Source organism: Mesocricetus auratus, unplaced genomic scaffold (assembly GCF_017639785.1).
Source record: "Mesocricetus auratus isolate SY011 unplaced genomic scaffold, BCM_Maur_2.0 Super-Scaffold_100007, whole genome shotgun sequence".
NCBI classification, from domain to species: Eukaryota; Metazoa; Chordata; class Mammalia; order Rodentia; family Cricetidae; genus Mesocricetus; species Mesocricetus auratus.
The window spans coordinates 68,046,263-68,118,351 of NW_024429191.1; the positions used below are offsets into that span (position 1 = coordinate 68,046,263).

Consider the following 72,089-nt stretch of genomic DNA (forward strand, 5'->3'; position numbering starts at 1 on the left):
CAAAGAGCAGCAGAACAGCTAGCCAAAGCATGAGCAAGCTTTTGGCAGTCGCCTGACTAGAGTTGATCACAAGACCTCCATGAAGAACTTTGATGACTGGCTGTGCAAATTACACTTATTCAAGCTGGAATATCACCCAAATGGGTTTTGGAGCCACAGTGACCACATCCCAGCTGGACTTGGGAAGTGAAGCTGTGTAGCCAAGGTTTTTATTGTGTTGATTTAAAAGTGTGAATCATCAGACACACGGCATCCTCTGACCAGGTGCTGCTGATTCGGAGTCAACATCTACCTCTTTGGCAACCGAGCAAAGCAAAGGTACTGATTAGAAATTGTCCTGTGCCAAAGGTCAATGTCGGAGTGATTTAGGTAGAAGGACATTGGGAAGGTCACTAAAAGTCTTTAGGAGCTGGTGATCTCACATGTGAAATAAGGCAATAAAAGACACTGTGTGAGTTGTTGCCAGTATTAAGTGAAGAAATGTATGACAAGTGCTTGGGAGATAATGTGGGGCAAAATATGTGCTGGGTGTGTTTTCTGGAATGATGTATTCCAGAAACTAGTGTGCTAGTTACTTTTCTGTCTTTCTGTCTCTGTGATAAAACACTCTGACAAAAATCAACTTGAGGAAGACAGAATCTATTCCAGATCACAATCCAATAGTGGCAGAGGTCAGGGAGCTCAAGGCAGGAGTCTGGAGGCAAGAACTATGGAGGGGCACAACTGACTGGTTTGCTCAGTGACTCACACTCAGCTGACTTTCTCATATACTGTAGCTCCTCCTCCTTAGGGATGTCTCCGCCCATAGTTGGCAGGACTTGCCGACATCAGTCATCAAACAAGAAAATCTTTCAGGTATGACCACAAACCTGTCTGCTCTAGGAAATTAAGGGAGCCTCTTCCTAGGTGATTCTAAATTTTGTCAAGTTGACAATAGAAAAAAATATTGGCACACTTAGAGTGACCAGCACTTTGAATTTTGCAAGATGACCCAGTCCTCATTTCTGCATTGATTAGTTTATATTCTTTTGGGACAAATATGTATGCATGTAATGACAGAAAAGATGACAAATAGCTATTTCTCATACATTGGAACTAAGTATAATGCCTGTGTCTGGGTGGTCAGATATAATTCTGTGCAAAATAAAAAAACTACAGTGAAGCCTTGCAAGACATTTATGAATTAAAGTAATGGATAAGAGGATAAAAAGGAAATACTATGTGCATTGAAAAGAAACTCTAGATATACTCTGATAAACTCTGGCAGCTTGAGCATAACTACACACACACACACACACACACACACACACACACACACAGTCTTAGTTAGGGTTATTATTGCTTGACAAAACACCATGATAAAAAGCAACTTGTGAAGGAAAGGAAAGCAACTTTCCCTCCAATTTCCATGTGATAGTTCATTACCAAAAACAGTGAGGACAGGAACTCAGGCACAGCAGGAACCTGGAGGCAGGAGCCGATGCAGAGGCCATGGGGAGTGCTGCTTACTGGCTTGCTCCACTGGCTTGCTCAGCCTGCTTTCTTATCTTAAAGCAGGGCAACCAGCCCAAGGATGGCACCACCCACAATGGGCTGGGCTCTTCCCCATCAATCATTAATTAAGAAGATGCCTTGCAGCTGAATCTTTTGGAGGCATTTTCTCAATTGAGGTTCACTCTTAACAGGTAACTTAAGCTTGTGTCAAGATGACATAAAATTATCCAGCACATACACACACACACACACACACACACACACACACACACACACACAGAGAGAGAGAGAGAGAGAGACAGACAGACAGACAGACAGACAGAGAGGGAGAGAGATGAGAGAGAGAGAAAGAGAGAGAGAGAGAGAGAGAGAGAGAGAGAGAGAGAGAGAGAGAGAGAGAGAGAGAGAGAGAGAGAGAGAGAGAGAGAGAGAGAGAGAGAGAGAGAGGGAGGAGATGAGGGAGAGGAAGACAGAAGTTTTTGGAACTTGTTTCAACTACCCACTTACATGCTGCATTCCTTCATCCATCTTTGTTTCCATTCTGTTGATGTCTCAGGCACTCACTCTCAGGTCCTGGACACTCTGTTCCAGCCTTTACTTGTCAATTTAAAGTATGACTGATATATATATAATCTTTTTTGATCCCAGAGTAATTTCCTCTAAGAGTGGTTCTCAACCTTCCTAATGCTGTGACCCTTTAACACAGTTCTTCATGTTATGGTGACCCCAAACATAAAATACTTTTTGTTGCTACTTCATAGCTATAACTTTGCTACTGTTATAAATAATAATGTAGATATTTCTAAAGACAGAGGTTTGCCAGTGGGGTCTCGAACCATAGGTTGAGAACTACTGCTAGATCCTGCAGAATAACCCCAAACAGTTGCTTCTGGTCCTCAGAATCAAAGTTCCAAATTGAGGAGAGGGAGTTTGCTGGTTTCACGAAAGGGTGAGGGTAAGCTATTATCAGTTCTGCAGTGTGAGGGAACAGGGAGCGAGGCAGATTCATTTGTGTAATGGAAGCAGACAAAGGCAATAGAATGATTTAGAGAGGTAGGCACGGTGGTGCACTTGGGAACTGAGGCAAAAGGAACACATGTTTGAGAAAAGTCTGGGCTACATAGAGAGATGGATCTAAAATGGAGGAAAACACTTTGAGAAATAATGGGAGACCTTTACTAGAAACACAGAGCATTTGGTGAACCATTTCTCTTCCACCCTTGTTCTTTTGGACCAATGGGAAAACTGGGGTTCTGTATTTTACATGGATAAAATTGACACCCATGTAATACCATATAACCCATCTTGATACGTTTTCTGATGGTTTTTGACATTTTTTTGGTCATTGATTTGTATGGTCTTCCTGTTGCCAACCAATTGGCTGGTATCAATTTGAAAGCCCTGTCTGGGTAGAGACTGTGGGTAGGCAAGGAGAATGAGTGCTTCTCTTTGGCAGCGTTTCCACCCCTTGCTGCTGCACAGCAGCAGCAGCCGACAGGCAGAGGCAGCGGCAGCAGGTGGTACTTACATAGCTCTCCTACAGCGCCAAGTAACAGGACTCTTAGCTCTGGAAATGTTATGTCTCTTATGTTGTCAGGATGCCTTAGCCTTTAGCAACAACTACACTGTAGCTTCCAGGGGGTAATAAGACACTTCTTAGGCCTCTACAGCAGTCAGTGGTATGACTCTTGGACCTGAGGCTTTGACAGTTATCTGGAACTCTGTTAGTGACATAATTTTTTTCTTCTCTGCCACTTTGCAACCATCTATCTTTCATTATTTGCCCTGTGCCTCTTTCTTTTCCCACCATCCCTCTTGGTCCCTCCCTAGATGTTCTCTTGAACTACTTGTTGCTACGGTTGCAGTTGCTGCTTTTAAGGAGGCAGCTACTAGTGATCTTCAACTGCTGCTGTTGCTTGCATGGTTATCTGAGGCCAGGCTCCGGGCTCTGCCTCTTTTTCATGTGTTTTGCAGTCAGCCTCTCTGCTGCTTCCACAGCTCACCCTGCCAACTGCTTGGCTCTGCCTCTTCTTAGTTCATTAAATGGCTCCTCCATTGCCTCTACGACTAAGGGTGCCATCTGCTTGGCTGATGCCTCTGCCATTCTGCTGTTTCTGTTGTCGCTGCTGACTCTTCCTTTATGTCACCATTCCAGCCCACTATACTAAAAATAGACCAGAAAAGACCACTCTGGAGAAGTCTTTTACTGACCTAATATTACAATGCCAAAGGGAGCAGTACAAGGGGGGCAGTCTCCCAGGCAACCCATTAAGCTGAAGAGTGTGCTCAGATAGCCAGATCAGAGATTTGCACCAACACAGAAAAAGTCCTATGCAAATGAAGGAGTGTATTTGCACCAATCAAGCATTGTCCTTTTTCAACCAGTCACAAGCAAGTGAAATGCTCTGCCTGTGGTGGACATGGCTGCAGAGTCACCGAGAGTTCACTGAGGTTTCTAATAACAAAACGCCTAATACAGATTGCTTGAAGTAGACGTATCTGGGTCTGTGGCTGTGGAAGCTACAGCAAGCAGCTGGCATTATCATGCAGTTTCTTCAAGACATCCATGAAGTGTTCAAATGGCTGGTGCACTTGTACTGAATGAATACTAAAATCTTAATTAATTTATCATTAATACTAATAGTGACTGGGCGGTGGTAGCTCACACCTTTAATCCCAGCACTCGGGAGGCAGAGGCAGGCGGATCTCTGTAAGTTTGAGGCTGGGCTGGACCGACAGCCTCCAAAACAATACAGAGAAACCCTGTCTCATAAAACCCCCAAAAAATACTAATAATGATTGTAACAGTGCTTTTTTTTTACTTGGAAAAGGAGTTTTTATTTATGTTTCTACAGAAAATGAAAAGCTAAGGATTCCTTCCAGGCTTTTGTGGTTTGACGAACCAAGACCCCCGGAAGCAGTGGACCAGGTGTTACAACAATCGAAACAGCGAAGATGATGCAGTCTTACAGACCTGTAACAGTGCTTTTTAACAATACCTAATACTTGCCCAACACTCCAGGAAGAGGTTGAGCCTTGCTGTCTAGTCCCTCCCTACCCCCACCCCCACCCCTACACTTAATTACAAGGTCTTGATCTTTATTTGAGTAATGTCTACATCTATTTACTGATCTAGGAGATAAATTTAAAAACAGCAGCAGTTTTACATTATTTTTAGCATTATTTTTCTTTTAATATGTCTACAAAATACAGCTGCTTATTTGAGAGTGTATCAGGAAGATATAACAAGACAACATAACAAAACTAAAATCAGGGAGCTAGGGAGAGGCTTGGTGAGTAAAGACATATTGCACAAGGAAGAGGTTGTAAGGTTCTGAGGTCAGATCTGAAGAACCTATGTAAAGTTTGGAGCAGTAGCACATGTCTATAGAGTCGGTGCTCCCACAGCGAGATGTGGGGCAGAGACAGGAGAATCCACAGGAGCTTATGAGCCAGACAGCCTGGTTTGTGTGGCACTGAAGAAGAGACCATGCCTTCAACAAGGTAGAAGACCAGCACCTGAGGTTCTCCTTCAACTTCTGAATGCATACTCTGGCACAGAGACATCTGTCATTACACTAATGTACATGTGCACACACACACACACACACACACACACACACGTATGCATGGTCACACAGACACACGAGTGCACTAATACATACGCATGAACACATACAAAATGCACACGCGCACACACACACACACACAGACTCACAACACACATGCACAGACAGAAACACACATATATGCCCTCACATACACACAGGCATGTGCACACACACACATACAAACACACACATAATAATTTAAGAAAATTTGAAAAACAAGACAAAGTTTGGGTTCTGTACCTGGCTTTGCAATACACCAGAGGAAACCTGTGGGTATTATGTTACAAGATTTTCTTACTTCTCTCTCTATTTGCAGAGTAGAGCTTGTGATACTGATTCTGTGGGGCATCACTACTGTGTAAGAGACACAAAATCTGAAATCACACAGAGCATCTTTTCAGAGGGCCGTAGTACAAGGAAATGAAAAATAGGGTCAACTCAGCCAATTTCCAATTAATTTTTTGTTTGTTTGGAGGAAAGAAAATGACAACTACTATTTAAAAAGATTTCAGGGAAAATCTGTACTCTTTTTATATCAGTATACCTTTTCCTTATTTGGATCCAAAGAGGAAGAAGGAAACAATAGTCTCAAAACTCCTTTGCTAAAATCATCTTTGTTACCTAAGAGTTGAAAAATATGAGTGAGGTAGAAGTTGAGGTTAGCTTCACATTTCAATTATGTTTTTAGCAATATCAGTGTATCACCCAGTACTGGGACAAATGTATTGAAGTAGCTGCCCAAAATTGGATCAGCTCAAATCCCTTATTCTTCGCTAATCTCTTGGAAGCTCTTTGTAATTATCCCAGGGAAGACAAATTAAATCCCTCAGTTGTTCTTGAGGAAGTGCAAGATTCAGTTAACCTAGGACCGACATTTCAGGATTTTCACTTCGCCTTTGCCTTAGACATCTTCTGTAGGATATTTTATCCCCCCATGTATGTGTGCCTCTGTGTGTGTGTGTGTGTGTGTGTGTATGTGTGTGTGCAGGTGTGTGTGTGCAGGTGTGTGTGTATGTGTGTGTGCATGGCAATACATGTGGAGATTACAAGACAACTTTGCATCTGGGCCCTCAGGATGTCTTCCACCTTTTGCTAGTGACAGGGCACTCATTGACTTGGCATTTTGCCAAGCAGTTAGACTACCCAGCTGCTGAGCTTCCAGGGATCTACCTGTCTCCTCCCCGAATCTCACCATTTCTGAGATTACAGGACTATGTCACCACACCCAGTTTTTAATGTGGGCTCTATGATCTGAACCATCGTCTTCTTTGCCCAGGTTAAGTTATTTGGTCTTTAGGGCGAGTCTATTATCTCCTTTTCAAGAATAAACAAACTCATGTTTAAAAATATGCCCCAAATCACAAAGCTAATAAGTGGCAGAGAATTGTTTCCAGAGGAGATGAGGTTCTGAGGGAGGTAAGAGTATCAACTATTCCAGTGGGAAAGTTATTCGGTGAGCCAGATCTGGAAGTATATGGATGAGAAAACCTAAGACAGAAGACTTGGCTCCCAAAACATTTTCTAATGTTTATGAGCACATGTGACCTTGGATGAATCACTTTACACATCTGAGTTTTAGTTCTCTATTGTGCGTGCCTATGTGCGTACATGCTTGCGTGCCTGTGTGCGTGTGTGTGCGTGTGTGTGCGTGTGTGTGTGTGTGTGTGTGTGTTGGTGTAATGGTATAATGTGTATGAAGAAACTATTGCACTGGGGATGGAGAGTTGGTTCAACAGTTAAGAGCACTGGCTGCTCTTCCAGAGGATCTGAATGTTGATCCCTATCCCCAACTGTCTATAACTCCAGTTGTGCATGATCTGGTGCCTTCTTCTGGTCTCTACAGGCACCAGACATGAACATGGTTCACAGGCATACATGTAGAGAAAACACCCATATACATAGAATAAAAATAAAATGAATTTTAAAGAAAGTATTGTTTAATCCAGGAAATAGAAGAGAGCCCCTTATTAAGTTGCATTCAATATCATCATCATAATTAAACTAGCACAGCATCATTAGCACCCGTATCTATTTTATTTACACAGTGTTTTTGGAGATCATAAAACAATGAATGTAAAAATTATTTGCACCAAACATAAAACAATCAAGCAACACTTCTGTCAGCACTTAAGACTTGGATTTCCTTTAAATCTGGAATAAACTCAATGTTGAGCTCACCATGCCCCAGTGGATGGTTCCAAACCCTTGATCAAACAGAAGGTCCTAGTTAAAAATCAATGGATCACAAGACAAAACAAAAAGCCATGAGTGTGAAATAAATCCTGTGGGGTCAGAGGGAGGATGACAGAAGTGGGAGGGAAATAATAGAGGGTAGGGCTGTGAGTAAACAATGCATTATAACATGAGATTATCACAGAGCAAATTTAATCATTAAAAGAGCCATATACAAGTACAATCTCAGGGTATCCAATTCAGTGACATTGATCACATTGCAGTGTTGAAAACAGCAGCTGTTAGCTTTTTCATTTCCCACATTTCATTGCCCCAATCAGACACCATGAACACATTAAGCAGGAACTCACTTCTTTGCCTAATCCTCAGCCCCTGGTAACTTCTAACTTATTCCTTCTATGAATTTGTTCATTGTAGATGTTTTAGGTAAGTGGACTCATACAACAGCAACAAAACCTACATTTGAAAAACAATGTACAAAGGTAGTAAGATGGATTCTCAGACATTGTGATAGTTTTCTGCTGCTTTGACTCTAGCTACTACAGAGTCTTGCCACCAGCACTACTGGAAGGTTGTTGGGGACCAGGCCACTGAATCTACTTTTTACCCCAGGGTACTTCACAAAACTCAGGCACCTTCCCACAAATGGCTTGGCAGCAGTGCCATAGAGATGACCCATCACTTAACAATTCTTCACTAACACCTACACTCCCTGGTGAGATCCCCTGCTCTCTCACATATCAAATGCTCCCAGCCCCTAACAGCCCCATGCCTCACTTCCCAGCAGCTTCTGCCCCATGGCCAATGCCACATTCCCCTATTTAAGCTTGTAAAGAACTTTCATTAAACGGCAGTTTGATCGGAAGGTCTGTCTTGTCGTCCATTTCTCTTGTGTCTCTTGTCTCATTCATTCCAGGTTCCCGTGGGTTCAAACCCTTGTGCCCTGCTGGCCAGGGCATAAGGTAGTTTAAAGTGAGAAGCCAGGCACTTTCCAATCTCTCTCTGAACCATTATGTTTGCATTTATAAAGGTTTTCCACGTACTGATAGCTCAGTTGATCAATGACTTCATGCTGATGAAATTCTACCAAGAAGGGTGTAGTGGCTGAGTGTGGTGGCACACATCTTTAATCCCAGTACTCAGGAAGCAGAGGCAGGTGGATCTTTATAAGTTTGAGGCCAGCCTGGTCTACAAAGTGAAACCCTGTCTCAAAACCAAAGTGGATTATTGATCAGAAATTTATTGTTCCATAAAAGGCAAGATTCTATTATGTCAGTTAATAAAATAGTAGTAAGGTTTTAGAAATTCCCTTTGGGTTCAAGAAAGATGGGAAGGTTGGAAGGAGTTTACAGACAGCCAAAAAACTTGTACATATGATTCCAATATATATGCCACACTTGTCAACCACCGAGTAAGAAAGGTACAGTGTCTACAAAGAGTCCAGAGCACCAAGCACTGGCTTTTGTTTGGTAGAAATCCACAGTTGTCGTCATCATGGAAACATGAAAGCTTGACCCTTAATTAACATCCTACAAATCATGATTTCCAAGTAGCTGTCATGGTAATAATATCACCAGAGCCCTTCAGACTGGTGCTGTTGCCATGTCACTAGCGTCTTGTCTGCACCTGTATCAAAAAAGAAACATGGACATTGGGAAAAGATGGCCACCCACCATCAGAAAAACCTTTCTTCACATGTCTGACGTACTCTGAGTATCCTTAAATATCTTTGAAATATCCTGGATGTACCATGAGTTACTAATGTGGTAACATTTCACCCATGGCCTGTTGGAATTCAAGAATATGAAAGGTCAGAACTTCTTGGGGCTCCATTGGGGCAGAATCTCTTCCACAAACCTTCTTTTAATAATGAACCTGAGAATACTTCCCTGTTCCCAAAATGTATGAAATAAAAGAGAGCATTTTTATTAATCTTTACAAAAGGCTGTATTAAGGATATTTATATCCCTTCTCAATACACAGAATATAATGACATGTTTTTGTCCAGATCTGAAGTTTAGGTAGGATTTTTTTCTCAATATTCCATGTCATGGTTAGATATCAGGGACTGACTTGGGACATAAAAGACTTCTTATGTATTAAAGGAAGCCATCTTTACCAAGTAGGTTATGGTCTCCCACCTTTTGCTAGGCAAGTTTATTGATGGGAATTTGCTGTGGCTCTGGTAGGTGATGCATGATGACTGAGGTCCAGTGGTGCAGCCGGGTTCTCTGATGTGTTATATCTCCAATAAGTAACCCAGTGTAGTAAACTGTCACACCACTGTGCAGCTGGCTGCAAGTATTTTTATTCTCTTAGTATATTAAAAACATCATTCATTTTTTTCTGTCTATGATAATTTCTGGTGATAAATGAATTGTAAAAAGGTTTTTCAAAGATAAGGAGATTTTATTTTCTTTGGAATATTTTGAATATTTTTTTTCATTTCATACATGGTAATACCATGGATTTAAATGGAGTTTCTTTTGTGCTTTTTATTATCATTGGTACAGATACAAGACCTACCTTCCTTCCATCTTTTTTTATTCCTTCCTTCGTCCTTTCTTTTTTTTCTTTCTGTTTTCAGTGCTTAGGATTCTTCATGGTTTCAAAACTGGGGATGGGGCATGGAGCCCAGGGCCGTACACATGCCAACTAGGTAAATCTCTACCTCTGAGCAACAAATCCAGGTCTTGGTTTTTTTTTTTTTTTTGAGACATGTAGCCCAAGCTAGCCTTAGACTCATACTGCTCCTGCATCTGTGTTCTGAGTGCTTGGGTTGCAGGTATGTGCCGTTATGCCAAGCTTGCAGTCTTTCTTGAATCAGTATCTTCATATCTTTCAGCAACTTCAAAAGTTTTTCAGCCATTATCTCTTCAAATGTTGACTGAGACTTGTTACCCCCTCATTCTAATCAGAATTTGATCACACAGAGCTTAGAACTCTTCCTCTCGTCTTATATGCCTCTCAGATACTTGCCTTTCTTTTCTATTCATCTCTTCTTTCTGTGATTCTATCTATATACTTATATTCTGTGGATGCTCACACTTACTTATTCTTCATCACCTGTTTTTAGTCTATCATATATTCAGTATTTAATTTCACTTTCTTTGATTACTTAGTTGAGTCCAATTTTCATCTAAAAATTACATCTTCTCATTTAATGGTTTTACACATAGTTTATTAAAAGTATATGTCTCAAAAATTGATATCCTCTCTTACCAATCAGATCCTGTTATATGCCTTTATTTTTAGCTACTGTATCTTATAATTGCATTCTTGAATTTTCTTGAAAAGTGTTGTGTGAGGGAAAATGTAATGAGAATTTGAGTCTGTGAGTTATTTTCTCTTCCTAAGATAAGATTTGGTTTTACTTATATCAGGAAGTTACAATGGTGACAGGTAACAATAAAAATTCAGATCTAGTTTTTTTAGAACTGGCCTTTGCTAATGAAATAACTTCACTTCATCACTTATAGATAGACATAGATAATACTTCAAGTGCACCGATAAGAATCAGGCCTAGGGTGAAGCCACAGAGCAAATCCTAAGTGATGCCTAAAATTTGTACTTTATATGTCCCATTTGTTTTACCTTAGCATTGATTTTAATGACAACAGACAGCCTGAGGCATTCACCAGATATTTATCTTTAACAGTTCCTTAAGCCTCCTTATCTTTCAGCCATCTTGCCTTGGTTCATAAATCAGCAACAAACCAAGGAAGAGCCACAAGCTCTGATGAACCAACCTGTCTTTGCTTAGTGACTTTTTAAAATATCTTTAAGAATCACTTCTATCATAGCTCTTTGTGCTTCCAAAGACATCTTTTAAAATATAATCTAATGTTTGCAGTGATTCCCTACAAGGTGGTCTATCTGATGCAGACTTGCCTATTACAACCACATGTGGAAATCCCTTGCTTTTCTGTGGTAACAAGAGCTAGAGACCCAGTTTCACATCTGTCTAAGATTGGAGAACCTCTGTTGTCAATGTTTGGAATCACACCCAGGTATCCTCCTCCTACTGTGCTGGCACGCTGCCTACATCCTGATGAAACCCAGTTTACACTTCCGTCCCAGAACAGTTCTCTACACTTCAAATGCATCCCCAAATTCTGTATGGAACACCTGTGCAGCCCTCCACTGTGCTCTTGGGATTTAGAATGCCTAATACTAAAGCCCTCATAGTCCTCTGCTCCTTTTCACTGTCATCAACTTCTTTTCCTGCCCCTTCCCCTGCCTTAATTAATTATGATTGCTTTAGCAAAGATCCTGCTCTACATGACAGGCTCTGCAAAGCATCCTCTAGTCTTCCTTGAATAATTCATAACTGTATATGTGCTATGCAATGTAACTTACATTATATAGAATGTATAACATGTCGTATATCACTTACAGGTAACGTTATTGTCATACTCTCCCGTTGAGAGCTGAGAGTGTCCCAGTTTGAGAACAGTTACTTCTTTTGCAGACTTCCCAGCACACTGCTAACACAGTAATGGCATATACTTAGCTTCTACCTGCTGTCATACCCATTCCTTTCTGAAAATCACCATTGCTATAATTTCTCTTTTAGTGGAGAATTTTCTGTTGAGGACAGACAGGGCTTTTAAAATACTTCTCAAGATGAGAGATAAACTTAAGCCTACTTGTCATCTCCTCTCAACTTTTCTCTACCAAATAGTATGGATTGTGTTGCCAGAGATGTCTCCCTAAGAGAAATCTGACCACATCTGACACATGTTTAGAAACCCATAAGCATGGGTTTCCTTTTATTTATAAAATAAGGTAAGAGTTTATAGCATAAGCATTGGGACTTTTACACTCCTAGTGGAATTCTTTAGCTTTTTACTGGTGACAAAGTTCTGTAAGATCTCACAGCAACCTATTCTCTCTCATACCCACAATTCAAAGGTCTTTCGTGTTCCCTTTGTTCATGTTATTACTTCTTCTTCCAAGAGCCCTAATCCCAGCTGTCTGTCCATTTAACACCCACTGAATAGAATTAGTCAATCTCTACTTTTGATCACTACAACTCTTTACTAGGGTACTACTTTCCACTCACACGTTTCCAAATATTTACGTATCTGTCTGTCTAGGAGATCATGCCAAATAATAGCTGTGTCCTTACTCAATGCAAATTGCCTAGCAGGTGCTCACTTACCACACACTAACAGAGTAAGAAAATGGGCCAATTTCCCTTTCTCTTGGAGGCACTGTCAATTATCTCCTTTCTGTCATTAACTCAAGAAATGCTTTTCTTTATTACCCATTTTGTGATGGTCATAGAACACCATATAGGATGCAAATATGTGATTTCTTCAGAAGCATCACACTGCATCCAAAGCACCAAGAAACATGGAAGAATCTCCTCTAAGTCATTTCACACAAACATTTCAATCTGTCACACTCCTTTCCATGGGTGAAAGAGCTGAAAATGAAGTATTTGGCTCTTGGAGAGTTATGGTACCATTCTTGGCTCACCTTGATAAATATTGATCTTGTATAAATTACTCAGGAGAGGCAGACGATGGCTCTATGCGCAGCACACACAGTCCCCCACTCCCCTTTTATGCAAAGACATAAATCATCCATGAATAGAGCCCCACATTCTCCATGAATAAGTCCCTTGGATTCCAGGATGACTGATACTCAAGTATTTTACTCATTTGAGTGCAGACCTAAATTTAAGCAAGCAATCAGACTACAGACTATGTGAAGTTACAATGCCCTTTTGTTCACAGTAAGGTGAGAGATGCATAATAGGCTTTCAAGGGTAAACATCACATGTTTCAAAATAAACACCATTAAATGTGACTGCACATTGGTGCCCTTAATAAAACTGATGGCAGGCAGAAAGTTTCTTTGGAAACATCTCATGTCATGTTCATTCAATTTTAAAGTTTTACTTGCTGGTGCAAAGAGGACTCTGTGTGTGTGTGTGTGTGTGTGTGTGTGTGTATGTGTGTGTGTGTGTGTGTGTGTAATTGTGTAGAATTGGTCTTCTTTGACTACAGTTGAATTGAGCCTTTGGTTTCATCTAGAAAGTTGTGAATAGCACAATGAAGGGTCTGTGTGTGGCGAGGAGTCATTAAAACGGAGGACCAGAGGGCAGCAAACATTGGTTTTCTGAGATTCTTGTGGTAAGATTAATAATGAGTGTTTAACCTCTGGGGACTTCATCACTGGAGAGACATGAAGGAAGATAAATAGACAAACTGACAAATAACTTGTGGTCTCTTGGCAGGGCCAGGAATTTGTCATTAGGGCTCACACAAAGGGTTGAAATGCTGAGACTTCTTGGGAAAAATAAAGGAATGTGACTTATGCTTTTAGGCAGCTTTATTGATCTGACTTTCCCCATCTTCGATGGCTTTGTTCTCTGGATCCAGCTCTTTTTTTTCATTCTATGAATTTCTGTCAGTCCAATTTCAATTGCATCTATCTCATTCCTAATATACCCTAGTTTTAAGAAACGATGGACAGAAAACCTTTAATGAGGACTCACAAGCATATATTCAGGGGGAACTGCTGTAGGATTCTTTCTAGAGGACCCGATGAAATGCCATCCAAATGCCCATAGTGGGAGACTGACTTACCAAATTAGAAAATATTCCTATAAAAGAATAAAGTGCAGGAGGCAAGTTCTCAGGCAGACACGGACATGTTAAATGGAAGGTTGTCCAAGTTTTATTGAGCTCAATTGAGAGATGGCAAAGCAATTAAAATCATCACATTGTGTGCATATATACAGCTCTGTGAATGTGGTCATGTCTTGAGAAACACAACCAGAGGAAGACTTCCATGTGCTACAGTAAGTATGGTCATGTTTGACTGATTTGCAAAAACATATACTTTCTTAATGATTTAATTTTTTATTAATTTTTAAATTTATTTTACATACCAATCACTGTTTTCCCACCCTCCTCTCCTCCCATTCCTCCCTCCATCTCCCTTCTCCCCCTCCCTCATCCACTCTTCTTCTGTCTCCATTCAGAAAGGGTAAGGCCTCCTATAGGAGTCAACAAAGCACAGCATATCAAGTTGAGGCAGGACCAAGCATCCCTCCCCCAATGCATAGTGATTGCATTTTTAAGTATTAAATTTTATCTTATCTACAAGTGAACTATGGACTTTTGGGCCACTTTTACAGAACACATTGCATATTCCTGTGATATAATGAAGACAATAGTTAATTTCATTGAGCTGGCTGAAATTCAAATTCAATTCTACCATGTTCTGACCATAGAATAACTTTGAGAAGTGGCATCCCTTCTAAAGCTACACTTCTCTCTACAACATGGGAAAAGCTATTACCTCAAGATTCTTGGGAGCTATAAAATGAGATGCACTAACACACTCACTCTTGATGGGCTTTACTTTGTGTCTATGAAGTTCATTCCCTGTGAAGGCTGACACTAACTATTCGTTCACTGGTTTAGGCAGCTATTGTATTGGGCATATGCGATGCTTCAACACTGAACAAGCAAATTTACCGATTAAGTCTAGAAATAACACAAATGAGCATCAAACAATTTCCAAGAACTACAAGAGAGAAGTAGGAAATCCACTCCGGAAAGTGATTCTCAACTCACTTCCTCAGACAATGAATAAGCTTTAGCTGGTGAAGGACAGAGAGCAGATTTAAAACTTAGGAAGTAAGGAGAGAAGGATGATAGAGGTACTCTCATAGCCTTACACATCACAGCGGGATTGGAATCTGCAGGGTCTATAGACAGGACAAGATGATATAATAGGGGATCTTAGACATTCCTTCTTCCAAGAATCAAAACATGTATTAAAGGATGAGTCTAAGCCAACAAACCTAGGATACTGGGGAGTGAGAGTAAGAGGTTCATTTATGTTTGTTGGGATTTGAGTACACTGGGCAGCTGAATACAGTAGCATCGGTATCCTTGGAAAAAAGCTACTGAGAAACTAAGAGCAAAGATCCAGCAAGAAGGCACAGATATGCCTTCAAATGTCATTTGTTTCAAATGATGACTCTTCTGACCCAGGCAGAAGCACTGGCATTAGGAAGGCTAGTTGAAGTGCAAGTGACCTATTTGAGTGATTAATCTTAGGCAGGAATGAGAGTCATACCATTTCAGTGCCCTTGAGGTCATCTGACACTCTCGTTTCCTAAAGGAAAAGACTAAGGCCCAGGAGAATGATCCTTAATCATTCATCTATTCCAACACCCATGCATCACCTCTGCTAAGTGCCTGCTGGTTGTTAGCAGGAAGAGGAAGATGGAAGATCCTTAACTGCACAGTGGTTATCATCTAGTAGAAAACAGGACACAATATTTGATGCTATGGAATGACAGAATGGAGTCCCATGAGTAGAAGCTGACAGGAGGAATTCAAGGAATCTTGGGAAGAAGTTGTAGCATTGCATTTGTTTTTTAAGGATTCATAGCAGCTGTATACCCATAATCCTAGTACTTGGGAGAAGACAGGAGGCTCAGGAGTTGAAAGTCATCCTCAGCTACATATTAAGTTTAAGGTTAGCCTGGGTTACATAAGACCTTGCTTCAGTCCTCCTCTACCACAAAAGAAAAAGAAAAGGATACACACTTTTTTTTGCAAGCACGGAAGCAGAAAAATAGCAATGTAGGAAGTAAAATCAGGCCACTCAGATAATATGAACACACTGAAGACAGAAATTGGAAATGGAGCATTCACAGCGTATAGCAATGACATCCCATCTGGACAGATATGCACAGTACTTCTCTGATATCAGTCATATATCAGAACAAAAAAAGAATCTTTGGGACGGGGGGGAGATTCATATCTGTGACCCTAACTTACTAAACAAGAGCACCCAAAAATATATAGCAGATTTGAGTTTTTAAGGGGTTTAACTCTCAGTGAGTAGGGGTGAAATGTGGGCACCCTGATGCACACTTGGGGCTGAGGCAGAGGTTAATCTGGACTTACACAGCAAGACCTTGCTTTAATAAAATGAAACAAAGGGGGCACGTGAAGAGAAGAGCATGAGTGGGCCTTATCTCCTTTCTTCAAAATTTTAGGGGGAGAAATATAACTCACATAGAAAGTAGGTAGGTGGGGAAACATGGTGGCAATGATGCTGTGTTCATCCAAAATACGCAAAATGATTAAGTTCATTATTTATTTGTGTAAATAATAAATGGGGATGTAAGTGTGGTCATGCCCCAATTTAGGGATAAGAAAGGTAAGATCTGGTAATACTCTGTGACTTCTCTGGAAACACAAAGTTCAAAGGCTCCAGGCTCCTGGTTCCACTGTCTTTTCAAGGACATGCAGTTTCTCACAGAAACCCTGGAAAGAGACAGAGATATCCTGAAATTCTGAGAAAGCAAAGGGAGCATTGCAAAGAGGGTGGGGTGCATAGTTCCATGAATGAAGACTAAATGAAATAGACTTTATAAAGGAGAGAGAAATTTTATCCAATATTTTCTTATGGTAAATTTAAAACATATGGCAAGTTAAAAGAACTGCATAGTAAATACCCATATGCACCATGACCTAGATTTTATAATAAACTTTTGCTGTAGCTGCTTATTAAGCCTGACACTTTTTACAAGTAATTTCTGTATGCTCACTACTAATTACAACTACAGAGTCTATACACAATTATTAAAATTCAAATACTATACCATTAGCTATAAGAGGTAGAGGATAACATTGTGTTTGTCTATGTAGCCAATGACCAGCTTAGGTACTGAGTCAGCTGTTTCCTTAGACATCTTGGTGAACATGAGACAGGTAATCCCAGTGAGGACAACTTGATTCAGCTAATGGAGCTAATGCACTCTTTGACAAGTTATCTATAGAAGAGAAAATACATGGTGGGTAGAAGGAAACAAAGTCTGCAAGGAACTGGAGTCTCAGAGGGTTGTCAGATGGAGAAGTACAAAAATAACTGAAGCTTGTCTTCCTGGAAATCCTAACACACTGCAAACAGGTAAGGGCGCAACACTTACCTGGTAAAAGCCCACTGTGTTTAGGGTAACATCTTCTGTTCCAGCCAACACTCTGTTACACAAGTGGAGGCTACGGGAGCTGTGGCTTAGCAGGTTTAAATTTGGGGAAAAAATTTGTGGAGAGAAAATTGGTTATTACAAGGTAATAGTATGAATGATTGATTTAAGAACATAAAAGTACAAATTTGAATTAACAGGAAAAATAGGCTACTAAAATTATAATTGCATTGAACTGTGAGTTCTCTCACAGCTGGAGACATTATTTTAATATAATATATTATGCATATCAGTATATAATACATGTTATAAACATATATAGAGAGAGAGAGAGGGAGAGAGAGAGGGAGAGAGAGAGAGAGACTGAATAAACGGGATTCTGGAATAGAGGATGGAGTTTTTAATTGATAAGATCCTAAAAGATTATGGCAAGGGGCTAAAAAGTTTGATCCACAGAAGCCATGTAAAGGCGGAAGGAGAGAACCAGCTCCACACAGTTGCAGTCCAGCTTCCACAGACACATGTTAGCATTCTCATGCCTCCCTCACAGACATGTGCACACAAACATGCAATAATTAAAGAAAAAGTACTGTAAGAAACAGAAATAATGCTCTTAAAGTGGTAGTTATGTTAATGTATAGCTATATTTGCATATAACATATGAATATGTACTCATGAATTTGCGTATTCAAATACAATTGTTGGTGTTTGCATAAATGCATGTGTAAATGAATGTGAACTTAGACACAACACTTAGAGTACCACTGTGACTTACTATTGGATAGAAAATGGGTGAGAAACAATTGTAGAGGTGACAAGCACAGCTGAAAATGACAGGAAAGACAAGGATCGTATCGTCGTTGCTCAAAACTGGACATAAATGCCTCTTACAGCTCAGGTGAGAGTAGATGGTGGAGTCCAACTAATGGTTCCACTTTGTACACATGCAAATACATACACGCATGCATATGTACATGTACCTACACATATACATACACCTGCCAGGAGATGACAACAGGGAATGTGGGACTTTGGGGACCTCCTAGATGTTGGCGACATAAAAGATCGCTCTACACATAGAGTTAATGATGCTGTGAGTCCTGCCATGCCCATCAGAAATGAGGTGGGCGTACACTTCCAATGTACCCTGCACATGGCTCACTGGGCCGCTCTGGCATGGCATCTCACAAGGGCACTGCAAAATTCCACTCAGAAGGTTCTGCTTCTAAGTTACCCAGGACCTTGGTGGCAGAGTCAGTTCCTGCCAGGCCACCCAACCAGCATCTCAGCTCTTAAGTGGCTATTGACCAGAAGCCACCCTCCATTCCTTGTTGGTCTTACTGCAAGGCATCTTGCAAACGGCCTCTATATTATCTTAGAAAGTAAGAAATGCCAGAGGAAGAGCATGGATGAGAGTAGGAGGTTCAGTGTGTCCAGTCTGATCTTAGATGCCCCATTGGTTGTTTTTGTGCTTGCCTCTTTTTGAGAAGCAAGTCCACAGATCCAGCCCACACACAGAGAAGGGCATTACACCAGTAAGTGAATGCCAGGAGGGCAGACTACCAGAGCCAAGAGAAAATGCTGCCTGCCCTGGGCACTGCACCAGAGCTGGGGGAAGGGCAACCCAGAGGGTGGGAGTGATTGATGAGATCATGTGTTTGGAGAATAGAGAGGAACAAAAAAGGAGGGGAGGCATAGCTTTAAGGGTTGGGGTGTGATCTTAGGTCATAGGACACTGTTTAGGTCAGGTATTTCAGATACGGTGAGTGTGACCACAGTCCCGTGAGTGGATTCAAAAGGTTAAACTCATCTTTTAAAACAAGAATCTCTCTCTCCCTCTCTCTCTCTCTCTCTCTCTCTCTCTCTCTCTCTCTCTCTCTCTCTCTCTCTCTCTCTACTTGAATGGCATTCTAGGAGGAAGCAGGGAAACCATGGTCAATCGTCCTCCACAGCCTTTTTTTTCTGAATCTTAAAAATCCTTAAGCTAATGATATATAAGGAGACCATTTCAAGCCACACATTGGTGTGGGGGGGTGTGACTTCTATATGCTGCTTAGGGAGGAGAGATGATATTTTGTTTGTTTTTTGTTTTTGAGATAGGGTCTCATGTGGCCTCTTGAACTTCTGATCCTCTTGTCTCAACTTCCTGAGTGCTGGGATTACAGGCGTGCTCCAATACACGCAGTTTGTGTGGTTCTGGGACTGAAACTCCAAGCTTCTATAATCAGCAAGCTCACTTACTACCAAGCTACATCCCCAAAATCTACTCAATCTTGTTTCCCCTACTCACTGTATGTAGTCAGCTGAGCTGTCCCATGTCGACCTCAAGCAAGGTCAGGGAAAATAAGGAGTAGGTATGGGCAGCTGTGAGGCTGATATGATCCTAGCTGTACGTGGTGTGTGCGTATATGGGGGAGGGGTCCTCCCATAGCCTATCTGCTTTCAGGAAGTTGGAGGAAGGCTTGTTGACTTCCTGAGGGAGGAGGAACATGCTTACGTTGCTGAGTCTTTCCCTGTTATCTGGGTCAGTTAATCCCAGAATACAGCTGCCAGCTGAGCTCTTCCCTGGCCAAGCTGATCCGCTTTGAAATTCTCCCCCAGGCCACCTCACCCAATGATGTCAGACCCAGGAGAGCAGTGCCAGCCCCCCCCCCCAACTCCCACTCCCACAAGATGATGTACGAGGGGAAATGCATACTGTCTTTGCTCAGGAAACATCTGCTTGGTCCAGCCGTCCTCAGGCAGGTCAGCGCTTTATAAGTTGGTGGAACACAATCAGATGGGAAGGTGGGGAGCTTCGGAGATTATCCAACCTCTCCATGGAGAGTCACAAAGGCAAGTGAGATGTGAGGAAATGGCCTCTGGAGCAGACGCTCTCCAGGGACCGGGCACTGTTGCGCACAGTCACATTTCCTAGCTTGTAATGGAAAACGAATGCTGTTTACAAGAGCTTAAAGTAGCTGGAATGGGAGCGCCAGCCAAGCTGTGTAGTGGAGGGTAAACTCTTCTTGGGAGCTTTCAGCGGGCCTGTAATTATTCAATACCCGGCCTGAAATATAGACTCCTAATGAAGAATGTTATTTGGTCTCTCTCGGAAAATGAAACACCACATTCATGGGGATGCAGAAGCCATGACCACTTAAACAAGGGTCTGGGCCCTCCAAAGCTGCGTGACATAGCACAAAAGTCCCTGTATGGCTTGCAAGGAGCTAAGTACCATTCTCATATTGCTTGGATTCCAGCAACTGTTTCTCAGCTCCTGAGCTGATCCAGAGGAACCGAGTCTATCAGATAAGACAAGGTAGATGCGGTATGCTTGCCCTCCTCACCTGCTCCCGGCTCTGGCCAGGGAACGGTACTTCTCTTTACATTCAGGTTACTGTCCTGCAAGTGGCATGGCCTTCTCTTTCATCCCTATTTGCTTCCTCGCCACCCCCCACCTTCTCTCAGGTCAACCAGTAAAATCATTCTTGCTGATATGTTATCTCCTAAAGGTATTGAATCAAAATGAAAAGGAAAATTATAATAATGGGGAAAGGGAGAGAAAAAGCCTTGAAATACTAAATGACTTATACTCAAAGTTTAAAAATTCTGAAAATTGTGCCTGACCTGGTGGCACCCCTTCTATTTGGGGTCAAAGCGGGGGAGGTAGAAGAAGAGATCACAACAATAGTTTGCCATGCTCGACCTTCTGCTTTCATCTTTGGCTCATCATCTCTCAGACACAGTGAATGGGGCGGGGGGACAATTGAGATCTCACATTAGAGGCCCCTGAGCGGAGAGAAGCTCATATTGCATTCTTGACACTGGCCAGCACTTGGTTCCATGTCCACACCTTCACTATCTTGTGCTGAAAGTCGTTCCCTTGGGATCCCATGGGATAATCAGCAGTGTGTGGCAAGCTTGTGTTAAGTTTCCCTTTATAGCTTGATGAGCCCATGCCTGCCATCATCATGCACATGCTCTATGTCTCTGCAGACTTTGAGTGTCCTAACAGAAGAAGTCATTCCATGATCATGGATGCTACCTGGCATATCCGGGATGACAGGAATCCTGGCCATGCTCTGTCACTGTGTCATTGCTTATCATAATAAAGGGTGCACTTGACTGGTCCCCATTTCTTACAGTAAGCAACGGGGACCAGTCACATGCACAAGAATAGATGCACATACATGCATTCATGGAAACATGTTATAGGCTTCCCCCATAGGTCTGTATTTGAACATTCAGTCCCCAGTTAGTGGTGCTCTTTGGGAAGCCTATGTAACATTTAGGAGGTGGAGCCTTCTGGAGGAAGTACGTTACTCAAGGTGGGCTTTGACGTTTTATAGGCTGCCCCCTGCCCATTGTCTCTGGTTCTTGTGTGCAGATGAAACGTGATCATCCTGCTTCTGCCTTCCCTGCCATGATGGACTGTGTCCCTTCAGAAACTTCAAGTTAATCAATAATTTATCTAAAGTCCTCCAAATGTAACCCAGTCATGAAATAGATTTCTGTTTTCTCAAGTGAAAACGAAAAACAGATATTCTTTCCTACAGTGAAGGAGTATTTTAGGGAAAGAATTATTTGGTTTTTTGAGCACCTCACATGCTTTCTTTCTCACTTCTGGACTGTGCGATGGTTTTGCTCTGACTGGCTGCGTGACATATGATGCACAGCATGAGCAGGAGAGGCAAGATGTACATGGATGTCCACCTTCACCTTCTTTTATTTTTCCAGTTGAACATCAGAGCTATTCTCTGCTTTAGAAGCTTCATGGGACACAGAACACACTGAGAAGGCTTTGAGAACCTTGAGGGAACCCCTGAGGTGACACAAAAGGAATCCCATGATTGTAGCTGTCAAGGGGCCATGGGGAAAATGGAAGGCATTAGGAATGAATAAATCTTATCAGATCGCTCCTCCAGTAACAACCCTTCAGAACTCACTGGTGGCTTAGATATCAGATCCTGAGTCCTCATGTGACTCTCAGGATCTCTCCTGGCTTTATGTTACTTCAGTCATGCAGAGTACACCAGCCCTGTGGACTCCTTTTCATCTGGAATGATTTTCTTCCTCTACCTTCTCTCAGCCAACTCCAAACTACAGTTTTCCATCGTTCCTCAACCTCGCCTAGTGTCCCGTGTGAAAGCAGCCTTCATGTGTCCCTTCTGAGCACTCTCCATTCTTCAAAAACTTGTTCATTGTGACTTCCTCAGCACACCACAGGCTCCTTGAAGGCAGATGACAGACAGGTCCCCCAGTCCAATTCATGCATTCCAGGAACCAGCCTGCCTGCCCTCGGTCGTGATGACACCAGCATTTGGAGAAAGACCTACAAGGTGACTCAATGTCTCCATGCTCTTACAGATAGCTAGCCCTCCGAACTGACTGGGTGGTGTCTTCCTGATTTGCCTCTTCCAAATCCTACTGGGAAGCAGGAGGTACGAAGGGCAGGCATTGCGGATGTGGGTCCTGAGGGAGAAAACGCAACCAGAAAGTGAGGCCAGGGCTCTCAGTGTGAAACATTTGCGAGGGAAATGACCCTCTCTGGGAACGTCATGCCAAGATGATCTTTAACTCTGGATTGTTCTACAGTGGGGATAATTTGCCTGTGGAAAGAATTTAGCACCACAGTAGCGCAGCTTTTGCCAATGGCTTTTACCTGGAATCCTGGGTAAGCTAGGGTGCACTTCGTCCAGGCTGCCCCATTTCCAAACATCACGGTATAACTTCATGTGGCTGAGAAGAAAAACCACCCTACCCCAGGGCAGGAGTAACTCCCTGAAAGGAAGGATGAGTGAGAACCTAGGAAATCTAGAATCCTCCAAAACACTGATTTGGCGAGTCAATTGGACTGAATCAATGGAGATGAACTTTTCTGTCAGGACAGGTTTAGTCTTTTGAGTTTGCATCATTTGTTCAACTTTCCTTAAATCATTTATTCCCTTGTTGCCATTTGAACACCTCTGGCATAGTTTCCTAAGACCAGTAACTAGTGGGAAATAACTGTTTCTATCCAAACAACTTACTGTCTACTACGGTAAGGCAGGCATGTGAAAAACTGGCCCAACAATGTAGAGGAATGGAGGCATGTTTACAACTTTTCAATTCTGGGTGACACACTCAGACTCCATGGAAAGGCATGTGGTGAGCTACCAGGCACTCCCATGAAGACCAACTGTATGTCCCTTTTTGAATTCTGGCACCAAGCCCTGCAGGGTGTCCAGTGTCCCCCATACACACATGTCAAATTTTAATATCATGTCATATAGGGTTGTCCTCTACTCCAAATAAGCCAAAAAGCCATCTGTAATTTCATGAATTAATTCAAAATTACTTTTAAGATTATTTTTAATATTGTGAATAAGTAGGAGGACAGGTATTGTGCAAAGGAGTGCAGGGACCTGTGGAAGCCAGAGGCACCGGCTCTCCTGAAGTCAGAGACACTGGCTCTCCTGGGAGTCAGAGGCACCGGCTCTCCTGAAGTCAGAGGCACCGGCTCTCCTGAAGTCAGAGGCACCGGCTCTCCTGAAGTCAGAGGCACCGGCTCTCCTGAAGTCAGAGGCACCGGCTCTCCTGAAGTCAGAGGCACCGGCTCTCCTGGGAGTCAGAGGCACCGGCTCTCCTGGGAGTCAGAGACACCGGCTCTCCTGGGAGTCAGAGACACCGGCTCTCCTGGGAGTCAGAGACACCGGCTCTCCTGAAGTCAGAGACACCGGCTCTCCTGAAGTCAGAGGCACCGGCTCTCCTGAAGTCAGAGACACCGGCTCTCCTGAAGTCAGAGACACCGGCTCTCCTGAAGTCAGAGACACCGGCTCTCCTGAAGTCAGAGGCACCGGCTCTCCTGAAGTCAGAGGCACCGGCTCTCCTGAAGTCAGAGGCACCGGCTCTCCTGAAGTCAGAGGCACTGGCTCTCCTGAAGTCAGAGGCACCGGCTCTCCTGAAGTCAGAGGCACTGGCTCTCCTAGCACTTGTGAGCGACTGGATGTGGGTACTAGCTACCAAACTTGGGTATTCTGCAATCGTGGTATGTGGCCTTAACCACTGAGCCATTTTTCCCACCCCAAGTTCACCATTTTTCCTAAGTACCTTTCCTAAAATTTGGTATTATGACAGTAGGTACAGTGGTACATACCTGTAATCCCAGGATCTGGGAAACTGAGGCAGGAGGATTTTGAGTTCGATAGGTGACCTGCACAGAGACTCTGTCTAAAACAAAAAGACAAATAAACAATAAAACTGTTTGGTATTCTTAGCATCTACAAAATCTTTAGTTGTTTAATGAAATGGCTTCTTGGAGCTAGAGTGACGGCTCAGAGGTTAAAGCACTGGCTGCTCTCCCAGATGGTCTTGATTTGACTCCCAACATCCACATGACAACTCACAACCATCTGTCCCTTGGACTCCAGAGCAATCGATGCCCTCTTCTGGCTTCCATGAGCAACAGATACACAAGTGATGTACAGACATGCATACAAGCAAAACAGTCACATCTGTTAAAAGCAAAACAAAACCCTCTTCAAGAAAACAAATGGTGCTGGGGGTGGTGGCGCGCTCAGGAGGCAGAGGCAGGTGGATCTCTGTGAGTTAGAGGCCAGCATGGCCTTCAGAGGGAGTTCCAGGACAGCCAAGGATGCTACACAGTGAAAATCTGTCCCAGAAAACAAAACAAAATGAACAAAAACCTCTTTAGGAAAAGAAATGACTAAAGTGACACCATTTCATGGCAATCCTCTGTTCAAAAACTGTCGCTTTCTGATCTTCATGCTTATACTTTAAAGGATCGTTGTCAGGGACCCACTTACATTCACAATACAAGACAATTAGATGCACATCCCTAAAAGTTTAATGGCAATTTATGAAGCATTCACTTACTTGAATAATCTTATTCCCAGGACCAACAGGCATATGCCATAGAGTTTAAATTGCAGCGAAACAATATTCATTGACAAGGAATCTGCCTTCCTCCCTCCCTTCTCTTCTCTTCCTCCCTCTTCCCTTCCTTCCCTACTTTTCTTCTCCCTTCCTCCTTTCCCTCCTCCTCTTCCCCCTTCCCTGTTTTCCTTCCTGCCTAACTTTCTTTCCTGTTTGGTACAGCTTATTTACTGCTTTTACTAGAAATCCTACCATTAAATCCAGATAAACTGAAAAACAGAGCTGAATCTTGAACTGGTTCCTCCCAGAAGCCAAATATTTGTGGCCTTGAATGTAAGTGAGCTGTAAAATTATCTCTTCCTAAAAAGACTTTAATTTAGTGGGTGTTTTGTCTGCAGGTATGCATTATGTGCACACAGTGCTTGTGGGCACCAGAAGAGGGTGTCAAATCCCCTGGGATGGAAGCTGCAGATGGTGATGAGTGGCCCTGTGTGTGTGACCCTAAACCTGAACAGTCCTCTGAAAGAGCAGCCAGTGTTGTAAATAGATGAGCCATCTCTCCAGCCACAAATTTGCATTTTTTAAGTCTATGAGCTGGTCTAGGTGTCAGTGCAAACAAAAGAAGCCTAACCAATTCATTCTTTCCAAAAGAATGGGGTAAGAAAGAAACAGCACACAAGAGAAGTGTAAGTCACTGAGCATTTATTCACAGAACACACCTTTCTTCCCAGAGAGAACACACACTCTAAGGAAGGCCACTTTAACAATCCCTTTCTTCTGACTTTGCATTCTGAGTTTCCACATGCGTTCATCAAGTTTTACACAGTTATTGGAGCTTTTCCCTGAGATCAACAAGGCTGTATCTTGGCCACAGAATGTATTTTCCTACAAAAATTCAGGCTAAAACTAGGGCTCTGAAAGTCCTTGATTTGAAGAGGTAGAATTCCAGAGAAAAAGGCAAAGAGCACACCAAATCACTACTTCAGTTTTACTTGGCTGTAAACTATTTATTGTCCCTTCAACATCTCTAAACATTCTAGAAGGGAAAGCCACCTTACTACTTAGGAAGACACAATCATAGTGCTGTGCACAAGCCATCTTTGTCCCTGAAGCCTTGAGCTTGCAGTTAAATGCACAGCTAGAGAGGCATAGGCAGTATTTTCCCTGTGGTTTACAGGAAAGGAAAAATCCAGATGTGGACAATTAGGGACATGTGGTTATCTCAGTATATGCTCTTTCAGGCCTGGGACACTCATAAGTGTTTGGTATCACAGCAGCCACTGATCCTGCACAAGTAGGAATACTTGCTTCTTACCTCAAATCCCAGCCTATTCAAGTCAACAAAGCATAAAGAGAATGGACATCACTGTGTCTCCAATGCTGGGACATGGAAGGCCAACTATGGACCGAAGGTCACCTCCAGCAGCTACTCCTGATTTTCAAGCAAGAGTATTGAAGAGAGCCTGCTTGCCACTCATACATTTTGACATCCTTCCTCCTCTCATTCATCCCCCTAAAATGGTACAACAGAATGTCCCTCTTCTCTACTGAGGATTTTCCTAACTAAAAATTAACAAGCAGAGGCCACCATTCTACAGTGGAAGAAGGCAGTCAGCCCTGAGTAAGATCAGTGGGAAAGGCAGCAAAGGAACCAGGCAACAGGCAAGCAGGCCTGGGACACATGTCGACCTCTGAAGTCAGAACGTGTGGAGGGAAGGCCGAGCATCAGTTGGAGCACATCCAGAGGTGGATGTGGAGCCCAGTGTCCTTCTTAGGTTTTCTTGGGGTAATTCTGACAAGCTTTCACCATGTCTTTCAAAAAGTTGGGAACTCCATTCTGCAAAGGGAAAAAAAATTGTTTCTAGGTGTTCTTCATTCTCTGGAATGTGGCAAAGGATAAATGATGGCTTTAGAGGTAATAAAAGAAAATGAGGCCCCTGATCCAATTTCTACACGTTGTGGTCAGAAAATGGCACGAGGCAAGACCCAGGTAGACTACTACTTCAAAGACAGGGCCTTCCATGTGACTTTCATAGAAACTACAGAGACCTTTTTGAAATATTTATTAAAAAGAAAGGAAAAGGGAGCTAGTGAGACGCCTCAGGGTCTAAAAGCACAAGGATATGAGTTCAGGCCATTGTCAGGTAGCTCAGTCACCTGGAACTCCAGCCCCAGGGGCTCCATCACCGCTTCCGGACTCTGCAGGCAAACCCCCTCCACAGGTACACACATACACATAACTTCTTAACGATTAAAAGAGGAAACAAAGAACCCCAACTTCAAAGCAAAACAAAACACAGGATCTCACCAGCCAGTGTCTATGACTAACTAGTGTGGCTGCTGGGATTAGTGTGTTCCCCACTGCCTGGCCTGGGCTAGCTTTGCATTCTGATCTCCAGGCAAGCTTTATTAGATCATAGACAATATATCACCACTCTCTTCCTTAAACAAGTGGAAGGGTTTGCCTTACTGAATTAGCAAATGGAGTTTGGGGTGAGAGCGTGGGATCATAGTTGCTTAGTGTCAAGCACTGTGCAAACTTTCCATAATGTCTTACTGACTTCTACTCCATTCACTAGTCAATACTCATCCTCGTTTTTAAAAAAAGAAGCAAATCGGGGTTTCCCTGGGTAGCACAAACACTCAGTAGCAAAGCCCAGATTCCGAATCATGACTGTTTGCCTTTGTCGCCTACAGGTATTCTCACTCTCCCATGGATTTCCTGAGTTCACACAGGACCTATACAAAGCCTGCCGAATAGTCACAGCTTTGCAGGATCCTAGGACAGGCAGCCTCTAGTGACCTGGGCCACTAGCACAGTTCCCTGGCCTTGGAAAATGAAAGCAGCAAGGACAATAGGATTAGGGGCTTCCTTCAGTCTGTCTCTAAGCAAAGTCCGTCTGTCTTATCCTCCATAAGCAGATACCAAAAGTACCATTTTCCCTACAAGGAGCAGACTATTGTCTGGAAGTTCCAGAGGGTGATCTTGGAGGGCCTGGGGCCACCAGCAGGGAAGGGCTGGCATTCCACACTAACAGATTCTTTGTCCTTTGTCACAGCCTCCATCCTGGGTGTTGGTGACTCCAACTCTAACCAAGTCATTCAACCAAGGTCTTCATAAAAGAGTCTCATTACCCTGGGACAATGTGTCTCTTCAACATGACAACCCACAGGCTAAGTCAACATTTGTCAAATGCACATACCCTATCCCCCACCCCCTATCCCCACCCCTGGCTGCCTCCTGGGATCTCACCTTGGCTGCCCAGTTAATGAGCCAGGACGGAATTTGGCCACCCGGGTTATCAAAGTAGTACATGAAAACTAAAAGGGGAAAAGAAAAGACAATTCAGAAGGGGTGAGGGTGGGGCCGGGAAAACGCAGTAACAAAACCCTGCAAACCTTCTAGCTTCAGATTCGGGCCCAGAGAGCACAGAGGAAGGGAGCAAGTGATCCCAGTGAACTGCCCCTGACCTGCCTTGTGGCTCGTGACACAGAAGCTCTGTTGAAATACAGCCAGGGGAACAATTGCCTGATAAATGCTAGACACTTGGATATCATCTCTCATTTCGTTATCCAAACTGCCCCAAGGAGCTGTGAGGAAATACAGACCCAGAGAGTTACATGACAGACCTAACAAGCATCAGAGTTGCAGTTCAGATTTTTTTCCTGACATGGAGCACACTCATGCCAGTACGGTGGAAGGTGGATGCCCCATGCTTTTCTTTTTGGGGACTGGAACCCAATGTTCCTGAGTCTCTGGCCTTGTGCTGAGCCGAGTTGTATCCTCCAATGAGCATCTCAATGAGCATCTGCCAATCCACTGGCCCTCTCTCCAGGCCCAGGCCCTATAGCTGTAGGATAAACCCAAAATGACTCTTTTGAACGCCTAGGATCAGCTCTCGGTGTTCTGATATCATCTGGTCAATAAAGAATGCACGAGTAAGGCACAGCACTGGAGGGCTGGCTCGGCATTGGAAAGCACTTCTTGCTCTTACAGAGGATCCTGGTTCAATCCCCAGCATCCACATGGTGGCTCACAACCACCTGTCACTTAGGTCCCAGGAGATCTGTTGCCTTCTTCTGTCCTCCACAGACATTAAGCATGAAACACATGCAGGCAAAACACGCATGCACATGAAATAATAAGACAAATAAATGTAAACAAATAAACAAGAACAGAATGCACTGGGTCAGACTGAAAGATGTATATCAAGCCCTAGGCAATCTGAGGTGCGGGTTGAGACTCTCCCCGGGTGCTGACCTCCGGTCTACTTTGTTCCCAGGCCAGGTTTACCTTTAACAAATCAGCGTCTGTTCCTAACCTGCCTCCTCCCCACCCAGCTTTCATGTGGCCCTGACTAGCTGCTGACCAGCACCCCAGGCTTCACCTCTGCTCCCCTTCTTGCTGTTGCTCTCGATCGCCAGGCTCTGCTTGTACTGCTTCACTCGGATCACCCCAGACTTCTCAGGAAACTGAGGTACCGAGACGCTCTGGGCCAGGATCACGTAGATCTTCCTCCCATCCACATCCAGATCTCGCCGCTGGCGGGTGTAGACATACTGCACAGCCCGTCAAGGTAAGGCACCAGCAAGAGGAAAGCAGCCCACGTTGGCACCAATGGGAAGTCACTCTGCGCCTTCCTACCGAGACCTCACTTACTAGTGTCTACTGTCCCTGCAAAGCTGAGCCCCACCCCCAAGCAGAGGTCTCACTTGGAGAGCACTGTCAGATACCTGTTAATGATCTCTTGAGCGCTCAGTTACACAGAGTTCACATTCCTCCTTTCTCCAAGAAGGCACACAGAGAGCACTGCTCACTTAGCTGTAATCGCGGGGAAGCTAACCAAACTCCCTCAGACTCAGTTTCCCTCTCTAGGGAAAGGAGGTGAGATTGGGCCTCAGGAAGGGATGTTGGGAGCATCAGAGAAATCCAGGTGCAGAAACAGCCCTGGATAGAAACGTATCAGTCATGTGTCTTGGTCTCATCCACAGCTGCAATCACAGACCTCTACACGTAGGAGGTATCCATGTCACATCTAAAACCGTAGGAAGTTACATGGATACTGCAAGTTTTAGTAGGCAGATGTTCTATTTGAGGTAAGAATGGTTCACCAAGAACAGCAAAGCTACTTTACCTTTAAAAGCATGCACAGGACATCCCTAAGGTCAAGAGCGCTATTCTGTAACAGATAACGGCATCTGTAAACACTTCAATGCATGTGTAGCCCATCTTTACTTTCTATTAATTTTTAAGACAGTATGCAGGGTGATGAGCTTCATCATGGCATCTTCATCCACCCACATCACATACACATCCATATGCCACTTCCCACCCCCACTGCCCTTAGATAGACTGTTATCAGGAATTTGTGCACAGAAACAAGTAATCAGTATGCCTAGATGTGAGAAAAACTCCCTGCCACTCAGTCGGGTGCTTTACTTTATAAAGACAGAAATGGAGAGGAAAGGCACCCGGTGTCAAACAACAGCAGTCAAGGGGACCATGCTGGAGGGACAAAGTTAGAAACCAAGAGGGTGAGTCCTGGTTGCTCTCTCATGTCAGTCAGATACCTGGCATCTCATTTTCATCGTCCCCACCCCTCCTCTGTAAGATCGAACAGTCTGGACCAACACTCTTCATAAACTCTTCCTCCTGGACCCCCAATTCTAAGGCTCATTCATTTCTCTCTTTGAACACTTTCTTTGGAAAAGATGAGGTATCTTCTAGTGATACTATGTGTGGTCACTGTCCCATGTGGTCACACCCAGAAATCACACTCTGGTCTCTGAGAGTCACAAAAGCAGCTATAGCGCTGGCAAATGGTTCCACAGGGACCCGAGACAATATTGCCTACAACTGCTTTTAAATGAGTGGATCCCAGTGGGACGGTGGTGCCTGGGGACACAGGACACTGAGAGAGCCCAAGAACTAAGTGCTGTGCGGAAAGGATACGTCTCTGTTGGACAGGGGGAAAGGGTACTTCACTTCCCAGTATGCCACCATCTGTCCGTCACACTCCTTTATGTAGAGTTCTGAAGGAGAACAAAAGAAATTAGTGCATCCGGAACGTTCTGTGGCTTCAAGAAACCCATGTATTCTCGGTGTGTGATAAACCTCTAACTCACCAGATGTAGAACTATACATTGAAACAAAAGCATATTTGCAATCACTGAAAGCCTGATGCTCAGGATGGTCTAGAGGACAAAGAAACAGAGAAAACCTAAATAAGCCCAATGCTTGTCTGTTACACCAACTGCACGCTGGAATAGAAGGCAAGGAACTGGGTATCAAGAAATAATCAGTGGCTTTAAGCAGGTAAACCACCAGATGTCAGTAGAGTACCAGGAGTTTTGCTTTTGACCCCTACCCCCCAACACACATATCATCTACATTTGCTTCCCTACAGATAGCCAGAGACCGAGGAAGTCAGAGTCTAGTGAGCTTAGGTTCATGGCATCTGGAAAACAAAAGGCCCATAGAGGGCTGTGTCCTTATACAGCTAGATCGTGACTGAACCCTAGGTTTCTTTTCTTTCTCCATAACATGCCACAGCCTCAGGAACCAAATTCTCTTAATGTTTGTGCTCTTGTGCCAGGACAGGCAAACTGCAGCTCTCAGAGGAGCTAACAAAGGAACTGAAGAGCAGACATATGCCTAGGCTGTGTGGTGAGCTGTCATCTAACCATCCAGAGAAGAACCAAGACATCCCTGAGGGAGACACACAGGGGTGCAATTAGCATTTAAAAGAAATCTATGGGAAACAGACTATCATATAGGGAGCTTTGGGGCCCTCTCAGGACCACAGGACATTGAAGACAGTCATGAAGAGAAGGGATGAGTATGCCTGTTGCCTCTGCCTGTTCAGTATACACACACACACACACACACACACACACACACACACACACGCGCGCGCGCACACACACACACACACCTGCCAGCCCATCTCTACTATGAGGTTTAAGTAGTTAAAGTAGCAATTTCAGTGCTAGGAAAAGGAGCAAGCCATGACTATGATGATCAAGTGGCCAGGACTTGAGTTTGTTCCTGTAGTATGGTCACAAGGCTCTCAGGTACTCCTAAAATTCAGGAGCAGTAAGGTAAGGACTTCCAGATTGCTCTATCAAAGCTAACAGTGTGGAACGGTGGCTTCCACTGCTCCAGAAACCCTGGTGTGAAGACAGAGGGTAGGTAGCAGAACACAAGGCTCTGCAGTTACTTTTATGTTTAAAGTCAGGTGTGTTAGCTGGCGATGAACAAAGGGATTTTAAGACTATTTTCCCCTCACATTGTTCTCTTCCCAACAGAACCCACATGGGCACCTATGGCAAAGTCTGCATCACATGACAGCATTATGGCTGCTGGGGAGGGTGAGATGGTATCAGCCTGCTCCCTCGGAGAGACAAGTGTGCTCATGTCCCCTAATGAGGAAAGGGATGTGAAGACATGAAGCTGCCTGGTACACAGCATGACCAATATTCACAGACTAAGCGCAGTCACTAAGATGAGCTGTGAAGAGTGAATCCTGGGATTCAGGCTAACTTTTGTTAAGTAAATGTGACTCTCTTCCCTAGAGTTATTTACATGTTTAGAGCTTGAGCCTGTGTCTTCTGGAGCACACTTTCACAAGGGACAGGAATCGGCCCAAGAAGTAGGTCAGCACAGGGGAACACAGTCTAGAGCTGAAGAAACATCCTGACGGGATTGCTGAAGGTCCCAAAGCGACATCTCCAGAAGCCAAGAACTCCTGGGTCTTTCCCTGCCACAAACAATATATTCTTCTTTTTAAAATATGGGAGGGGCTGCTTCTTTGATGCTTGCAGAAGTCTTGACTAAAGACTCCACTGGTACTTGGCTGACGGCAAGTTTCTTCCACAGTGGCTGAGATGGCAAGGGTACTTCCCCTCTAAGTTGCCAGAGTCTCCCTGTACAATGATTCTCAACTCTGTTTCTCCCAGGGTAAAACCTCTATTATGAAGACTACGTAGACTGTGGATTCTCTTCCAGTCATAGGTCATGAAATATTTTCAGCTTGGGTGGTGTGGGGGGGGGTCGCGGTGAGCAGGGAGCATCACCACCCAACAATCCCACTGCCAGTGGTTTCTGAGCAGGGAGCGTGTGCCATCCCTCATGCGGGTGCCTAGACCCCCAGTGCCCTCTGGCCACTCGTACTCCCACTCTCTCACTTCCTCACATGTGTGTGCCTTTGCTTATTTGGAGACCTATGATTCATCTTCCAAAAGGAAGTCTGGAGACCCATCTTCCAAAAGGGCTTCCATGACAATCAAGGTGCATGGTTAACACAGCTCATGAAGCAGGGCAGAGCAACTGTGGGGACAAAACAGAGACTGACTCTAAGGCATGGGCAGGGTGGTAAGTACCAGAAATGGTGAGATGCTTCATCCTGGAGTATACTAAACTAAATTGGACAAGAATAGATTAACTTTTGGCAGGATTGCCATTTTTACTACATTGATCCTACCTATCCAAGAGCATGGGAGATCTTTCCATTTTCTGAGGGCTTCTTTAATTTCTTTCTTTAAAGATTCAAAGTTCTTACGATATAGGTCTTTCACTTGTTTGGTTAGCGTTACCCCAAGGTATTTTATGTTGTTTGTGGCAATTGTAAAGGGTGAGTTTCTCTGATTTCTCTTTCAGCCCTTTTATCATCTGTATATAGTAGGGCTACTGATTTTCTTGAGTTGATCTTGTAGCCTGCCACTTTGCTGAAGGTGTTAATCAGCTGTAAGAGTTCCCTGGTAGAGTTCTTTGGGTCACTGATGTAAACTATCATATCATCTGCAAACAGTGAAAGTTTGACCTCTTCCTTCCCAATTTGTATCCCCTTGATCCCCCTTTGTTGTCGTATGGCAATAGCTAGAACTTCAAGTACCATGTTGAAAAGGTATGGAGAGAGTGGACAGCCTTGTTTTGTTCCTGATTTTAGAGGAATTCCAGCACAATTCTTCACAGACCTTGAAAGAACAATAATCAATTTTGTATGGAAAAACAAAAGACCCAGGATAGCCAAAACAACCCTGTTCAACAAGGCAACGTCCGGAGGCATCACCGTCCCTGACCTCAAGCTCTATTATAGAGCTATAGTCCTGAAAACAGCTTGGTATTGGCACAAAAATAGACAGGTAGACCAATGGAATCGAATTGAAAATCCGGGTATTAACCCACACACGTACGAACATCTGATCTTTGACAAAGAAGCTAAAAAAATACAATGGAATAAAGAAAGCATCTTCAACAAATGGTGCTGGCATAATTGGAGACTGGCATGTAGAAGAATGCGGATTGATCCATGTTTATCGCCATTCACAAAACTTAAGTCCAAATGGATCAAAGACCTCAACATAAATCCAGCCACACTGAACCTCTTAGAAGAGAAAGTGGGTGGTACCCTTGAACGAATTGGTACAGGAGACAGCTTCCTGAACATAACACCAGTAGCACAGACAGTGAGATCAACAATTAATAAATGGGACCTAATGAAACTGAGAAGCTTCTGTAAGGCAAAGGACACAGTCAGCAAGACAAAAAGGCAGCCCACAGAATGGGAAAAAATATTCACTAATCCCACATCTGACAGAGGGTTGATCTCCAAAATTTACAAAGAACTCAAGAAGCAAGTCTCTAAAACACCAAAGGACCCTATTAAAAAGTGGGCTGCAGAACTAAATAGAGAGTTTTCAATAGAGGAGTCTAAAATGGCTGAGAGGCACTTGAGAAAGTGCTCAACATCCTTAGCCATCCGGGAAATGCAAATCAAAACAACTCTGAGATACCATCTCACTCCTGTCAGAATGGCTAAAATCAAAAACACCAATGACAATTTATGCTGGAGAGGATGTGGTGAAAGGGGGACACTCCTCCATTGCTGGTGGGAGTGCCAACTGGTTCAGCCACTTTGGAAATCAGTATGGAGATTCCTCAGAAAAATGGGAATAAGCCTACCACAAGACGCAGCAACTCCACTCTTAGGCATATATCCAAAAGATGCCCATTCCTACAACAAAGATGTCTGTTCCACTATGTTCATAGCAGCTTTATTTGTAATAGCCAGAACTTGGAAGCAACCTAGATGTCCCTCACCCGAAGAGTGGATAGAGAAAATGTGCTACATCTACACAATGGAGTACTATTCAGCAGAAAAAAATAATGGAATCATGAGATTTGCAGGCAAATGGATGACACTAGAAGAAACCATCCTGAGTGAGGTAACCCAGTCACAAAAAGAGAAACATGGCATGTACTCTCTCATATATGGATTTTAGACATAGATCTGGGGAGTGCCAGCCTACAATCCTATGGCCAGAGAGTCTGGGAAACAGAAACTTTATTTAGTGGCTGATCGAAGAAGAGGCAGACTCCCTTGGTTAAGTACTGAGCTGAACTCAAGAAAGCCAGTAACAGAGAGGGAGGACTGATGATCAAAGGGATTAAGACTGGGCTGGTTTAACCCCCAGAAACAGCTGACCAGACAAAGGTTAACTCTTGAATCCCAGGCATTAGCCTGGGAATCCAGCATGGGACTGATCAAGACCCCCTGAATCTGGGTGTCACTGAGGAGGCCTAGGGAATCTATTGAGCCTTGGGCAGCAGATCAGTACCCATCCTGAGTATACACACGGACTTTGGACTCCCATAGAACAATGTGAGGTGCACTCTCACCCCGAACTCTTGGGGAAGGGTCTAGGCCCTGCCCTATATGAAATGACACACTATGGACACCCCCATGGAGGCCCTCACCCTCCCTGGGGAAATGAGGGGATAACGGGGGGGGGGGGGATTGGGGGGAGGGCACGGGAGGAGGGGAGGGAATGGGAGAGGGACCTGGAACTGACTTGTGAAGCAACCTCGTTTCTTATCTAAATTTAAACTGGAAAATAAAATTTAAAAAAAACACACAAAAAAAAAAGATAAAAAAAAGAATAGATTAACTTTCTAATGATTTTTTAAGCAAGCCATTACTCACCTTTCACATGTTGGTCCCAAGTTTTCCTGTAGTCTAAGTCCATGTACACATCTGCAAGTAGAGCTGGTGAGCAGCCTTCCAGAACACCGAACACTTTATACTCATAAAGTCCAGTTGACTATGGAAACAGAATGGGAGAAACAATCTTTTGATACCAGAGTTGACATTCCATGTCACATGAGAAACAGCTAGGACTGTTCAACCACATCAACCATTGACCTGCTGGTCTTGGTGACCACTGAATAGAAGCAGATAGGACCCCTGTTCTCATGTATCTTATATACAGCTGTACTTACTGGTGCAGGGGATAATTGTCAGCATTGGCCAGATGATGTAAGTAGCATATAAAAAGAGTTACACAGTAAATAGTGTTTTGTGGGAACCTATGCCAACAGGTAGATAGGAAAAACCTCTAGAGGGACCAGCTCCAAAAATTTATCAGGATATCATCTCTAAATGTCAACCATTAGGAGATGAAGAAAGACATTCTTAGAGAGAGAAGTCCAGAACAGAGTGGTAAGAGCTACGGGTAGAAAGGTTATAGAGTCAAGACATCAATGACCCTGGAAAACCAAGGTAAGAGGGAAAGCTTTGATTCTCGTGACTCTGGGAAATTAAAGATGTCTGTGAACAGAGTTATGGCCAGGTATGACTAGGGATAGATGAAGGATGACCAGATCTAATTAGATTTTAAAAGATCACAAGTCTTGGTAGAGAACAGCACCATAGGCAAACAGAGATGATTTTAGTAACCAGCTCACTAATCCAGATGATAGATGGCGACCAAAATCAGGGAGATAACAGAAAATGTGAGGGTGCCAGGAAGGTACCAATAAGAATTGTTGCTGGAAAGATGAGGAGAGAGAAGCAGATAACTAAGGAGAACTCTGCCAACCATTGTTGGACATGGTAAGTGAGGGAGTGGCCCTCACTGACACAGAAGAAACTGGGAAAGAGGGCACCTGTGAGCTATGGGGCATGCCAGAGTTCTAGTTTTGTCTGGTTGACTTCCAGATACCATGTACATATCCATGTTACCTAGTCCACCAGAGTTCTGAGGGAGGGTATATTTTATATGTCCACAGAGTACAATGAAACTGATGCATTTGGTGAAGTCATTTACAAGACAGAGTTTTTCAATTGTTTTTTCATTAGGGGGGTTGTATGTGTGGCTTATTTATGTTTTTCTTTTATTTTTTTTATTCAGAAAGAAAAGCAAAAAGGGAACAGCCGTCTGCTTCAAATCATGTTGAAACAGATGGCCCTGTTGTTTAGAAAGAGACAATTTCTAGATTACATGTATGAGTGAGTTCCTTCCTTCTCAGGTCAAGCCACATCCTTGTCTGTGAGGGCTGTAGGCTCCGGGTGGTCCCACTACACATTTCACTAGATACAATGGCAGCACAGAATTCCCTGAGCCTGGTCTGGCTTAGTGTCCCTAGTGTTAAGAGGAAAGCAGTGGCTCCAGATGACAAGAGCAATAAACTGACAAAAGCAAACAATCAAGTGGATAAAACACAGCTGTTAGATGGGTCTTGAGTTCCACTAACTACTCACTGAGGAAGCTCCTTAAACTCCAAGCCAAGGTCCCATGTGAAGTCTAAGAAAGCCTTGGGAGATCTTTCTAAAGAGTGGCTTCCAATTCAGCTGGCATTAACATTCCAAATCATATCCCAGTGTAGGACTCTCAAATGGATGTGAAAGAACACTGGCAGAGTCGGAGGGAGAAATTAAAAGTGAATCCACGGCAACCTGCCAGCTGTACAAGAATGTGGCTTGTTACCAGGACTCTCTCTCATAAGCAGATGGTGACTGGGTGTATCTAAGACCTGTGTTCCTCAACATGGATTGCTACCCTGAAGGAAGGGATATCCCTAGGATCTGATGAGAGGCCTCAGGAGAAACAAGTTTTGCCAGCCCTCATTGAACTGACAGGAAGGATTTTGATGAGGGTTTCCCCATATGCACCCATTTACATCAGTACAGGCACATTTGAATCAATAAAGAGAGAATAGGCAATTTGTTTGGGAAAATAGAGTGTAATGATTCTTCTTCTGTCCTGCTGGCCAGCTCCCAAATAATGACATAGAGACTTCTCACTAATAATGAAAGCTTGGCCATTAACTTAGGTTTATCCCACTAGCTCTTACAACTTAAATTAACTCATTTCTATTAATCTATGTTCTAACACCTACTGCCCATGCCTATCCTACTTCTTATGTATCTCCTCACATCTCTCCTGTGCCTCGATTATCTTCTCCTACTTCCTTTCTTGCCCCAGAAGTCCCACCTATACTTCTTGCCTAGCTATTGGCTGTTCAGTTCTTTATTAAACCAATCACAGCAAAATATCTTCACACAGTATATAAATATCCCACAACAACAGAGGTCCTACTTTCTACACATGCTGACTGAAAACAGGATACTTACACATTAAGATAATGATCATGGAGTCGTCCATGATTTGTTGTAGATATCTACAAAAATTAAGACAAAACTGTTTTCTTAGACTGTGTCCCTTCCCTTCCTGAATGCAATTACATCCCTCCATGACCCTGATTCTATCTGTATCACAGAAGAGGACCAGAAAGTCAAACAGAAAAATAGAATGATCTATAGTTTGCATGAACACAGAAGAATGAACTATTGTGATGACTTCCTTTAGTCCCTCCCATCATAGCAGGGAAGAGAAATGCCAGCACCCAGAGGAACAAGAACCTTAGTGCCCCCTTCCTAATCTCTCAGTCCCACATTCTCTGGCTGAGCTCCACAGCCTGGCCCAAGTTCTTGGATCAAAGCACTCTCTTGTTAATGATTTCTAAGTGGATATAGCAATCATACTCATTTTTACTTCATCCTTTAAAAGATAAAGTGAATTCTGATCATTATAAAAACAATCTATATTCATTATAGAAAGTCTGAAGGCATTATAAAGAACTATTTAATGAGAGACATGTAACCTCATAATTTATAAGTATCTGCTAATAATATTTGATAATATTTCTTTAAAGTGAGCAGATGTTTGTCTATGTGAGCCAATGAATATGATATGGTATCAACAGGTGGTATTCTTACCTCAAACTTAATAGAATATTGTGACTATGAAAAGTTCACAGGAAACAATTCTTCCCCAAATGCATTTCTGTTTCAGAATATTTTATAGAAATAAGTACTTCCAAAATAATCATAAAACACTCAGTTCAAAACCCCAGCTCATTTTGTCAATGGGGAAGACTTCTCAGAGATGAGTGTTAGGGTGTGAACATTGACAATCGATGGTTGTTTGTACTCTTTTTACATTTTTATAAAGCTTATACAGCAGAGTGTGCTCTCAGAGGCAGTGAAGAGGCAGCTCTGTGGGATTAAGTACCACTGTCTTACAATTTTATGTAGAAAAACACAATGCTTAGCTTTACTTGAACAGAATTTATATTAACAATGCATGGAGCCTTTTAAAAAGGAGATTTACAAATCACTTAAAATTTTTGTTTTGTATATTTTCCCAAGCTTGCCAACGTTGTAACAAATAACTCCATTTTTACGCAAGAGCTGCTTGCCTTCTCCAGAAGCCTCCCACAATTACCTCTAAAAAAGGCTCACGTTCATATGTAGCAAAATATACAGGGTGTCTAATGCTCCATTTCTAAGACTGTTCCCCACACTTCAAATACTGAAAGGTTATGTGGGTGGCAGTGAATCAACCAATACCATGCATGGAATACTGATGTGAGATGTCCTTCTGTATGCTGCAAATATGTGTTGCTTTTGTTAGTTGATGAATAAATCTGTTTGTGGCCAGTGGACAGGTAGAATCTAGCTAGGCTGCAAATTCGAACAAAGGGAAAGAGAGAAGGAAGATAGAGTCAAGGAGACACCATGTAGCCACCAGGGAAGCAAGATGTGAGGTAACAAGTCACGAGCATCATAGTAAAATATAGAATAACAAAAATGGGTTAATTTATAGGTCGAGCTAGCCAATAAGAGCCTAAGCCAATGGCCCAACAATTATAAAGATATATTAAGTCTCTGAGTGGTTATCTTATAAGCGGCTATGGAGACTCAGTGGGTGGAAAGAAACTGGTCAAGTGGGACCCAGGCTAGATGGAGATCCACTTATAGAATACAATTGCCAGAAGAAACAAGGTTTGGTAGATACAGTATATGCCAACTTTTTCTCTTGTTGGGAGAGCTCTTATGAGAATGTGAATGGCTAGAAACTTTTCTAGTCTCCTGTGCTGGCGAGCATTCAAGTGTCGCTCTCTCCCTGCTTTGAATGGGGCTGTGATATTTGGATCTTTGCCATCTCTTCTGGGACTGAAAGGCAACAAGTAAGAAAAGCAAAGTAGAAAGATTCAGAGTCATCGCTGGCATGATGAATCAACTGAACTGATATCCACATTGTAAATCTGAGTTACTCACTCTGTAAAACCAAAAAGTATCTTTATTTAGGGCCTCCTCAGTCTAGTTTTTTATTACTTGCCCCCAAAAGCAATCCTAACTGATCCAAATTGTCCTCACTGACATTGCAGAAATTTATTTGAAACTTGTGCTACTAGGAAATGGTGAAAGTTTTAAAAAAAAGTGACCATGTAAGCATGAAGACCTAAATTTGGATACCCAGCACCATGTAAAAAATCTGAAGAAGTAGAGACAGGAGGCCCCTGATGCTTGCTGGCTAGACAGTCTAGCCAATCAGTGAGCTTCAGATTCAGTGGCAGACCCTGTCTCAAAACAAGGTGGAAGGCTGGAGAGATAGCTCAGCAGTTAAGAGCACTTGCTGTTCTTGCAGAGGACCCACATAGGCAGCATAAAGCTTCCTATAACTCCAGTTCCAAGGGATTCAGCATCCTCTTCTGGCTTCTATGGGCATCTGCAGGCACTGTAGTACATGTGAATTCATGCAGGTACACATAGACAACTAGATAGATAGATAGAGAGAGAGAGACAGACAGACAGACAGACAGACAGACAGATACACATGTGAACACCCACACAAAAGAAAATTTTAAAATCCCAACTCTGAATCCTTTTTTGTATGTAATACACTGACTACAAAGGAAACACAAAACAACAACAAAAAGAAATCAATCCCCCATAATACACAAACACCTAGACCTGAGCAGACCCTCCAAAGTCCCTTTCTTTGTTCCATTAGCAGAGTTGCCTGTCCTCACTGATCAATGAAAACAAAATGTTTAACCAAACCAAATGAACTTTTCTCCTTGCTTCAAGGCCCTAACCTTTGACCCATCCTACCTTGAATCAGTATATGCTCTCTCTGGTGAACGGGTTGGGCTCAGGGTAAAAAACTCTCTGACCTCTTGTCCAGTCACTCTACCCTTTCATCTACTTTCCCATGCATGGTTCTGTCTATCCCTATTCACTACTGGTTTGAAGAGAAGACTCACTTGCCTAACTTTCACAATGCTAAAGAACTTATGACCAAAGAACTCTCCCCATCAAAATAGCCTCCTAACTCCCTGAAAGTCTCTAGTGCTAGGACTGGATTGGTTCTTCCTTCCCCACTGCTCTAAAACAGAATGGCAGAATAATGTTAAAACTTGTGAACATTTAAAAGACCATGGGATTGTGTATAAATTCACTAAAGCACTGTAGAAATCCAAAGCGTTGCTAAGATGTATTGTCACAGAAAAATAGAAGGGACCATGTGGGTTCTCTGAGAGTAACAGAGTCTCTCTGGACTCTTGGTGAGTGTCTTAGTCACTTTTCTATTGGGGAGAAGAGATACCATGACCAAGGCAACTTATAGAAGAGTTTATTGGGGTCTTCCTTATCCTTACAGTTTCAAGGATGACTCCATGACCATCGAGGTGGGGAGGATTACAGCAATCAGCAGACATGGTGCTGGAGTGGTAGCTGAGACCTTTCATCCTTATCTCAAAGTAAGAGGGAGGGAGAGAGGGAGGAAGGGAGGGAGGGAGAGAGGGAGGGAGGGAGAGGACAAGAAGACACAAACTGGGAATGCTGTGGGCTTTTGCACCCCTCAGTGACACACTCGTTAAAGTGACTTCTCTAACAAGACCATGCCTCCTAATCCTTCCCAAGCAGCTCCACCAAGTGGGGACCAAGCATTCGAACACACGAGCCTAAGAGAGTCACTCTCCTTTAGGCCTGCACAGTGAGCTCAGTAACTTGGGGAGCTGGACTGATGATCACTGGTTCCAGTGCCACGCTGAATCCCTGGCTTATGCTGAAAAAGAATAAGGAAACATGAACAAGGAGTAGAGAAAATGTAGATTTATCAAAGGAAAGTGCGAAAGAACTCCAGAGAGTGAGAACACCTCCAAGGGAGGATTACTGACTTGCTGCCCTACTGGTGGCCCTGACAAGTGGATCTTATGTCAGGAACTGGATGGAGACTGAGATAAATTTTATTAAGACTGGTCAGTTTTAAGAACATCACAGATAGTAGAGGTCCACATGCTTTGTGCATATTCCCTCCGCCTGTTTGGGGAAATCATCCTACATGACTTGTCCAATCAGGTGAATGGTCATGTGAATTAAGTGACTAACCATCCACAGTGGCCCCTGCCTTTCTGCCTAAGGAGAGATAACTATGGTTTCAAATGGCTACTACAGTGGGCATTACATTGATGGCCAATATTTAATTATTTAGAGTCATAAAGAACTACATATGCCCTTCCACTCACAAGCTAGCCTCTGAGAGGTGATCAACCATAGTCTGTGTCTTGACCTTACCCCTCACCATGAACTTCCCTTGGTGATCCACCAGTGGTCACTGCAACAGTCACACGGTTTGTTTGGAGGGATTTTCAATCCCTTAGATAGACATGCTGTGATTCTTTCGGTAATATTGGGAATTGTTTTGTTAGTCATAGTTTAGTTTCCCAATAATTTTATAGTCATGATCTTATTGACTCCTCAGCAGAGGAGAAATTTCTGTGATCTCCATTTTAGCATATTTATTAAATTTTTTGGTATCTCGAGACAGGGATTTGTTTCTCTGTGTAACAACCAACAGCCCTAGCTGTCCAGGAATTAGCTCTGTGGGCCAGACTGGCCTCAGACTCGCAGGGATCCACTTGCCTCTGTCTTCTGAATGCTGGGATTAAGGGCACAAGCCACCAACACCACCCAGCAGTGATTCCCATTTTTTTGTATGAGGAAATGAAACTCAGAGATACTGAATTACTTGTGTAAATCTGATCATTAGTATCAGGTCAGAAGGAGACAGTGAGTCATTTGACTCCAGCTCCTTCTACCTCAAGAGTGTCTCATTTAGCTCCACTCTCTCTACAGGTCATATCCAAATTGCAGGCTAATGATGAAGGTAAAGAAGGCCCATCACATAAGATTTGGCAGGAGCCTCTGACCAATGATGTGAAAGACACCAGTGACTTGCTGGGTGGTGAAGCCTGCATAACAATTTCTTTCCTGCTGCTCTATTCAGAACGTTCTTCTCACTGGAAAGTGTCCCTGAGTCCCTAAGCCTGGTGCATTTGCCCAACACTACTCTGGGTGGCCAAAGTGATTTTTACATGCTGTTTCTGAAAAAGTCAGAAGAAAAGCAAGACAGGAGTAGGGATAATACTCTCAATTTCCATGGACTACTTGCAGCCAAGTATCCCTCTGTTGTCCCTAAGAGTTGGCTCCTGACCTTCATAGCCAGAAATAACAGCACAGTGGTGACATCACTGGCTTGGAGCCATGAGCTGACTTAAATCTAAGCTTTCTGCCTACAAACCTGTAAATGGGTCAGGGTTTCCAACTCATGGAATGAGCCCAAGGGTCACACCAGGTGTTCCAGAGGAAGTCCAAGAGACAGGACACAGATATTTGATCTCCTCTTTCCCAGTTAAGAGTGGGTACTTAGGATCAGATGCTACACATTTTAGGGACTAACACCTACAGGAACTGAGTTTAACAACCTATCAGCATCTCCACTTTACAAAGGAAGAAATAGAGGCTGCAGAGGGAGGACACATGGTTAGGAAGCTGCTACTGGTGTGGCTAGATTTTAAGATGTCATGGTAATTCTGATGGCTTTTCCAAACAGCAAGCTTTTTTTTTTTAAGAAAAAGCCAAGTAATTCACTTTAGTTGCACTGTTGGTATGCTCATTTGACCCCAGCTGAATAATTGCCATGAGAAAAATATAAACTGTCAAAATGTTATTTACAGCTGTCCTTCACCAATTCCCACATAGAAATAATTACCTTTGGATATCACCTGCCCACACCATATCGCTGTGTCCTGATCGAGACAGGAGTGCCCCCCATGAGAGACCCACACTCGTTTGTGGGGCTCCTCTGCATTTCATCATCAACGACAAGGCAACCCAAGCACCACTTATTTCTCGCCCCCTGTGGATGTCCGCTTTGCCTCTCCCAGAAGAGTGCATTTCAGTTCCCCAAGGGGACAAGGTTCCTGGGTAGCTGTGGATGCTAACCAACTCCATCATTCTAAGGGACTTAATAAAATTTAGGGGCCACAAAAGTAGGCATTTTCACCAAAATAAAGTTGGGGTCAAAGGTAAAGCTGCTATGGCTACAGACTGTAAATAACACAGTTGGCTAAATTTGTGAAATGTTGAAGTTCTAAGAAACTACAATGGGTTTAAAGCCAGTTAAAATAATGATTGCTAACACTCACTGGGAACTTACTGAACACCAGATAATGAACTGAACACTTACATGGCTTATCCCACTTAGTTCATATAATGATAATATTAGGTATGAACTATTAGCCCCTTATTTAGACAAGGAAACTGAGGCTTCAAGATGTTCAAAGAGATATCAAAAAAAAGGAAAACTTATAGACAAAATCTTCTGTTCAGCATTACCCTAAATACTGTTCTGGTTAACCTGAGTATTGATCAGTATAGTCTTGTGACCTAGGACCCAGTTAGTCCAAATACTTCTCTATGAGTCATCAACTCTTCTCAGGGTTTCATGGCCAAATAAAAACGTTTTGTTTAAAGCCCCCGGCAGGGGTGTGGTGAAAGACAGGGCAGACCACAAAGCTTGGAAACAGATGTGGGGTATCTTACTCTCACACTTAGAAACATGTGGGGTACCCATCCTACTCAACCTCATACCCACAGATCTAATCCTTGGAATCAGCTTTCTCATACCCACACACTCACCCCAAGAGAGGAGAAAGGCTGTTGCCTGTCTCGACACTCATGGGGGAGGTGAAAGAGAAAAGTGGCCTCCTTATCCTGCAGGATACAGGTGCCCAGCTTATAGACAAGTTGACCCTGATTGAGAGTATGCTACAGTTCAGTGAGTGTCCTGAGTCTGGAAACTGTCCTATCCATCCCACTGGGAGCCAGAAGGGTGGGAGGATCAGGCAGATTAGGCCTATCAGTCTGCAGTAAGAAAAGTTTGTGGGGCAAGTTGGATTAGACACAGCTATGGGCCTGTAGAGGAAGCAGGGACTCTTGTCAACTAAGGTCCCCTGTTCTTCCTTCTTCAGTCCAAGTGCAGCCTGGACCAATGCAGTTTCACTGTCCTCCGGGACCTGGGAGACTTCATGAGGCCAGCAGCGTCAATAAGAGCCATCACTAGGAAATGACTGTTGGCTCCTCTCCTAGCTGAGACACAGGCAAGGACTAGCATACACCAGGGTAGTCACTTCTGAGCCCAGAATGGAGTGATAACTTACTAAGTCATCAGTCAGAGCCTTTCAGTCCAGCATCTGCCTAAACCTCAGTTGTGACCTCTGTGTGCCAGACTCAATCTATATGTCATGCTGTTGACTATTGCCATGGTAACACAGTCCAAAGCTGATGTAAGACATGACAATAAATCACTGCAGAAGATCTCCTAAGAGTCTATGGTCTTCTTTTCAGAGAACCTATGAGTACAGCTCTGAGGACCATACAACCATCAGAGACAGCTGCTCTTCTCACAGACATTGTGTCTTCAATGGTCACTTCCTTTGTTTTCACCTGTCTATAGCATCGCTCATCTCCTGAAGATTCTCCTGTCTCTGACAGTACCTCTCAGTATCAGAAAGCCCACAAGTGCCATGGTAGACTGTCCCTAGACATCAGTGTTTCTAGAAGACCAGTCTTTGGACCAGCAGCCTCAGCTACAGGTAAACATGTCATACAGAAGATCACACAGGACAGTATCAGCACTGAGGTCCTAGGCCTATGTAAGCATGGCCAGATGTTTTTAAAATAGGCACCGGGGATTTGAACTCAGTCCTTCTTCTTTCCCCTGAAGTCCTCTTTCCTGCTGAGCTATCTCCTGCTTATCAAAAACTTTCAAGGTCATGCCTTGATAGCTTTCACTTAGGGTCCATAAAGAGATGCCCCAATAAGAGTAGGGGCTAAGTCTGAGGGCTGTGGGAAAGAATCTGCTCACACCGCATTCTTTGTATTCCTGTGCTCTTTATTGTTCTGTTTCTACTCTAATATCCTGTACTGCTTCTAACTTCTCCATTTTCTTCTTCTTCTTCTTCTTCTTCTTCTTCTTCTTCTTCTTCTTCTTCTTCTTCTTCTTCTTCTTCTTCTTCTTCTTCATTTTCCTACACTCGTGTTTCCTACGTTCTTATCCTTTTCCATTACTGTCCATTTCTGTCAACTTCTCCCTCCAGCCATTACCTCTCTAGTCCTCTCTTCCCAAATCTCTCTGTCTGCAGATGTTTGAAGCAAAGGTTAAGAATTACAGAGTTAGTTTCTCATGGCAATACAAGGTCCCAAGGCCATAGGAGCAAAACTACGATCAAACAAGGGAGGGTACAGTGCCCAATGGTAACTTTATGACACAGATGTATTGTCAGTAGATTGGCAAGTGAAGAATAGGAATGCTTATCTTGGTAACCCTTGCTTGGACATTTGTGGCTCTGAATTTGTACATAGCTGTAAGGTTTTAAACTTGTGATCTAGTTACAAAATGTCTTTAGCTTGAACTCGCTCTGAGGTGAAAGTCAGTTCATTGCATGCAGTCGTCTGAGTAAGAGAACAAGGCAGGCTATTAAGAGTCAACAATAGTTAACACCCGCTGTATCTCTCATGACCCCTGATACCTGCTCTCTCCCTCCCTTCCCCCTGCTTGATTTTCTTCACAGTATTTTACCACCCATCATCACTTTATAGTCTAGGGGGGGTTATTCTCGTCAGTGAATCCAGCTCCTGCTCAAGAAACTTATTTAGGGAATGGCCTCCTTCATTCATTCACCACTATCTGCAAAGGCAGCAGCACGTGACTCCCCAGGACGCATGAGAATGGGGCAGAGCTGATGTCTGAACTCAGGACCGCCTGCCTCCAAAGTCCATGCTCTTCTCATGGTGCCACAGGGAAGCCCTCGCCTAGCTTTACTGTGTCTTTGCCTCCCAGAAAGATGCATATTTGATGATTCTATCCACGCAGACTAGCTCACGCCAGATACTACTCATGAGGTTTTCTGTGACTCGGTTTCTCGTTTCTTCCTGTATGGTAAGAGAGGAAGCCCATGCCTGCCTGGTTTCCAGGTTCATTTGAAGGAGTGAATGAAAATATACATGTTACCAATAGTATTTTGCACGTTACATGATGCTACGTTATTACCACTACAACATGTGTAGAAAAAAGAAATGGGTAGATGATAGTGTTGGAGAGAGCTGTCCTGAAGAAACTCTTCATGTGGAACATGTGACTGAAGAAACAGAAAACCAAAGGTATATAAAAATGCCGCATGTCAAACGCTCCCATTTAGGAAGGCATGGTGGTGCATGCCCATAAATGCCAGCACTCAGAAGGCTGACCCAGAAAGTTCTCCAGGAGTTCCAGGATAGCCCAGGCTAGGTAGAGCTACATGATGAAACTCTGTCTCAAAACAGATAAATACAATTACATGAGGAAAAGTTCCCACTGCCCGACAACAGGATTCTGAATCATTTGCACCTATTTTACAAGATGGCACAAATTTACTTTTTAATTTAAAATATAATTCATATAGTTTATTCCATTGAAGAATCTTTTAAGGCCTCTGCTCTACGCTTGTTTTAATCTTTTCAAAACATCATAGTGAACCTGTCACAGGTACATTTATGTGTGATCAAAGTCTTACTTCTCTCCATCCTCATTTCCATAAAGGATGCTAAGTGAGGAACCACAAGGAACCAGCACATTACCAACTCGGGTGAACTGCTTCTGATGTTAGGATGGGAGGCTGGGCAGCCAGTGATGACTTGAAGCCACCAGGAGCATGTCAAGCACGGTCCTTAAAGGCCCACCAGTGCAAGCCACCTACACAGCATTCCTAGCCAAGCCACTGCAACCTTCAGGGAAGGGACACTCTCTTAAGAGTCATGGCATTTCATTTAGCTCTCACACCGCGTCAATAAATACTGACTGGGTAGATAACCAACCTTTGGTTTTTTTTTTCAATACGTTAATAATGAGGCAGTACATTAATAATGAGGCAGTACATTTCCCAGGATAACCCATTGTGAATTTCAGGTGCTCTACCACACAGTGATGTGGGGGGAAGAATAGGGAAGGGGCTTTTTGGACAGAAGGACAGAGTGTTACTCTTAATTCTAAGCCTTGGGTGGATCGTGTACATTCCTGGATCATCAATTTCTTTGTCTTCCTAAACGGACGATGGCCTAATTGCATGAGAATAGGGAGACCCCTCGGAAAAGGTGAGCTGAGACCTCAGCATCCCACCAGGTTGCACATGGCTTCTGATCAGAGGCAGAGGGTTCAAGACACAAGTGTGGCCCCAGACAGCTGCATTCAGATGCCGGTTCTAATCTTGATTAACCCACTTGTTTCCTCCACACCTTTCTATATAGGTAAAAAGGTGATGACCAACAGTGACTATCCTAGGGCTGAAGTCAATATCTATCTGGTGTCCGGATTATAAGAAAATAGGCAGCAACTGTTAGCTATTGCAATGACTGGTAGTAATTCTGTGACTAAGGGTGACATTGCAGCAACGGTTAGCTACTACAATGACTGGCAGCAATTCTGTGGCTAAGGGTAACATCTAAAGGATAAGGATAAGATCGCAACCTTTCTTTCAGGCGCTGAATGTGTGGCACACAGGACCACAAAGAGATGGAAGACAAGAAACCAGCTAAAAAGATGAAGCAATATGGGGTGAGAGGTGCTGAGAGCCCAACCTGAAAACAGAGAGAAGGGGGAGGGGAAAGGACCTGATGCCTGACACACAACTCGGCAAGTGCATTGATATGTGGCCAGCAGGGAAGGTTTAAGAGGAGGCAGGGAGACCACAGAAGGGTTTTGTCTGAATGCATCCACTTTCACACGGGGGCGGGGGGGGAGTTGCTAAAGTCTCACTAGGATGCTGATTTTGTCTGTTCTGTATGGTGTGCCTCTTGTTCATCTTGGAACCAATGCCATGCAACAGGCAAGGTTTGCTGGGTAAATCACTGTTGTCCTTAGCATAGCATGAGTGCAGCAGGGGGCACACACCTATGGATGCCTGTGAACACAATCTGTGAAAACACAAAACGGCAGCTAGAAGTCCTCTATGTGCACTGAAGTCTAAGGGAGACATAAAAAAAGTCATCGTGACACTAATGTTTGTCATCAGAAAATTACTGATCCTCACATGGCAGAGGCCTACAGTAAAATGTCCTACTGCTGACCTCATGAAGGATCCCAGGCCCCAGAGGACTGTGAAAGTGCAGGCACTGTGACCTCAAGAAGGCAGTACAGATGACCTTAGCTGATAGGAGTCTACCTTTACAGACTAGACGCTTCCTCTCCCTTGACTTATTTCTGTCTAGTTCAGTTTATACCACAAACTTCTTTTACCAGGCTGGGAACCCTCCACCCATACCTCTGTCGTGAACATCACTAAGCCTCTGTGGAATTACTTCATCCATCCAGGTCTGTTTCCTTCACTGTAACACTCCAGTCTTGTGCCAGGGAACTTTGGTTGCCTATAGCAAACCAATGATAAGTCTCTGGTTTCTCCCACCTGGGTGGCTACTTGGTTCCAAAGACTTCCAATAAGACGCCGCAAGATGCCAACAACCAATTCCACTCCTCCTACAGTTCTCATTGCTCTTTCTGCCTGAAGCTCCACAAGCAAGTTATCAAATGCAGCTTAAAACTAGAACACACAGAAGACAGTCACTAAAATGATGAGTTTACCATTGTCACCTCTTAGTCACTCTGAAAATCCAGTCCCTGAGTCCTGTCTCTTTCCCACCTGTCTCAGAAAATGGCTTCTCTCCACCCTATACAGCACTGGCAGGGGGAACCCTGTCCTCTGCGGGCATAGGTGTGGTCTAGGATTCAGCTGACCAGTGCTTTTACTCTATAGTTTATGCCTAATAAACTACCTCCTGAGTTGAGCTAAACCCCCAAATTTCCTACTGTCTATCAACTAATTGCTGCCAAATGTCTCTTCTTATGAACATAATCACACACTCCCAAATGCCCTTAGGCACATCCCTCCAGCTCCATATCTGAACCTTGTATTGGAAGTATTATAACCTCTCCTAGTTAAAGTCCAGACCTTAGACCGGGTACCTTTGGCACATCACCCTGTCTCCAACCACAGCCACTAAATACAATTCCCTGCTTCCAGGCCCTTTGTTGTTTTTTGCAAACGCTACAGAGTAAAACATAAAATATAACAATCCACAAATCCAGCAACAAGAATGGCCCGAGGCTGAGCTCAGATAATCTCCCAACCACATGGGCTCTGAACAGGGAAACATAACTCAGAGGAGCCTGGTAGCTACTGCAGGGCAACCAGCCCTGTGGGAGTGCTGACCCAGATACTCAGGGCCTGAAGTCCTTCAGCAGGCGGGTCAACCGCTACCTGGTCCAGCAGCCGGTAGATGGTGATGCCCGAGGCCTCCACCAGCAGCTGCCAGTCGGCCCCGGCCAGCGCCGGCTGTTGGAGCTCCGCACAGGCCTCCCGGAACTGTTCGTCCGAGAAGTAGCCGGAGGCCCCTGCCATCCTTCCGCAGCCGGGATACAGCAGGTCACCCACTGGCCCTTAGTGAGCTCCGGGGCAGAGTCACAAGATGGCCCCAACCTGATTGGCAGGGAAGAGAGAAGGCGGAACTTGGCACTGGAGGGAGGGCGTGGGGAGTGGCCGGTAGTGGAGACTGGGGCGGGGGGGGGGGGGGGCGGGGAAGGGCGGGGGTGGAGCAGAGACTGGAGGGGGTGTGTCCAGGCCTCAAAATGGGCGGGGCTAAGCAAAGGATGAGAAGAATGGAAAAGAGAAAACTAGAAAAAAAACCTAGAGCTTAACTGGCGAAAGAAGAAAGGGCTGAAGAGGCAGACTTCTTTGGACGGGGAAGCTCATTCCATTATCACCTCTATAATCTTCAACCTGTGTAGCCGGCTGCTACCCTACCTATCTGAAGACGGAAGGTGAAGGGACGCCAGCCCCTAGAATATGTGACTCAGGCAGGCCTTGCCTTTCTCTTCCATTCCCTTAACTTTGCTAAAAAACTGTTAGATTACATTCCTAAAGGTAGGCACCAAAGTCTATTCCCTTATTTGACCACTTCCTCCTCCTGAGGCTGACTACCAAAGTCCAGCCATCAAAAGCCCCTTTTGGCTCACCTAGTTAACCTGTCCAATTAAAATTAAACACCCCATCCTAACACAGGTTTCCCCCTTTAAAAGTGGCCGTTTGCCTGTGAGCCACATCTGTCTCCTCTCTATCCAGAGGAAGTCCTCTGTCTCCCCAGGGAAATACCTCTGCCCTCTTTCCCTTGCCCTTCTCCCTAGTCTTCTGTCTCCTTTACTACCTAGGATGTCCTCGCCCATCCTAACACCAACCTCCCCTTTCCTCTTAAAAACTACACTTGCAAGGTCATTTGATGCTGTTTTTCTGCCTGAGTCAGAAAGCAGCCACTTTAACTTTTCTTCTCTGCTTAATAAAGGGTCTCTCTGTGGAAAAACAGGTATGTGGTTTTGGTCTGGGAGGGAGCCCTGCTATGCCAAAGTCCCCTTCAGAAGGTTTCTTTGGAAGCCTTGGGAAAGTGGCCACAGAACATAAGAACATGAAAATCTCAGAAGTCAGATGCTCGGACTATGTTTCAATAAAATTGCTCTTTGTTCTGTTATGAATTTTGAAACACTATTTTGGGAATCAGTCCCTTAGAATCATCAGAAGGCCAAGGGAGTAAGTACATGGCACAAAAAAGCAATAAGAAACAGAATCACAATGGGCAAGATTTGCCACCCCAGTGAGTGCAAAGGATCTGAGAGATACAGGACCTGAATTTCTGCAGCTTGCATAATTTAGGTCTCCTGGAATTACCAAATCTCTCAGCAGAAAATTGTGCCTGGCTGTGAGTGTAGTAGGTAGTTTAAAGATCAGTGCAACAGCCACATGATTGCCAATAAGGTCTGGAAAGCCATGTTGCCTAATTTGTAAAATGGGTCAAGGACTGTGCTATCTTTCATTGAGGGCCATAGAATATGTTTCCCAAGGTCCAGCAAAGTAATGTTTAATAATTATGCCCTCTTATTCTGCAGGAATAACCTGAAATGCAGTTCTTTCTATACTCGTAAAAAAAAGTTGATAGAAAAACTATTTAAGGATGGTTTACAAAGGCTCCAGAGTCCCACTGGCCACAACACAGATAAATTCACTACTTTATTTAATTCAACATGGGTTTTCTTGTTCAGGGCAGAAGGAAAGTAAGATATTCCTAAACTAAACACAAAAGATTGCTTCAAGACAGATTTTCTGACTGTTTTAATAGTGGCTTGTAAGTTTTCTCAGATTTGTAAATACTATATTTGACTCAAACTAAAATCTAATGGTGAAACAAACAATCCCATTACCCTCAAAAAAAAGAAAACACTGTGGAGGATTTTTAAATATCTTCAAGGAATCTGTTACGAAGGTGTGCTTTGATAAAATTGTAGCTTTATCATCACAGAACAATAAATGAATGAAGATAGGCCCAAGAGAATGAACAGTACCACAGAAGATATAAGACACATAATTCAAACTGAATTTATTGTTTGTGTTTAAATATGTCACCTTATACACACATACACCACATTTATTTTATTATAGGCACTGAAAGACATAATAGTTTTACAAAGTAGTTTTCTTTTATACAATCCAAAAACTCTAGAATGACTTAGAAAGGGGTCTAAATAGGCCTGTTCCTGACAATTTTCACAAAGAAACCAACTTGTCTCCTTCAGGGCATTGAGAGGAGGAGCTCTCACAATGCAAACCAGACTGGCCTTGAACTCACAGATATCTGCCTTTGCCTCCTGTGTGCTGGAGAGTGGCTGGGGATGTTCCTTCTGTATATATGTTTCTCTTATTGGTTGATGAATAAAACACTGATTGGCCAGTAGCCAGGCAATAGTAGGTGGGGGTGCTACCAGATGAGGAGAAAGAGATGGGGAGAGGAGAAAGAGAGAGGCGGTCAGAGAGAGAGAGAGAGAGACATGCCATGCTGCCGAAGGAGTAACATGCCAGATTACCGGTAAGCCACAGCCTCATGGCAATACATAGATTAATAGAGATGGGTCAAGAATTAAGAGATGGCTAGCCGGTAAGAAGCCTAGCCATCGGCTAAAAAGTTTAATAATTAGTATAGTGTCTCTGTGTTTATTGGGAGGGGGTATCAGCTGCAGGACATTCATCTTCAAATGATAATTTAAAAAAAATCCTGACTAATATGGTTAGCAACTGGCAAGCTCCATCCTCTGACCCCCAGACAGGCTTTATTTGTGCAAGATATCACCACAGGAGAGAAGATGCTTTTTAGATGAACTGACTACACAGTGGCCCAAACTCCTGGTCCCTGATGTAGGCAAACTAGATAACACAGGCCAGACAGTTCTGTACACATGACACGGCTGAGAACAAAAAAAAAAGTGCACTCTAGATCTTAGCGCGAAAGAGACAAAGTGAGAGCGCGGAGAGATACAAGCATTAGAATGTCTCAGAACGGATGGCTCTGCCCCATTCCTTGCCCACCTTTCATCCCTGCTCCCCATGCTCTGTTTGCAGAGAAACTCTTGCTTAGAAGAGGCTACTGAGCGGGAGCAGAAGAATGAACCCTTTCCGCTCCCTTTTGGCACCTGTCAGCTTGCAGGAAATATGCCTTAGGTTATGCTGTAAAGGCAAGGGTCAGGCTCTGCCACTAGTGTCAAGCCCTGGCAGTGCTGTCATTCTATGATTACCAAAGAATGTCCTCTCAACAGCTCAGTGCGGTAAAGGCGACTTGCTGGTCCACTAATGAATTTAGCATGGATTGTAATCCCTCTCCCCGTGAGGCTGTGGGAAGAATATGTGCTTCTCTGAGGATGAGGGCTTCCTCCTTTCCTCTGAAAGACAGAGAGAGCTCTTGGAGGATTCAGGCTTTGTAAGGCGACACTAGTCCAGCTTCCCCATCTCCTGCAGTTATAGCAGCATCTTCAGCCAAGCGCAAGCGTTAGCACCTTAGACTGCAGTCCTTGGGCTTTCTGTCTGATGGCAACTTAGGACAGCCAAATACAACACATCTGCTTTGATGTCTGGATCCAGAATTCATGAGAACCACAGAAAACAAATAGACACAAAATCTGACTCATGACCGTTGAACCTCTGGGCTGCTGACAGAATCAAAACAGGACACACTTTCACAACCAGGGCACATGGAGTTACCACAGAACATAACACCCACAGGAGATGGGTGTACAAAACAGAGTAAAAGTCACCCAGACCCAAGGAAACACAGACTGGGGTTGTGGTTCACTGGTAGAACACCAGAATAGCATGCATGAGGCTCCAGCTTTAACCCTCAACAGCGGTGGTGCGGGAGAGATACCCGAGGAAACAGTTCTCCATATGAAGAATTAGAAGATGCACAATTAGACCTAAAGAAGTTCTAGTCTTTTGATGAGAGCCAAGGAACCCCCAAACCAGTCCATCATGAAAGCAGTTAGTTAATACATTTATAACAAACCAAAGAAGGTCCCAACCATAACAAAAGAACAGAACACTAAGAAAAAGACAATTCATCTGAAAAAAGTAGAACTTCTACAAATGGGAAATGCAGTACTGAAATGAAAACTTAAGCATCGTCAAATTGTTGGCTTACTCTGAATAAGAGAGACTGATACAGAAATGACCCAGTGGCAGTGAGATAGCAGCATGCGGAGATAAAGAAGCCGAAAGTATGAATGAGTGACGAAGATGCATGTAGCTTAGCTACTCCACAATGTCAAGTATTGCTGACTGGGATCCCCAAAGGAAAGTATAGAGAATTTAGGATATAGCACGAGTAGGTGGGGGAGGAAATAGAAAATGAAAAAAGGAAAGAGACACAGGAAAGGAACTAAAACTTTCAGCAGCGTGTAAAATATCATAAGGTAAGACCTGAGTTTTGTTTAAAAGGTGGGTAGATAGGAGATTTTGGTTGATTTGGGTGTTGTTTAATTCTGTACATAAAAACAAGGATATTAACTCTCAAATATAAGAAAAGAAAATTAGCTACATAAAAAACAAAAATAAACAAACAAAAAGTATGATATTTAGGTAGGCATTTCACCAAAGAACTGTTATCAAATAACATGGAAAGATGTTTGGCAGCATTGCTCCTTAACATCATTTAATTAAATCCAGAACAGGGGTGGGGTGGAGAGATGGCTCAGTAGGTAGGAGCACTGACTGTTCTTCCAGACATTCTGAGTTCAATTCCCAGCAACCATATGGTGGCTCACAGCCATCTATAGTGGGATCTGATGCCTTCTTCTGGAATAAAGGTTTATGCGTAGATAGAGGACTCTTGCATAAAATAAATAAATATTAAAAAAATATAATGGGGTATCATTATATATCTATTTGAATGGCTAACAGCAAACCATTGGTTGGCCTAGATGGATGGCTCCATGGGAAAAGGCTCTTGCTGAGTGACCTGAATTCAAGCCCCAGATGGAAGGGGTAAACCAAATTGTACAAGCTGTCTTCTGGCCTTTACACATATGTTAACGGCATGTTTACACACACAATAACCAAACAAACAAACAAATAATTTTTAAAGTAAGAACAAAGAAACCTGACAAAATGAGTGTTGGCATTATGGCTTGATTGTAGAGAGCTAGAGAGCTAGGACTCTCTCTCTCTCTCTCTCTCTCTCTCTCTCTCTCTCTCTTTCTCTCTGCTCTCTGCTAGTAGGAATAGAAATAGTCTAAACATTTTGGGAAACTTGATAATTTCTTAAGAACTTAATACATAACTATCATGCAACCTAGCCTTTCCATATCTAGATATTCAGCTAGGAGAGGTAAAGTATTGTTCATACATGGACTATATACACTATACACATCTTCATAGCAATGTTTGCATGGCAGAAAGTTATAAATAATTAAGCTGTTCTTCAGTGAGTTATCAAACGAACCACATTTTGATATATCAATCAGTGAAGTGCTAGACAGTAATAAAATCTTAAATGATAATATATTGGGCTGGGAATATAACTCAGTTATAAGGTAGTTATAACCTGTGTGATGACACAGGTTAAATTCCCAAAATGGGGGAAAATGTGTGTGTGTGTGTGTATAGCTAATTCTATTCATTAAAATCATACAGTACCCTAAAAGACATGTCCCTTCTCCAATTCCCTGTGCCAATGAGAACACTCAGTGACTTAGACCTTGGCTTCTATATACCATCTCTGCTAAATACTTTTGAACAGGGAACTTACAAGCATGGGGACATTGTGTGCCGGAAACTAAGGAGACATTCCGAGAATACTGCAATCATGTCTAAAAAGATACAGGAGTTGGCTTGTAGGAATAGCCATGGACAAAATTCTGGGAAATGTGACAAAAATAAGAATTTAAAAAGAAATCCTGTGGCTGAGGAGATGGCTCACGGTTAAATCACTTGCCACACAAGTTTAATGTCCTGAATTCTATCCCCAGCATCCATGCAACAAAAATGGGTTTGGTGGGGCACACTGAGATTCCAGGTCTGAGAAGGCAGAGGTGGATGACTCCCCAGTCTAACCATGAGGCCCAGGTCCCAGTGAGAAATCCTGTCTTAGTAAGCAAGGTGGATAAAATAAAAAACAATAATAAAATAAATAAACAAATAAACAGATAGAAGTTCTGAAGACCTGAGTTTGTAGAGAGAAGCCTTTTCCTTGCCAGCTGCTTTGGTTTTTTTCCCCCACCAGTCGCCTGGGCTCTGACTTAAGTATTTAACCCATCTAAGTATTTCTCTTACCGGACGGACATCTTACTTCTCTGGCGGGCTACATGATGACTCCCTGTGTTTCTCCTACCCAGAGTCCTCCTGGACTCCTAGTCCCACCTATCTTGCTTCCCTATTGGCCAACAGTGCTTTATTGACATATACACAGGACTTCCCCATCATCTTCTCTTTTCTGTCTAAACAAAAAGGAATGTCTTTACTTTAACATAGTCAAATTATATATAACAGAACAGCTATCAAGCAAGAACACAGTTACAATATTTTGTCAATCAACATTCAGCAAGATTTAAAGAAAATATCATCTATCCCATCCTTGTGAGTCCAAAGTCCTATATATAGCTTATCTTTTATCATAACTAAGGAAAACTATAATTATAACTATCTGTCTTCAACTCCATCAAAAACCACAGAAGGATAATTTATAAACACTAGGACTGACAGAGACATCTTGCTGCGTGGCAGTCACCTGAAGTTCCTCTGCAATGTTGGGGCATTCATCTTCAGCCTATAGGCCACAATGTGTCCAGAAGACTTCTCAGCAAAGCAGGAAATTTCAAACTGTCCATCTGCATTGGCAGTCTGTCATTCATTTTTCTGTGTCCTGCAGAAAGTCTTGTAGACTCTTCCATGAATCAGGAACCCTGAAGGACTGTTTGAGTTCAGCAATCACTTTTCTTTGGGTCCTGCATGTCCAGTTTATACAGCAGTCAAGCAGTCTAGGCAAGGGCAGTTTCTTGCCCAAATGGCTAGTCTTGTCACATTGAAAGCAAACTCCAGTTTCTTCAGTGCCTATCTTCCTCTCAGACGTAATTGATGATGCTAGGAGCAGTCAAGAAAAACCCTAAACCATTTAAAATGCCATTTTCTGAAGGTCTTTGAAAGATTTGAAGACTATCTATCTATCTATCTATCTCAAGTACATCTCTTTATATCTAGAAAACCTAATTTACCTAACTATAAGTTCTGACTATTATAAGTAACTATCTATAGTCTGTGTTTAATTATGCATTACGTTTTAAAAGATCAGTATAAGCACAATACTTAATCAAAAGGAGAAATATACGCATCACAAAATTGACCTTGAATTTGTATCAATAAATGAAAAGTCATACCAATACAAAGTACCTATTTCCATAACATAATCCCCTTTTTCCTTTAAAAAGAGATTGGTCGTGATAATTAACCAATTATAACAAACCCCATTCAAATGAAAACAAAGTTTTATAAACAATATGGGGATTTGGATGTCATTCATTCCAAACTGCTTCGTGCTGGAAGGGGGCGCTGTTCACACTATGGGGATCATAACAAAACTCAGAAACCTGTATAAGTCCTTATTTTCGTGGTCTGTAAAGCTGTGTCATCTTAGCTGTTTTAGATGTTGAATCACTTGGGCCATTGCTTCTGGGGGTCTTGGTTCATCAAACCACAGAAGCCTGGAAGGAAACCTCAGCTTTTCATTTTCTGTGGAAGCATAAACAAAACTCTTTTCCAAAGTAACATATCCTTATACTTAAATTTTGAAGTCAAGGCATTTTTAAAAGATATAAGTTGAATTAATTCAGCAACATTTATAATCAAGTGTACTTTAGTAATTGTTCCTTCCTTAGCAATCAAAAAACTGGAAAACAAAACAGCATACAGTATCCAGACTCTGTATATTTTCCATCTTTACGTGGCTTATTTATTTATCTAGTATTATTCTACTTCTTTTACTTTTATTTATTTCTGTGAGACAGGGTTTCTCTTTGGAAATCTGCCTGCCTCTGCCTCTGGAGCAATTCCTACCAGCTTGCACCACCACAGCTGGCTTCTCTATTTATTTACCACTATGCCGTTTCTTTTACTCTCAAGCTTATGTATAGTTTTAAACACACTGTAAACCTTTAGAGGTTTTTCTTCATCCAAGTCTGACTTTACTGTAAATTTTTATGTTTTTCTGGCCACGTGTCTTATCTGTTAAAACAGCAGCTGTTTAAAATGCAGTTTTTCCAAGATGGTGGGCATAAGCATGATTCCAGCTCACTGTCTCAGTCTATGTTGACATTCAGCAAAAGCTGCCGACTTGGAGATGTGCTCACTGCCACTTCCAGCTGTGCATACACACCTTTCAATTGTAAGCAGAGCCTCTTAAAAGAACTTTGCTGGTGTTTTGTTTTGTTTTGTTTTTTTATGCTGAGTCAGGAAGACTCCCTTAAGAGAGCCTCATGAGTCTCTGCTTTTCGCTAGCAAAACAGAGCCCACCTGAGAAAATGCTGCTACCAAGAACCCATGATTTTCTCCGTTCTTTTGTTTCTAAAATTCCTTTAAAGCTTTTGTCATTCTATGTGGAAATTCATATCCCACTCCTGATCACCATTTGCTCACGGTTAAGTCGCTTGCCACACAAGTTTAATGTCCTGAATTCTATCCCCAGCATCCATGCAACAAAAATGGGTTTGGTGGGGCACACTGAGATTCCAGGACTGAGAAGGCAGAGGTGGATAGCTCCTCAGTCTAACCATGAGGCCCAGGTCCCAGTGAGAAATCCTGTCTTAGTAAGCAAGGTGGATAAAATAAAAAACAATAATAAAATAAGTAAACAAATAAACAGAAATTCTGAGGACCTGAGTTCAATCCCCAGAGTCCACAGGAGAAAAGTGACTGACATATATATGTACACCAACTGACATCCACGTGTGTCACGACATATGCACACAAGTCATACACACACACACACACACACACACACACACACATATACACACATACTAAAGTAATAACAAATAGTAATTCTTAAAAGATGGATGGTTCCTAAGGAGCAACTTCTGAGGTTGACCTTTAACCTACATATGTACATGGAAACCCACATGCATACCCACACAAAGTTGGCCTGCAATCACACCTCTACAAACATCTGTGCTCATGCATGCACACATGCACACACATAATATGCTTATTGACAGGATGGAGATGTGGAGAAGAAAAGTGAATGGCGGCAATGACAAGGAAGCTCCACCTCTGGATACGAATGCCAAGTAACCGAACTATAAATGAAAGAACTAGAAGATTCCCTTTTCTCACTATCTTTTGTTAGATGCAGGAAAGGCTCTCCAGCAGATGCCAAACTGCTTTATGAAAGGCTATGTTGATGACACCAGTCACCTCAAGTTACTGCTCATAGGTTTCTTAATACATACACACAGGCAGAGATGTGGTCATTAGCACCTGATCATAGATCAATAGTTTTCTGAATAACAGGACAGCTAACATCAAAGCTCCCTGAAATTGTACAATCAGAAATAGACAACATCATCTAAACATTTTTGGCCTAATGTTTAACCTGTAACCAATTAAAGGACACCAATAAAATAGAGGAAGTAGAAAATCTAAATCTTTCAAGACACTTATTCTAATTAAAAAAAATAAAACCAACAAATTGGAACTGCTCCAAAACTCAAGAGAAATAGCAACTATACATGCTATATAAATTCTGATTGGATTATAGAATTTCAAAACATTATTAACAATTCTGGAATAATAAAGTATACTTGAATATGAAGCTTTCAGATCATATTACAGAATTGCGTTTAATATTTTAGCATAGAAGTGATGTTGTTGTTGACAGAATGAGACTTTCATTTTGGGGCAATGTGGAATAAATTTCTGAGAGGATAAATACCATGTTCCCCCATAATTTGCCTTCAAGTGTTTCACTTAAAAAGGAAGTAAATATAAAAATTATAAACAGCAGCTGAATTCAGAGCAAGGGCATCTAGGTCCCTGTTAGTCAGTCCCTCCAACATTTTGATACATTTGAAAGTATTCTAATACAAATGTTAGGGGGGAAATACAGCAATATGTTTTCCTGGGTACCATAGTTCCTTTTCCTGATTCTGGAGTCCAATGCCCTGACCAAAGGAACATGAGGGAGAGGGCAGTGTTACTTGGGTCACAGTCCACAGTGCATCCATTCCGGCAGGATAGTCACAGCAACAGTGAGAACGTCAGAGGCTTGGTCACATCACAGTCCAGAACAGAGCAATGAACTCACCCTTACTTGCTAGGTTACCTGGATTTTAGGCACTGCATGCAAAGGTGATAATCAGAGGACAAGCAGAGCAGCCTGCTGAATACTGTATTATTCCTATAGACTTTGGTGACCTGATTAACAACATCTCTTCTAGATATGCATCAGCTAATGGTTATTTAATCTCCCAGCTCTTCTGACCCACCCCCCACCCCCCGCCCTTCTCATCCCCCCCTTGGATCACACAGTTTAATACTGTTGATCCATGGATAGACAGGGCCTATGCCCCTGCTTGTTAGACAAGTAGTTACAGAAAATGGATCATCAGCTACCATCAACCCTTAAGATTAAGGAATCAAAGTCACTGAGGGGGAAACTGAGGGGGAAAGACAGAGAAAGTTAAGGAGACATGGGAAAAGAAAAGATCTCCTCCTAATCTGGCTGGAATCCCCTGCTAGTTGAGAGTCAAGAATTCTAGTCCGGGGCTGGTGAGAAAGCTCAGAGGGTAGAGGCGCTGGAGGACAGGCGATAAAATCTAAGTTCAATCCACAGGGCCTATAAAGTGACAGGAGAAATTGGACCTTCCCATGTGTGTCGTGGCATACACCCACATGCCTGCACTCATTCAGACCTGTACATGCACAAATGCCTAGAAGAAATTAAATTAATGAAATAATTACATCACAGTTAATAAAATTTGCCATAAAGTTGGCCTACATAGAAACAATATTCCTTGTAGGTGAAGACCATTAAAATAAGAATGTTAAACTAACAATGAAATATATGACCTCCAAGTGTGACCTGGCTTCTTCTCTAGATGTGAACCTGAACATGTCTGGGAGTCTCCTAAATAGGACTATAAACTTTTTTTGCAATAAAAACATGTCTTAGTTCCTTCCCTATGGTACTCTTGTGACTCGGGGTTTTCTCTTAGCAGTTGTATGGTTCACAGTGCATTCCAGAAACCACCCTCTGGGCTCACTTGATGTCCTCTGAAGCTCTTTGATACATCACTTCAGAAGTGGCCCAAATCCAACATGAGGCTGTTGTGAAGATATTTAAGTGCGGCTCTCTTTTGAGAAGCCCACTTGCAATACTTGAGTGCTTCTTAACCCTTGTCCTGAGTGCTTCTCCTTCTAGTAACCCTCATGTTCAAACCTACATTGATTCCTAATAGACCTTAACTCGGCTTCCTAAAAATGAATGAGTGAATGAATGAATACATGAATAAACATACCTGCATTTACTCCAGAAATCGGGAAAATTCCTTCACTAGGTTAACAGTGTCTATCCATTCCTTATAAGGTCCCAACAACAAACCAAAGTACACTCCAGGGAAGTTCACCCTGGGGGCTGAGTGAGCTTACTAGGCAATCTTGTAGAGCTCAGTGAGGGGTTATAAGCAGCAGCCTGGGGAAAGCTAAGGCGACCTTAGGAGGAGGTCTACATCCAGCTTCTCATGGCATCATAGATGGAGATACCTCAGTTAACCTTCTCCAGACTACATCCTCTGGTCCCTTCCCCAACCACCTATCCATGTGCAATTAGGGCTAATTTGCATGAGAACGGCTGTGAGGAGGGACTAGATACTGAATTGAGGGTTCAGTGACACTCTCCACTCTGTCCCCTTCTTTGAGGAATGTCAATAATCCACAGGCTCTGTCTTGATGCCATCTTGTCTGGAAATACAACTGATCTCACAAAAAACTGGTGGAAGGCTTGCTCTTAAAATTGAGTTCTGCAACAACATGATATTAGCCAGCAATCTACTGCTAACATCAAATTTCTTCCTGTTTAGATACCCGAAGAGGATCTTAATTCCTCTGCACGGACATTTGATTAATAACTGTATTCATTGATTAAGATATTCAATTCACCATAGATGACCATTCTGATCAATTTAAACTATAAATCCAGTGAGATTTGGGTAGAAGGAAGGATGCTTATAGTTGGTGTCACCAATTCTAAAATTCAGAGGAATGGTTTAGAGATGAGGTACTTTGAAAAGATAGATGATAATTTTTGAAATTCACCAGTAGAAACCATTTCCATCCAGCAACTGAAATTACTTGGTATCACAGAGAAAAGTTCTGAGTGGGATATTTTTCCCACTTCTCACTTTCCACCAAGATATTTTTACAACATAGCACTAATTTGGTAAGTGGATCCCCAAAACAGAGCTGTGGTAAGGAGATCCAGGACCCTATCATTTTAAGTATTAGGAAAACCATATTGAAAGTCTTAGCTGGCTTACTCAATAGTGATATTAAAATAATACCTGAGTGGATGAACTAGAAAACACATCTCAAAGATCTCTGTGAGGCAAAAATCAACACCTGAGAAATTCCTTTTTAAAAATGTATTTTTATTATTTGATTTGTGCAAGTGTTTTGTCTGTGTATATAATTGTGTACTAATGCATGCAGTGCCCAAGGTGGCCAGAAGAGGGCTTCGGATCCACTACAACTGGATTAACAGAGGTTGTGACTCACCATGTACTAAATCCATGTTCTGTGAAAGATCAACAACTAGCCCAAACCCTGAGTCATTTGTCCAAGCCCAGAAAATTTGAGGCCCAATTTGTTCTGGTTGATTCGCAATATCCAATTGTGCCGAGGTTTGGATCTCAAATATTGTCCACAAGTCTGTATCTTAAAGGTTTGGTCTACAATGTGTGGCCTGCAGAGTGGTGGCTGAACCTGTTGGTGGTAGTGCCTCATGGAAGGAATGAGCTGGTGGGGATATGATAGTGGAAGCTCGTCCCTTTTCTCTTCCTCTTTACGAGGTGAACGGTTTCCACGTGTGCCTCCACCGTGGTGTGCTCCCCAAAGCCAAGTAGACATGAACTGAAACCCCTAAAGCCAGGGGCTAAACCAAGTCTTTTCTTTCTTATGAGATACCTTGGGAAGTTGGTTTGTTACAACAGACGGGGATAGAATGCTTACATCTTAAAATGCTCGTGAAGTTGTGATCAATGGTTAGTGTTGAACTTCTAAGTGACTCACAAGTTTTATCATGACGTGACAATGGAGAGGAATGAGGGAGTCAACACGGGTTTGGAGAGAGAGCTTACTCTGTACAGAGCTTGCTATATGGACACGAAGACCTGAGTTCTATCCCAGTGCCGTGTAAAAATGCCAACAGTGTGGCATGCACTTCTAATTTCAGTGCTCTCAAGGTAGAAACAGGAGGATTCCTGAGGTTCACTGGCCAGCCAGTCTAGCCTAATTGGTAACCTCGAGGCCAATGAGAGATTCCATCATAGATAAAGCATACAGTGTTCCTGAGGGTGATACCTGAAGTTATCCTCTGGCTCTTACACACGTGTGTATGTGGGTCCACATACACACAAATATGCTCATGTGTACCCCACATCTCACAAAGCCTGCTCTGGCTGGTCTCCAAGGTATACACAGTGGCCTCTATAATCAGTCAACCATAGTTTAACCATGACAAGTATTCTTGATGAACCAAAAATTATGGAAATTATTTGTGTTTAATTCCCATGATGCCAGTCTGCAATCAGTGCTGTGGGTGATAAGAAGGACAAAATGAAGGCTTAGGTCTTCCACAATGGATGAAAAACCTTCTAATTAGTGTATCTACAGAGGTCTCTATGCTTCTTAGCTGTTCGTGAGTCACCGGCAATAAAAGTACAAACTTTCAAACTGGAATATGACTCTCTCACTCCTCTTTAACAGAGTCTGTTTTTATTCATTCTGATACTTACATGTTAATAAACATGTAGACACCTCGATAAAAGAAGTAATTCAAGGCTGTATCTGATAGCTCCTTCCATTTACATTTAATTTCTTTAAGATCATAACAGCTGCTGGAGACTAGAAAGCTGCAGTGAGGACAGGTTTCTGTCCTCAGCCGAGCACCCCTGTCAGAACATGACACAGCTACAGCTTTCACTTTACAGGTAAGAACCGAGATGCAAGGATTTGGGAGAACGTTGTTGTTTAATTACTTCAACCACTGAACATAGGTGTCAGGAGAAAGGACTTGGCAGTTTGCCTACTAATACAAGTACTGTATACGAAGCAACGAACTTGACAGTTGAAAGAGCCAGGCATATCTGATTCTGGAAGAGATTCAGAGAATAAAGTTGTCATCCACCTGCCTTCCAGGAAGGGAATTCCAGAGGCAGACTGGCTGTATTGTATTACCAAGTCCCTTCCGTTTCCTAATCACTGTGAGGGATCTGAGTCCAGCACCAGGTCTTCTCAGCCCAAAGTGTAGAGTTTCACTCGGGCTGTGATTCTGAGCAAAATCACACGCGGGTTAATCAGCATGAATACCGGCCTTTCCCTGTAAGCTTGAAGTTCTCTCTATAATAAAAGGCCTCAAATCTGGGACAGAGCCTGACTGTCTTCCTCTGGGAATGTAGGCCATGCTCTGGGTAAATTCAACAGTCCATCTAGAAAAAAGAACTCATTAGGATCCCTGCTAATTGCTGTCTTGCTAGGGCTTGTGTCCATGAGGACAAATAAAATTTCTCTTTTCTCCAAAGCTAACGTTGATGTACTATAAATCTCTACTCTCCCTACTTCCTCTGTAGCCTGAACTCACTCATTTTTTTGTTTTGTTTTCTGTCTGTTCTGGTCACGCTAAAGTAAGGCCATCTTCACAGTTCCTCTTGACTTTTGATTCTGATCATATCCTTGCTGGATCCATTCCTCACCCAGAGACTAGAGCAGCTAGCTTAAGTATATCAAGCCATTCCTGTCCTTGCAGCGTGTTATAGTTTCATTTCTGTTGCTGTAATAAAATAACCCGACAAAAGCAATGAGGAAATGAGGTTTGTTTGACTATAATTCAGCAGCTTCCGAGACCCTATTGGAATCCTGAGAAGAGAGAGAGCACCTCACTCCTCATTCTTTTATCCACATCCCATATGTACCTGTAGCCACGCCCAAAATGGGCTTGGTCAGTGGCAAGGTTACCTGGATCTCTCTCTACATGACTATATCAAAAACAATGCTTTGCAGGTGTAGAGGCAGATGCTTGTAATTAATTCCAGTTATTTGAAACACTGAAACAGCAGGATAATGAGTTCAAGGCCAGCCTAAGCTACACAGCAAGACCTGTGGAGATTTCTAAGGATGCAATTCAGTGGAAGAGCAAAGCCAAGTAGCTATGACCTGTGATCTCTATAGCTGAGTCGTAACTGATGGTACAGCTTCCTGGATCTGCCAGAACTGGCTCTTAGAACCCAAACACATGTCAAGAGAGGAAGCCCACACAACCTGTGATGATGGTGTCTGGGAAAGGTTTAAAGTCTTTGCATCCATCTCTGGCAGAGCTCTGCACCAGCAGCTAGTATGATGACAGTTGCCTCAAATAGGAGCACATATGAGGTCAGCTTCTCCAGAGGAACGGGGCAGAAAGAGTACACGCTAAAATGTATTAGATTGGCTTACACAATATGGTCTAAGCAGCCCAACAATGGCTTTCTTCACACTCAATGCACTGAGAAACCAGTAGCTGCATTCTACAAGGCTGGGTGCTTCAGTTGCCATAGTCTGGTGCTGAAGCTTGGGCTTGGAGGGTTCATGAAGAGCCTCTGGTCTTCAGTCTACTTTGAAAGCCTCAAGAACCTGGGTTCTGATACCGGTGAAGGGATGCAGCAGCGGAGGCAGCAGACTAGATGAGCTTGTCAATGAGAGCTAAGGTAAGCAGGCAGAGGTCACACTCCTTTCTTTGACCTGCATTTATCTGGGTTATCACCAGAAGGGATCACCCTCTCTTAGGACAGGTCATCCTGATTTAAATAACTTGATTAGGAAAAATCCCTTACAGGTGTGCCTAGAGGCTTGCCTTTTAGTTGATTCCAAATCAGTCAAGCTGACGACCAAGGTCAACCATCACAGAGTTCTTTAGTTCACTTCTCCATATCCCCTTGACACAACTGTAGTGAGAAATACATGTGTGTCTGTGTAAGGGGTAACAAGGATTTATTAAGGTATGAAACAGGGGAAAATACCCTCACAAGTTCAGGATATGATGAATCCGGTTGCAGAGTCCTTGGAAAGCTGGGGACCCATCTCAAGTTGCTTCACCATCTGACCCGGTCTTCACCACCCAAGAGAGCACAACCCCCTCCCTCCTTCCTTTTTAAGAGGTCACACTGGCAGACCAGAAGCACCTCTTCTATCAGGCCAGATAGCCCTAGGTCATGGGCGGAGCAAATACCCACTACACACAGCTCAAACTCATCCCCTGCTCTTCAGTCACCAGCAAGATAATTAAAAGAGAAGATGTACATCCGGAATACCTGCACCACTAAAGAAGAAAAAGTGGACATGGGGGAAAAAAGAACTTTTACTCCTGGAATCCAGTTGCAGACAAAGAGAAATGATGAGCAAAGGGGTCAAGACCAGGCTGGAGAGACCCACAGAAACAGGTGGCCTGAAGAAGGGAGAGCCTATGGACCCCAGACTGATATCTGGGAAACCAGCATAGGACTGTTCCAGACCCCCTGAACGTGGATGTCAGTTTGGAGGTCTGGGCAATCTGGACAATCTATGGCGCCTCTGGTAGTGGATCAGTATTTATCCCTAGTACATGAATGGACTTTGGGAGCCCACTCCACATAGAGGGATACTCTCTCAGCCTAGAAACACAGAGGAGGGTCTAGGCCCTGCTCCAAATGATATGACAGACTTTGAAGATCCCCCATGGAAGGCCTCAGCCTCCCTGGGGAGCAGAAAGGGGATGGGATAGGGGGTCAACGGGAAGTGGGGGGGGACTGAGTAGGAACTGGGATTGACATGCAAAACAAGCTTGTTTCTAATTTAAAGAAAAAAGGAAAAACTTAAAAAAAAAGAAAATCTTATTAGTGTGTACATTCATGGTGGGTTTTTTTTTGTTTTTTGTTTTTTGTTTTGTTTTTTTTTTGCTTCATCCTTTATATTATGTGTAGGTACGTACATGTGAGTGCAGGAACCCACACAGGCCAAAAGAAGATGTAGGATCCCCTGGAGCTGGAGTTACAGGCAGTTGTGAGTTGTCTAGTGTGGGTGCTGGGAACATAGTTCAGGTCCACTGTAAGAGTAATACCTGCTCTAAATCACTTAGACATCTTTCTAGCCTCATGATTTTTTGTTTGTTTGTTTTGCTATTATTTTTATTTTTATATAATCTTGCTAAGTAGGAAAGGCAGACCTTGAACTCTGTCCTCCATTTCCCAAATTCTTGGATTACGAACATGAGTTACCATGCTCAGCTACCTGTAGGTAATCACATATATCAGTGTATTAGTATCAAGAAAAAAATGCTATTGACTGTCTTGTGTAACATAGAATATGTTTATAGCTTCTCTCACCAACTTCTCTGCCTTTTCCTGCATATGTAAATATTTTGGAATAAAAGAATAACTATTCATTATTGTTGTTTAAAATACCCATCTCCAGTTCCATTATGATTTTTTTTACCTTTATTTGTGTGCAGCAGGGTTCATGTGTGTCATAGCGCTTATTTGGAGAACAGACAAGTCAGTTCTCTCTATGCAGGTCCCAGGAATCAAACGCAGGCTTGACAGCAAGCACTTTACTTGCTGAGTCATCTTGCCTATCCTGCATCTTCATGTTTAAATATTATACTTTTACCTTTGTAAAATGTCTAAGAGAATGATTTCAGTGCTTAATTGTAACACTTTCAAACTACGTCTTCACTATCCTGGAGTAAGAAGTTCAAAGTGTAAGTTAAGAAATGTACATCCATGCTAAAATTTTTATAGTTGTTAATTGCTTGACCTTTGACCTTAGACAAAATGGCTTGATTTATTTTTTTTTAACTTATTGTTCCCTTTTAAAAATGTTAGTATCATTTTTTCCCACAGGAAGTCCTACTTTCTTCTCACATTCAACATTTGTCTGGGTATATCCAGGGCTGCCTTTCTTTTGTCTCTCCTCCATGGAGCTTTTTAAATGTCAATCATATTTCTTTACCCCAAATTTTCCATGTTTTGCTTTTATTTTTGGCTTATCTCCACTTAGACTGTCTCCTTCCCTGCAATTCCTGTTTATCATAGACTAATAGTCTTGAATTAAGATCCTATACTTATCTTTTTCTCATATCTTCACATGTTCATTTTTTCTTCTTCATGGCTATTGACATTTTCTTGACACAATATTAAATATTTAAAATATGTTCCACAATTTTAGTAACTATTTCAATGCAAGGTCATAGAATATGATAAGCAGTGCAGGAACTGGAACAAGAAAAATGTTTAATAACACTCCACACCCATTGCAATCTGAGTGCTACAGTATCATTTTTAGATTCCAATATTAATTATCTTGTTATGAGTGTTGATTCTAATTGCCAACATCTCTTCCTAGAGAGTTTTTTCTGGAGACAAAGTTTCTCTGCATAGTCCTGGGTGCCCTGGAACTCCAGATCAGGCAGGCCTCAAACTCAGAGACCTGACGGGAGAGGAACTTTTTTAAAAAACAAAGAACAGCTATAATCAGTTTCAAAGTGTAACTTTAGAGATACAGGGCTGGTCTGCAATGGAAACTTGCATGCATTCCTGATGAACCATGTCCTGACACAGAAAGAGTTTGGCATGTATTATAAATGCTAAAATCACAAGTTTATAAAATCCAAAGTCACAAGTTTTAAAAGTGGTGTATAGCGTATCTGGTGGGGGGGGGATTGTTATGTGTGTGTGGTGTATGTTTGTATTCATGGGTATGAATGTAGACACCAGAGACTGAGACTGGGTATCCTGCTCTATTGCTCTCTACCTTATATTTTGAGATAGGGACTCTCACTGAACCCAGAGCTTACCATTTCAGCTAGACTTGCTGGCTAGTGGGCCCCAGGAATCTTCTTCTCTACCCTCCTTTTAAGCACTTTATCCAGTTAGATATTTGCCGAGTCCCCCCCCCCCATATGTATTTGAGACAGGGTCTCACTGTCTCACTGTGTAGATCAGACTAGCCTTGAGTTCAGAGATCTGCCAGCCTATGTCTCCCGAGTGCTGAGATAAAAGGTGTGCCCAAGCACGTCTGGCTCAGCAAATATTTTTTAAAGAATGATAATATACATATGTTACAAAATAGGATGAAAACACAGTAAATGTTGATAGTTCTATTGAAGGAGTGATTAGTATGATTTTTTTCCAGATACTCTCATTAATATTGTTTCATTTTTGTACATCTTGACTATGTTTTCAAAGAGAAGAGATTCCTTTAAGATACAGTTTATATGTTTGAGCTTGGTCACACGCTGGGCAGAGCTATGATCTTGAATGTGTTACATTTGTTTATTTGGTACCTATTTGCAGTCAATAGAGTGTTCAAAATGAGTACAAAAAGTGTGTAGCTGGTTGAAACACTAGTAATTATTTTTATTTATTCATTTATTAATAATCTGTCCTATGAAATGTGTAAGATATAATAAGTTTAATTGACATTTGTCCATCACTTATTTTTTCAAATTTTCTGATAGTGTGTTGTATCTGGAGACTCTCCAACTGTGCATGACACAGGACCCTTCAGCTACTAAATAACCAGATTACCCTTTTTTTTCCTGCCAGGTACTGACATGTACTTTGTATATTGCAATGGTTGGTATAAAGTTCAGTCCTTATAAGGATTGCTTTCAGGATAACAAATGAATTATTAAATATATAGACAAAAACGAAAACATTTGGTCTTGGTGTGGTGTTGGTTACCTTTAATGCAAACACTGAGAAGGGGAAGCAGGTGGATTTCCATAAGTTGAGAGCAACCAGGTCTACATGTTAAGTTCCAGGACAACAATGGGACACCCTGTCTCACAAAAACTTTCTTGAAAGGAAAGGAAAAAAAGAAAAGAAAGTAGTCAAAAGAAACTTGCATATAGAATACATATTGGAAAATATTCCAATTCAATAGTCTTTATTTAATTGGTCAAATTCTTATATATATACATATATATCAATAATGTAGTATACAGTTAGAAAGTGTGTTGCCTGGATCTCAGAATAACTTTCTGAAGTGATTATGGAATGGCTTTAAAAGAAATTAATGAGTAAGTGAATAAACCATTGACCATCCACATATGTATATACTCTTTCATAGATAAATGTATAAATAAGTTATATGAAGATATTAAACTTAATGTCCATCCTAACAAAGTATGGGGAGACCCCAAATAATTGGCTCTAGATGCTTAAGAGTAAGAGAGACTCTGTCTCAGTCTCTGGATCTGTCTGTCTGTTTCTCTCTCTCTCAATCTCTCTCTCTCAATCACTCACTCTCTCTCTCTCTCTCTCTCTCTCTCTCTCTCTCTCTCTCTCTCTCTCTCTCTCTCTCTCTCTCTCTCTCTCTCAAGATCTTTCTATGTAATCCTGACCTTGTCCTGGAACTGACTCTGTAGACCAGACCAGCCTGGAATTCACAGATCCCTCTGATTATGGTTCCTGAGTGCTGGCATTAAAGGTATGCACCACCACACCCAAATCAAAAACATTTTTATTGAAAAAAAAGAAGACTTAGTGTGGTTCCAGGACAGTCTGATCTACATAAGGAGTTCTAGGACTACTTGTCTCAAAAGTAAATAAATAAATAAATAAATAAATAAATAAATAAATAAACAAGTAAAAATGTTTGCACGTTCATGGGTGCACAGGTTCACAAACCCATGAATACACATGCATAGCCTAGTAAGAGCCAGAGTATGGTTTGGGATGTCTTCCTTCATTTCTTTTAGACAAGTTTTAACACTGTGTCAATATATACGAGCTGGAAGCTAGGCTGGCCAATAAATTCCAAGCTCTGCCTGTCTCCACTCCCAAAGCCAGAGTTACAGGCACAGCAGTCATTACTGGCT

At 42.7% G+C, this 72,089-nt stretch overlaps 1 protein-coding gene and 1 long non-coding RNA gene across 5 annotated transcripts; both read right to left on the reverse strand.

Moving 5' to 3' along the window:
- Positions 1-16,419: 16,419 nt before the first annotated feature.
- Positions 16,420-24,087, reverse strand: LOC121141464. 2 transcript variants are annotated; one of them, XR_005878390.1, is made up of 3 exons: positions 19,964-24,087; positions 17,269-17,353; positions 16,420-16,603 (listed from the first exon to the last, which is right to left on the reverse strand). It is a non-coding gene; the product is annotated as an uncharacterized LOC121141464 (long non-coding RNA). The 2 variants fall into 2 exon arrangements; XR_005878389.1 differs by having other exon boundaries at positions 16,420-17,353.
- A 1,720-nt stretch (positions 24,088-25,807) lies between these two features.
- LOC101835078 (phosphatidylcholine transfer protein) lies at positions 25,808-51,177 on the reverse strand. 3 transcript variants are annotated; one of them, XM_005075811.4, is made up of 6 exons: positions 50,885-51,177; positions 36,108-36,225; positions 31,076-31,155; positions 29,511-29,682; positions 28,376-28,443; positions 25,808-26,959 (listed from the first exon to the last, which is right to left on the reverse strand). In XM_005075811.4, the coding sequence occupies exons 1-6, from the start codon at positions 51,023-51,025 to the stop codon at positions 26,894-26,896; spliced, it is 645 nt and encodes a 214-aa protein (XP_005075868.1). In that variant the 5' UTR covers positions 51,026-51,177; the 3' UTR covers positions 25,808-26,893. The 3 variants fall into 3 exon arrangements, with proteins under 3 accessions (XP_005075868.1, XP_012973032.1, XP_021086163.1); XM_013117578.3 differs by having other exon boundaries at positions 50,837-51,177; XM_021230504.2 differs by lacking the exon at positions 28,376-28,443.
- Positions 51,178-72,089: the final 20,912 nt, after the last annotated feature.

What these genes read in the sequence shown, in the direction of transcription:
- LOC101835078 (XM_013117578.3), bottom strand. Translation starts at nt 51,025, where the DNA reads ATGGCAGGGGCCTCCGGCTACTTCTCGGACGAACAGTTCCGGGAGGCC. An exon ending in TTCAGGCCCTGAGTATCTGG is followed by an intron (nt 36,226 to 50,836) that starts GTCAGCACTCCC and finishes CTGTTTCCATAG; the next exon opens with TCAACTGGACTTTATGAGTA. An exon ending in TTGGGACCAACATGTGAAAG is followed by an intron (nt 31,156 to 36,107) that starts GTGAGTAATGGC and finishes GTTCTCCTTCAG; the next exon opens with AACTCTACATAAAGGAGTGT.